At 39.9% G+C, this 60948-nt stretch overlaps 3 protein-coding genes and 1 pseudogene across 3 annotated transcripts; 2 read left to right on the top strand and 2 right to left on the bottom strand.

The window, feature by feature from the left end:
* Positions 1-8951: 8951 nt before the first annotated feature.
* LOC103663900 (ATP synthase subunit f, mitochondrial-like) lies at positions 8952-9894 on the bottom strand. Its single transcript, XM_008691685.1, has 3 exons — positions 9873-9894; positions 9084-9230; positions 8952-8980 (listed from the first exon to the last, which is right to left on the bottom strand). Exons 1-3 carry the CDS (start codon positions 9892-9894, stop codon positions 8952-8954), a joined length of 198 nt encoding a protein of 65 aa, XP_008689907.1.
* A 1113-nt stretch (positions 9895-11007) lies between these two features.
* On the bottom strand, positions 11008-14127 carry SCGB3A2 (secretoglobin family 3A member 2). Its single transcript, XM_008691424.1, has 3 exons — positions 14073-14127; positions 11405-11607; positions 11008-11031 (listed from the first exon to the last, which is right to left on the bottom strand). Exons 1-3 carry the CDS (start codon positions 14125-14127, stop codon positions 11008-11010), a joined length of 282 nt encoding a protein of 93 aa, XP_008689646.1.
* A 1002-nt stretch (positions 14128-15129) lies between these two features.
* LOC103663901 lies at positions 15130-39415 on the top strand (annotated as a pseudogene).
* Positions 39416-45229: 5814 nt separating this feature from the next.
* Positions 45230-52486, top strand: SPINK1 (serine peptidase inhibitor Kazal type 1). Its single transcript, XM_008691425.1, has 4 exons — positions 45230-45284; positions 46830-46861; positions 48349-48455; positions 52389-52486. Exons 1-4 carry the CDS (start codon positions 45230-45232, stop codon positions 52432-52434), a joined length of 240 nt encoding a protein of 79 aa, XP_008689647.1. The 3' UTR covers positions 52435-52486.
* The last annotated feature ends 8462 nt before the right edge of the window (positions 52487-60948 follow it).

A 60948-nucleotide genomic window follows, 5' to 3' on the forward strand; every position in this document is an offset into this window, starting at 1 on the left:
TCTAGATCTTAATGCCAGAATTTTTTTTAACTGCATCTAAAAAAAACTTTGAGTAGATTTATGAACCAACTGTAGATGCTCTAATGGGCAGGGAGAAATGGCTCAATTTGGGGATATAAAAAAATTGGGCTAAAGAGAAGGAAACCTCTAAGGCAAAGATTAAATTTTGAATGGTTTGATCAGGAGTATCTCTTTAAACCCTAGTGACTATACATTTAATAAGTAGCTTTAAAAGTTGCATATGTATGAGAATTGCTGCATCAAATCAAAAGCAAGTCACCACTTTGGAATTAAATGACTCACAGTAATGCCTATTTTTCCAGTATAGATAACGTGGCCAAAGTTCTAGGTATTTCCTAAATTAAGATAGACAGATAAACAGATAGATATCTAGATATCCCATCTTTCTCCTATAACGTATGCCCCTTTCTTACATATTCCTTTAGTGCTTATTTAATCTGTACCTACCATGTGTCAGATTCTGCCAGTACTCTCAAGATAAATAATGATGTCCAGTCATTGAGCAGTTGATAGTCTGGGCTATCACTTAGAACAGCGTATCCCAGGACTGTGGAGGGAAATGATAGAGTTATGTAAAAAAGTGCCTTGGACATGCCTTGGAGAAAGGAGGTAAGGGACATGCCTGGAGGAAGGGGTGGGCACTAAAAGGACTTTACAAAGAAGGTGAAGTTTCCCACACATTCTCAGAAGATTAACAGAGAGGGGCAAGGTCTCAAAAGCAACTCATCCAATAGTTGGACACTTCATCAGTCTGAGACTCTCCCAACCTCTGCTCAATCACATTGGTACAATACCCTTATGTTAATAGACTTAAAATCTTATTTCCTATTGTCCAGCATCACTTGAAATAAATCACAGGGATTCAAGTCCCCTAGTGTCTTAAGTCACTAGATGTCTTAACGTATAAATTTCTTTTCTTGTATGAAAAAATCTGATGAACCTCACCAGGCTATTGTCAAAGAAGTAAAAGTTGGGAAAGCACTTCACGAATTCTTAATTTTCTAATTACGTGTTTTGAATTAAGAAAAAATATACTATGGACCCACTAGAGCACATGTTTAGACTTGCTGAGTTAGAACTTCCAAGACCTGGGAATAAATACATTTTGGGGTGGGGTGGGGGGAATAAATACATTTAACAGGAAATCCTCATGCTGCTGATGAGCAAAACTGCATTGGGCATGACATTACTTAATATCCACTCCATGATGTCTTATGGGAAAAGTTTCTTGTTGAATCTAGAGAAGAAAAAATTTGTCTTTCCTAAAAACTGCTTCTTCTTTTCTCATAAGATTTATGTAACATGCGGGGCGCCTGGGTGGCTCAGTCGTTAAGCAACTGCCTTAGGATCAGGGCGTGATCCCGGGGTCCTGGGATTGAGCCCCACATCAGGCTCCTCCGCTGGGAGCCTGCTTCTTCCTCTCCCGCTCCCCCTGTTTGTGTTCCCTCTCTCGCTGGCTGTCTCCCTCTGTGTCAAATAAATAAATAAAATCTTTAACAACAACAAAAAAAGATTTATGTAACACGATCTATTCTTTTTTTTTTTTTCCTGTCTATCCAGAAACTCAAAGTAAAACTGCTGACTCATTTTATCCCTGAGTTTAACCTATGCACATCCTCCCCTCATCTTGTCAATGATTCTTGCCACATATATCTTGCATTTCATTTTTGTGGTTGCTTATTTCATCAAATATGTATTATAGTTCACTTCATTACAAATTATCTCGCATTTTAAAGTGCAAAGGCATAAATATGTTAGAGAAAAGATTAAAAATGCTCTGTATTTTTCTTAAATCTTAAACCTTCTCTAGTTGGTAATTGTTTCCCTCTATCTGGCTTGTGTTTCTAAGGACACACCCACATGGCTCCAGAATAACCTAAGGGCAGCCAATCCTGCTTTTCCAGTTCTGCTTCCTGAGTCCTCCGGAACAGAGGCCCCAAAAGCAGCTCCAAGCAAGTTCTCAGGATTCAGGACCTGGCTCAACCAAACACAACTTATTTTGAACATCCTGACTTTGCATTCTTGCCTTTAGAAGTTAGAATAAATGTGTCTGCTTAGGGGTCCCATATTCTACATAACTGAGAAGATTTTTATTGGCAGTGGTAGTAATTTTCCTGGGCATATTTAAAGTTTTTAATGATGCCAAAAAATATACAAAAGTTATTATTAGGCAGAAAAACCAAAGAATGGTTCAAAATAAGGAAACTAAAGCCCAGATAAAGTAACAAGTCGAAAGTCACAGATTTAGGAAATGACAGGAAGGGAATCTGACCTGACTCCAAAGAACAAACTCTTAACCCATAAAAATGTATGAAGTTTGAGAGTTAAAAGCTTCATACATTCTTTTTGGAAAGTCTTTCAAATACATCTGACCTCCCTCTCCTGGGCTGGGTAAACTAAAAACCAACCATTTTTCCAATTAATAAGCTTATTACTGTTCCAGAGAGTCTTCATTATTCTTACAGAATAGCAGAGGGTTGGAGATGGGAGAGTCCTGGAAAAGTCTCTTGCAAGCTCTTATATTTGCTCTGCCACCCCATTACATAGAGATGGGGGCCCGGTAGCTACTGCTATGGTTCTTGCCAACTTGGTCACAGAGGATCGGACCCCTGTATAACCTGACCCAACTGAGCCAGAAAGATATTCCTAGAATTATGTATGTGGTCAGGAAGACCAGACTGAAATCATGGAGCATGACGACAATTATGGCAGTGCTCTGGAATAAAGGATCTCTGTACTACTGCTACTGGGTTCTCAACAGGTGTCCTGCGTCTGGCCTTTCCTAAGCACTCTGACTCTGAAAGCAACACCAGTGTTTCAATAAATCTTCTGTTTGTCTTGCTTCCTATTTTAATAGCCAGCCTATGTCTGCATGCAACACAAAGAACCTTTAATAATACAGATAACTAAACAAAGAGTGAACACCTACAAAATACCAAAAATACATGTTACTCTCTACGATAAATTCAGACAACCCACCTTCTGCATTTTTCAGAGACTGTGCCAATTTCTTTTTTTACTGAGATATAATTGACATACAATATAGTGAAGGTTTAAGGTATAAACATGATGATTTGATATACATGTATAGTGCAAAATGATTATAATAAGGTTAGTTAACACATCTATCACTCATGTATTTATGATTTTTTTGGAGTAAAATTTTTTTAAGATACACTCTCTTAGCAACTTATAAGTCCATGATACAGTATTGTTAACTATAGCCACCATGCTGCACCTTATATCCCCAGAATGTATTGATCTTATAACTGCTAGTCTGTATCTTTTGATAACTCTTCACCTATTTCCCCCACCACCTTCCATCCCTGGCAACCATCAAACTACTCTCCGTTTCTCTGAGATACATTTTTTTTAGATTCCACATATACATGAGATCATAAGTATTTGTCTTTCTCTGCCTGACTTACCTCACTTAGCATAACGCTCTCAAGATTCATCCATATAGTTGTAAATGGCAGGATTTTCTTTTTTTAGGCTGAATAATACTCTACTTTGTGTGTGTGTGTGTGTGTGTGTGTGTGTGTACTACATTTCTCTATCAATTCATCGATAGACACTTAAATTGTTTCCATGTCTAGGCTGTTATAAATAATGTTGCAGTGAACATGGGGGTATATGTAACTTCAAAATAGTGATTTCACATCCTTGGGATATAATACCCAAAAGTGAGATTGCTAGATCATATGGTATTTCTAGTTTTAATTTTTTGAGGAACTGGCATACTGTTTTCCAGAGTGGCTACACCAGTTTCCATTCCCACCAACAGTGCACAAGAATTCCCTTTTCTCCATGTCCTTGTCAGGACTTGTTTTCTTTTATCTTTTGATAATAGCCTTTCTAACAGGTGCGAGGTGATATTGTGATTTTGATTTGCATTTCCTTGATGAATAGTGATGTTGAGTACTTTTTCACATACCTATTTGACATTTGTGTATCTGCTTTGGAAAAATATCTATTCAGGTCCTTTGCCCATTTTTAAATCAAATTACTTGTTTCATTTTGTTTTGTTTTTGATATTAAGCTATATGAGTTCCTTATACATTTTGGATATTAACCCCTTATCCGATATAGGACTTGCAAATATTTTCTCCCATTCTACAGGTTGCCCTTTTATACTTCTGATCATTTGGAGACTCTGTTAATTTCAAATATCACATCCTCTTAACCAAAGTTATCCCAGATTTCTATTATATTTAACATCTGACATGCAGACTGCTTCTCCCCAACAAATATGACCCAAAAATCCCTTTTCAGATTCTGGGTACTTAGTTTGTACCTGGGAAATATATTTCCTGTACAATAATCAGTATACTACTTTTTTTGAGAGACATGTTCTATCAGAGTCTTTATATTCACCTGTTTGTTGTACAATTTGAAATCACCCTTCCATATTGGGGAAAAACAAAACGAAACAAAAACAGATGCCAAATCTGTCCTGGATTTGATGCATTACTAAGAAATAACTAAGACCTCTAGGAATATACAGAGATTTTGAAGATTTTCCATTTGCTTTACAATATGTTTCCTCTACCTTTTGTTACCTTGTCTTTCTACCCTCTAATAAGACCCCTCTCTGCGGCCAGCAGGCACCCCTGTTTTTGAGGATCAAGAATCTCTTGCATCTGCAGATTTTTTTTCTTTTATGTTCTCTTCATATTGTTATCTCACTGTAGTGGTCAGACATTATTTCCTTCATATGACAGTGAGGAAACTGAGGTTTGGGGAGGCTAACCAACATCATGCCTAAGATAGGATTGCTAGTAAAGGATGAGTGGAACTCTAACACAATGCTCCGTGTGGCACCCTGATGGCACAGTTCACAGTATCACTACTCTGTCCTCAATCCCAGGGTTCCTACCATGACATCAGTGCTTTAGGGAATTTACATCTTGCACTTCACAGAAGTGCTGAGCAGAGAAAGTCCTTCTATTAACATATAACTGAATCATATCAATTCCTTCTGCTACTTTCCATCTCATTCTGAGCAAAAGCCATATTTTTAAATTTCCTTAAAATGGTGACTAAGATCTTACCTAAGCTGCCTGCTTCTCATCTCCTCTTCTACTATTCATCCCACCACTTCACCCATTTGGGATCCTTCTCTTCCTTAAACACTCTAGGCACATTCTTTCCACAGAGCCTTGCATTTACTCTCCTTCTGCCTGAAATACCCTTCCCAAGACAGCCATATGGCTTGTCCCCTTACTTCTAGAAGTCTTTTCTCAGAGATCACCTTCCCAGTGAGAAATTTTTGAGCACTCAACTTAAAATCAACTTAAAATCACACCCTTATCTGCTTTGGCTGCTGCATTTTTTTTTCTCCATTTCACACATCTTTTAACACAGTGTTAAAACTTTTTTATATGTTTTGTTCCTTTTTCTCTCTAGCCCCAATAGAATGTAAGCTCCTTGAGGCAAGAATTTTGCCTTTTGCTCAACTTTCCTGGCACAATAGTGAGCAATTAGAACAGTGTTTAGCGGAGCGTAGCTGACCAATAAATATTTGTTGTGTTCTGTATTAATTAAAGAAATTGAAATCAGAGAACATCTAGCTAAGAACAAGAACGTAAGGATACAAAGTTGAACGTCTCATGGTTCTGAACTTCAAGTAGCTCATAATCTTGAAACAGAAGATATAAGCACATAATTAACTAACTCCATCCAGCATGGTATCATATAAAGGAGGCACAGATATGGAAGCATGGGAACCAGGACAAAGAACCATTAATGCTCCCTTGGGAGATCTGGGAGACTTTTCAGAGGTACTAATATTTGAGCTGTATCTTGATAGGTGAGGAAGGATTTGGAGACATGGAGGAGGAGGAAGGGCAGAGGAGACAGCTTAAATCAAAGCTCAGACTGTGGCAATGCCTGTCATTCAAGGATGGCCCTACAAAAGCTACTTCACACAGCAAAGAAACAGATACCATTGGGACATTTCCCAGGCTTGGTCCTTCGTAAATGTAACCTCATTTAATTTTCACACCGAGTACAAAAATTGCATGTTACTCCATTTTAAAATAATGAATTCAAGAATCTGGAAGTTTAGGGAATCCATTCAAACCACTCAGATCATTAATGCTAGAGCCTGAACTTCAATAAAAATCTGTGTGGGCCTGAAGTCCCTGCTTTTTACTGCACTGCTTTTTAAGTCTGTGATAGCATTTCCCTTTGCCGTTTTTGTTTTTATTTTGAGAGGGAGGGAATCTGACTAATATATGTTGATAAAATGTTTTCTTCAAAATCCACTTCAAAAATGATTAAAGCAGGGGCACCTGGGTGGCTCAGTCAGCGGAGCATCTGACTCTTGGTTTTGGCTCAGGTCATGATCTCATGGGTTGTGGGATGGAGCCCCACATGGGGCTCAATGCTCAGCAGGAGTCTGCTTGAGATTCTCTCTCTCCCTCTCTTTGCCCCCTCCCCAAAATAAGAAAATAAATAAATAAACTTTTAAAAAGTATTAAAGCAATATGTGCTCACACCAAAGGGAAAGATGAGGGGGACAGTGGAAAAAATGTGTATATTTTTAAAAGCTAACTATCTCCAACTAAAACAACATTATCCCCAAACCAGCCCTCATAGCAACTAATAGTGACTCCATTCTTCCTGTCCATTCAAACTTATCCAAATATAGATACAAATGTGGAGAGAATTTGGGGTGTACACTTTGCTCTGTAGTTTGCCTTTCTTATTAATAATATCTCATGGTATTTACTCCAGGTAAGTAATACAAATTTTTAAGAATCTACTTGAGGGCTCCTAGGTGGCTCAGTCAGTTAAGCATCTGCCTTCAAGCTCAGTTTATGATCCCAGGGTCCTGGGATCAAGCCCCACATCGGGCTCCCTGCTCAGCGGGGAGCCTGCTTCTCCCTCTCCTTCTGCCCCTCCCACCAACAGTTTGGCTATTATGCATTGCTGCTATAAACATTGAGGTACAGGTGCCCCTTCGGATCACTATATTTGTATCTTTGGGGTAAATACCCAGTAGTGCAATTGCCGGGTCTGTTTTCAACTTTTTGAGGAACCTCCACACTATTTTCCAGAGTGGCTGCACCAGTTTGCATTCCCACCAACAGTGTAAGAGGGTTCCCCTTTCTCTGCATCCTCACCAACATTTGTTGTTTCCTGAGTTGTTAATTTTAGCCATTCTGACTGGTGTGAGGTCGTATCTCATTGTAGTTTTGATTTGTATTTCCTCAATGCCAAGTGATGTGGAGCATTTTTTCATGTGTCTGTTGGCCATTTGGATGTCTTCTTTGGAGAAAGTCTGTTCATATCTTCCACCCATTGGATTATTTGTTTTTTGGGTGTTGAGTTTGAGAAGTTCTTTATAGATTTTGGATACTAGCCCTTTATCTGCTGAGTCATTTGCAAATATCTTCTCCCATTCTGTCAGTTGTCTTTGGTTTTGTCAACTGTTTCCTCTGCTGTGCAAAAGCTTTTTATCTCGATGAAGTCCTAATATCTCGATGAAGTTCATTTTTGCCTTTGTTTCCCTTGCCTTTGGAGTCGTATCTAGCAAGAAGTTGCTGTGGCCGAGGTCACAGAGGTACTCACATAGTTTCTGTGTTTTTCTTTACACTGCAAAAATCTGTGGGGGCATGGATCATGTTCATTTTGTTTATCACAGAATGTTCAACTTCTAGCAAAGGTACTGCAGTCAATATTTAATTACCATTTGTAGAATTAAAAAAATATATATACAATAGAACATGATAAATGGCCAGTAACTATTACTATGATTATTAGTCATGTTAGTCACATTAGCTGTTATTATTATTTGATCAGGAAATAAATTCTCATTTGATAAAGATACACACCTAGCTAACAGCAGAACAAAGGAAAAAAGTGCTCAAAATGAAGCAGAGGTAGTTAATAGAATGAAGGAGTATCAGATAATTTTCATTTAGTTGTTTCTCCCAGGGAAAAATGTAATACAGTAGAAGATGCTGGTATTTCTTGATTATATCTTGAGTATATACATAAATAAAATCTGTCTTCCTTGGTGATGCTAACAACCTGTGAGTGCCCCTGACGTCATTAACCTGCTTCAAGCCTGAGAGCTTTTGAACTGGATGCTTTCTAAAAATAAAAATTAGGGGCGCCTGGGTAGCGCAGTCGTTAAAGCGTCTGCCTTTGGTTCAGGGCGTGATCCTGGTGTACTGGGATCGAGTCCCACATCAGGCTCCTCTGCTATGAGCCTGCTTCTTCCTCTCCCACTTCCCCTGCTGTGTTCCCTCTCTCGCTGGCTGTCTCTCTCTGTCAAATAAATAAATAAAATCTTTAAAAAAATAAAATAAAATAAATAAAAATAAAAATTAAAAAATGCAGTAAATTCATTTTACTGATTTATCGTTTTGTACCGCCTAACTCAAATATGGATACAAGAAATATGATTTATACTTTGCACCTTCTGACCCTCCAACATATAGTAAAAAGGAATGCATCGCTTTCTCAGGTTAGAACAAACATATCCTAGGAATTGTCTTGGGTCCCTGATCTCATCTTTAGGAATGGAACTTCTCTGACCTTAATCACTTCAAATTTCAACTGCTGCTTCCAGTGGAAATTTGTTACTAGCTTTCAAAATTTTAAACATCATATAATTCTTGGCATTGCACTTCCACTCCCAAGATTTTTGTGAAGTGATGCAGAAATGAATGCAAATGGATATTTGCCGTAGTACTCTTTATAAGAAAAAAAGTTACTAAAAATAAATTATTTGCATAAATGAAAGTTTAAATAAAGTATGAATCATTTGTACATGCTTGTTTTTATTTATTTATTTTCCATGTGCCAATCATCTTTTCGTGGGCATTAATTCTCAATTAGGATATGAAAGGATTCCGGGGTATGAGGCAAAGGTCATGGTCAGGAATGCAGAATGCGCCCTCAGCATCGGGGCCTCTTCAGTGGTACTTGTGTAGCCGCTCATGTTTGAGTTCCTTGTATGATAAGCACAGAAGCTGCCAGCACCATAGAAATCCCAGGGACACTTCCTTTCTTCACATTAACATACTTAATGAAACATCAGTAGTAACCCCTTTGAAACGTTCCAGCAATGCCTTTAGGAGTGAAATCCCACATCAGTTTCCAGCTTGGCAGTTCTCCTATTTTGACATCCATGAGTTTCTTCTCCTTCACTGGTACGACTGACACCACCTTGGAGTCCTGGGTGTCTATATTCACTTATTTTTAAATGTGCAGAAAATATTTTGAAAAATCAGATAAAGTTGTTAGTGGTTCCCTCTACTTTGTGAGATTTATGGAGTAAAGGAATGAAAGCTACATATATAATTATACACATAGTTACATATTATTATAGTTATATATAACTTGCACTAATTTTATATAATATCTATTTCTACATTCTCCTTATCTTCACAGTATTTTTTCTTTTTCTTTTTTTTCTTTCTATTTTTTAAAAAAAGATTTATTTATTTATTTGTGAGACAGTAAGCAAGCCAGCAAGGGGCGGGGGGGGGGGCAGGCAGAGGGAGAGGGAGAGAGAGAATCTCAAGCAGACTCCTGTTGAGTGTGGAGCCTGACACAGGGCTTGATCTCATGACCCTGAGATCATGGCCTGAGCCTAAATCAAGAGTCAGATGCTTTATGGACTGAGCCACCCAGGCACCCCTCCTTCACAATAGTTTTCAATTATACTTTTTATTTTGAGATAATCATAGAGTCAAATGCAGTTGTAAGAAATAATACAGAGAAATCCAGCATATTCTCTACTGAGTTTTCCCTAATGGCAGCATCTTGAAAAACTATACTACAATATCAAAAACAGTATGTTGACATTGATACAGACAAGAAACAAAACATACTCTGGCTTTTCGCATTTCCCATCTCCTTTCTCCTTCCTGAGCCTCCCAGGGTCAGAATGAGCCCAAAAGTCAACTGACTTGGGAACCTGAGACAGGGAACCTGAGGGGTCAGCATCACAGAGCAGAGAAACAGTGGGGAATGGATCCAAGGGCAAATGGTTCCAAGACTGGCACAAGCTCAGGTCTGAAGGGAGATCGGGGCAGACATTCTTGGTGGGAAGAAACTAGATTTTTCATTAAGGCATTAAAGTGTTAGCAGGAAAGAGAGATTTAGTTATTTTCTCAGTGTGAGTGGGGTTAGAGCACATTTCAAGAAAGGAATATTTAAAGAAAGGGAAGGAAGGAAGGAAGGAAGGAAGGAAGGAAGGAAGGAAGGAAGGAAGGAAGGAAAAAAGAAGGAAAGAAAGCTTGATGAGACAAGACATGTAAGGAAAGGCCAGGTCATGAAGGGCTTTGTAGCCGTGCTAAGGACCTTGACATCTATTTAATAGGTGATTGTATATCACCAGAATTATGTCTCAGAAAGGTAATTCTGTAATCGTCATAGACGGTAGCATGTAGAAAAGGAAAGGATAGTTCAAAACCTAGTTGCCAAAGGATGATGTAGTGAAGTCCTAACTCGGCGGCAGGGTCTGTGAAAGCTGTGGAGTGGACGTAGTATAACCACAAACTTAATAGAAACTCGCATTCTGGTGATGTAGATGCCAAGTCAGTGAAAGATTCTAGTCTTGTCAGATAATACTTGGAAAACTTTTCATTTTTATATTTAAAAAATTCTTTAGAAGTGAGGGAAGAGGAGCTTTAGGGGTATAGAAACACTGTCAAAAGAGCAGTTGAAGAAAATGGAGATGTTTAGCTTAAAGTCAAGCAGAGGGGAAGACATAATTATGTCTTCCCGAAAATGTGGGTTCTCTTGATAATAAGAGGCTCTCTGGAGTTTATAAGTCAAGGGAAAATTTATCTAGTTAGGCTCTTCTGAACAGAGCTCCCAGAAACAAACACAGGACAAAATGAAATCTATTCATTGCTTTATTCGTTCTTTTCAGGGGTCATTACATCTTAGGATGGAATGAGTTCCAGCCCAGAGGAGGAGAGCACCATTCCCCTTCCCCTCCACTGCTGTTTTGTGCTGACATCACACCAAATGCGACAGCGCCTCCTGAAAGGCAGAAGGACAAGAGTAAAAACAAAGTGGCTTGCATGTGCTTAGCATGTTTCCAAGAATAGTCACCAGCCTATTCAGCCATATTTTACTGATGTGGAAATGGAGGCCCAGGGTGGTTAAGTCCCAACTAGAATCACTAAGCTGAGAAATGCAAAGTCACAATCATAACACAGGTCTCTTTCATTCAAAAATCCCTTCTAGAAATGTAAATGTTGCACCTTCCTTGAGATTTCTGGACATGCAAACTTTGAGTACATCTGGGGAAATGCATGTCCACAGGTGAGCACAGGGTGAGTGGGAGTGGGGGGGGGGCATTCCGGTGGCTAAGCTCTGCCCATTGACAAATGAGCCCACAACCTATAGTTACCAGCAGTTTCTTCACTGCCTCAGAGGCCTCTGGTCCCAGCTCATTCACACACTTTCTTAGCCCTTCCACAAGGTGCTCAACAGAAATGCCCAGAGTTTTCAGAAGAAGCTTTAATGGATCCATAAAGGGGAGAATATTGTCCACAGGTAAAGGTAAGGCTTCATTGATAGCACCTGGCAAACTGTCGATGAGGAAGGCGGTAGCTGCAGAGCAAAAGGGAAACTGAGTGAAATAAGCACATATGACTCCTGTCTATGACTGCAGTACTTTCTACTGTGTCCATCAATGTTCCATTCCAGTCTCACTTGATTTCCCATGAAAACTTCTGCCTCAGGGCCTTTGAACCTGCTGTTCTGTCTCCTTAGAACTTTCTCCAGATAGCTACATGTCTCTCCTCAAAGGTTACCTCCTCAGAAAGATATCTAAAATAGCATCATCCATAATCCTCTAACTTCCTTTATTTTTTCTTATCATTACCCAAAATGGTAAATCTCACTTATTTATTTCTTGCCTTCAACCTCTCACTAGTATGCAGGCTCCATGAGAACAAGGAGTTTATGTTTTATCCACTACTGTACCTCATTCCTGGAACAGACCCTAGCATATAGTAAGCACTCAGTAGATACTGGTGGTTGACTGAATAGGAACGTACTTTGCATGTGGCAAATCTCCACAGTCCATGGCTTTCAGGCCAAAGAGTAGATTCCATAATGAATCTTCACTTGGGGACATGCAACCCAATCAACCACAGCCCAGGAAATTGCTCCCAACCAATTCAACACAACACTACAAACATAACTGAACTCCAACTCTGTCATGGTTAGTGCAGATACATAGATAAATAAGACAAGGACATTCCATTCAGAGAATTTACACAGTCTGGTGGACAATAAAGATCTGTACATACTACAGTGTGGCATGTGCTGTGCTAACATTACGGATAAAGCTCTGGGGAAACATAAGAGAAGAGATGACTAATTCTAATGTGGTAGAGTGTTGGAGCAATCTTCCCGGAGAGATGTTGCTGGTGCCGTGTCTTGAGGCAGAATCCAGGGTCACAAGGTAAAGTATGGGAGGTGCATTTTAAAAAGGAACAAAGTTAACAAGGGCACTGAAATGTGAGGATGAAAATGCACACACTGCCTGGAGATCCTTCCAGAGCAGCTGGAATGCAGAATTTCAGTGAGGTATGCTGAGGTGGGGAAAGGAGGTAAGGCAGCAAAACCCAGGTGAGGTGAGATTTTTCAGAGCTTGGAATGTCATATTAATGCATTTTAGACTTTTTTCCCTAAGGGCAATGGGGAGGTATCAAGGCTCTTTTATGGAACAATTGCATTTTGTATCTTTGGCTTTAGAAATATAACTTTCACACAGAAGATGAATAGAAGGGAAAGTGTAGAGAATGAGAAAAATACATACAATATACATTTTTACAAAACACATGTGCAAATATGTAAACACACACATACATGCGCACACACATAAGAACACATATCTTCCTAGTAAGACCCTGCCATAGTTCATTTTCCTTTGGAATCCTTTCCATTCCCCATTCAAATCGTACAAGTGGAGCCCATGCATCTATCTTCCCTTCATCTTCTACCACCTATTTTCCCTCCAAAATTCTCCCCCATAGGAGGGATATTTATTACCTTCCACCCAGCTTTCTGTTGCCACCTCTGTAGATAGTTGACACTAGTTACTAAGACAACAAAATAGTCAAAACTGGTGAAGTTACAAATCGGTCCAAAATTTCAGTAAAAAGCACAAACCAAAGTTGCCAATGTGGGTGTGGGCAGCACCTAGTGTCTCACGATTAATCTCCCTACTTATTTTAAAGGTTTTGGTGACTGTCTTCTCTGTATATACTTATATACTTCCAGGGGAAGACCTTCAAGGCTTTCTGTGTGTTGAATGAACAGCGGCTATCACTGTGCATTTTGCAGACGCATCCAAATATATTTTCCTGTAGTTAAAATGACTCCCTTCAAAAAGAATGGATCAGTTCCCATTCTCCTCCAAGAATCCAACTTCTATACCCCATCTAGAAATTGAACTGTTCGCCCCTCAGTTCTCCCACGGAGTTCTGGCTGTATATGTCTCTGTGCATTAGCCTAGCATCATAGTGACTTCTGTCTGAAGAAGTCTTATCTCCCCTATCAGACTACAAGAACCGTGTAAACAATCTCTGTGTCTGCTTCATATCTAAATCTTCCAGTGCTTATCCAAGTGCCCAACAGGTTGTAGCAACTATCCATTGACTGTGTGAACAATAAATGTAGCCATGTCTCAGGAGAAACAACCTGGCAACTGATTACAGATAATAGAAAGAATGACTCCATATGGTCTCAAAAGAAAGTAGTTACAAGGTGAGATTTTGACTCAAGATTAATAAAGAAAAGAAAAGCTACGGTGACAATGTTCAAGAATGTTGACCTTTAGTGTGAGTTGGCTAACGTCTTATGTAGGATTCACTAAGGATAGTATTTCTATCGGGTTAGAGCTTGGTAGGCTGGGGTGGGGATGGGGGTTGCTGCATCTGAAATCCCTTCTGACCTTTCCATTCTGTGGCTCTAAAATTCCCTCCACCATATTCCTCTGGGAGCCTGGGCTTACTGATTACACTCCTATTAACAGAAAAGTAGAGATATGTGTTCAGGCTACTTACCAGAGTAACTGCAAATGCTGATGGTCACCAGCAGAAACACAGTTACCAGCTTCATGACAGGTTTTCTGTGATATTTACTTGGAGTTTAAAATTGAACTGCAAAATGCAGTGAATCCACTGGGCTAGTGGCTCCACTTACCGCACTAGGTGCGACAGCTGCTTTCTGCACAGGCACATATTTATATATCAGTAATGACCTAATTTCAGTCACTACCACTTGACTCACCCCAGAGAAGAGCATGAAGGTCATGTTTCCTCACTAAACAAACTGGAGATTTTTCCACTTTCCGTCGTGTTCCCACAAGAAACAAAGCCCTAACATGAAGCATTCTCAAGGACCTCTCATAAAAGCCCTTCCTTGGACAGAGATGCCAGTGGGAACAGAGAGCTCTGAGAGTCCTTGTCTTGAAAGAATCTTGAAAAGAAGGGGAAGTTTTACATTGGGATTAAAAGGAGCAAATGTTCCGTTTTCCTCCAGCTTTCTATTCATTTAAAGTTTGCAGAATCATATTACCTGATAAGCAACCTACTCCTGGAAGCAATCAGGAGGTCCATCAGCTGTAGTATATACAGACTCAGCTTCATTGCATTTAGTGCCATATTTCCCTAGCATTTACCTCCACCCGCCCCATCCCCACTCACACATCTGCCACGGTAAAATCTCTTGGTTTTTCTAGTATCTCCCAGTTAGTCTGAGAATCCCTAGGGTGTGCCTTCTCTGTTCTCATACAGAATAATAGGCTATAGTATCTAAAACTCAAAATGCCTTTGTAAAAACCTAGGATTCAATATTTACTCTTGGTGTAATCTTGGATTAAACTTTTTAAATCTATAGTATTGGTTTCCTCATTTAAATGTTGGTGTGTGACCCTAAGGAAAAAAAAATTTCTTTTCCAAGACCCTGTCTACGTAAATAATTTAGGTCACCAAAACATGCATTTCAGAACCATTCCAGCAATCCAATCCCACACAATCACACAAAAGAAATACCATGCCACCCATAGGAGCAATCTGCTTGCAAGGCTGCCCCCCACCCCCCCGGAGCCAGGACTCAACCATGGAGTTCCAGGACATCCCTACTTGTAAGCACGAGTCCTGGAATTCCTTGAGACATCTGGTGCCTCCCATGCAAGAAAGAGGGAAAGAAAGAACCCTGAAGGAGAACAATAGGAATCAGGGTCCAGGTAGGTGCCAGCCCCAGGTTAAATAGCACTGCTGGCCTCAGCCATCGCCACCATGAAGGAGGGACACAGAACATTTTGAGGAAGCTATGCCAAGGCATGAGCCCCTTACGGAGCACAGTCAGGAGTTGGGGCTCTGCTTGAAGGTGTGGTATGTCAGGAAAATTTAGTAAAATTATGCAGAGATTGTAACTGTACCAAACCAAGATTAATACTTATTATGTGTCACCTGTTATTTATTCTTGTAAGGTACTGCATTGTAACTGCCATTCCTTTATTTTTATGCTACTTTATAAACTGCATGAAGGAGAAAATGAATTACCACCATGCTAATTCTCTCTTTCCACTTCTACTGGCTATCTCTGCCAGAGACTGCTTCCATTTCTCCTGGGTATTAACACCTAGCCAGGCATATTGATCTCCCAAAATGCTCAAAGGGCCAAGGTTGTGTGGTAAAGTGGTGGTAAGTTGATGCCAGCCTTTATTTTTGTTGAGGAGCACTTGGCTGGTTCAGTGGGTTGAGCATGTGACTCTTGATCTCGAAGTTGTGAGTTCAAGCCCCATGTTGGACATGGAGCCTACTTAAAATGAAAAACTAAAAAAATAAATAAAAATTTTTTTGTGTTGTGACCTCTTTATAGGATACTAACCAACACTGCCCTTATCTGCACTTGTCATTTCCCAGTTTCCTTTCAGATCCTTTTCCTGAACATCCCCTCCTCTGCTCTGTCCTAGACGAAGCTGAGTTTTCCAATCTGTGGTTTCCCAGCTTCTTTACCCACTGTGTCTGATTAGGTTCAGCTGATGGAGGGCACTGGTAGAAGATTCAAAGGGAGAGAATGGGAGAAGCCAAGCTATTTCTCCCTTTATCTGCTTTGGGACATATCTTGACCAGTGTCTCCATCTTCTCTATGGCTCCAGCTCTTTCCAAAAAGGCCCTGTGTCTGTGGTCCCACCCAAGCCAGGCCAACCCACCATTGTTCCAGCTTCTGCAGCATGGCCTCAGCTCCTGGCCCCAGCTCCTCACTCTCTGACTCCTGGCCAAAGAGCAGTAGCAGTTTCCAGCATTTTCTAATATCTGGATTGACTCAGCTCCCTGCTTCCTGCTTTAATTGCATTTCTAGCACCTTGTAAAATATTCTCCAAGTTAAATTCTTCCTATTTTCTCACCTGGTATGGTCTTGATTTTCTGGCTGGTATCTGTATAATTTGTATAATAAAATATTACAGAGTTTTTGTTAGAAACAGATCTTTCAGTTTTTAAACAGAGGTTATCTCTCTCACAAGTGATAAATTGTAGGTCCACGAGGGGCAGGGCCAAGACTTCTCCAAGAGAACTATAGCACAAAGTATACACACGAAGATGCTTCTCTCTTCCAGCCTCTGAGGTGTCTGGTACTGTCTTGAACTTGTCTGCTGGCCTGACCAGCACGACTTCTTCTCCAGGAAGAGCTGTGTGCTAGATTCTGATGGGCCTATCAAATAACCTGCCAAATGTGCAGTTTTGGCTGAAACCTACCAGCAGACATGGCTTAGACTGAAGGCTGGAACCTGCTTCATGCAACACACACACACATTCAGCAACACAAATACCCACAATCTTACACATGCATGAACAGTCATATGTGCCTATACACACCATCAAGTACTACTGTTTTCACTCACTCGTTCAAAATGCTTATTGATCATCCTGTGTGTGTCAGGAACTAGAACTGGAGCAGTAAACCAGACAAGGAAATTTCTTGCCTTCTTGGACATGACAGTGTAATGGGATAAAGAAGAGAATGAACAGGTAAGCAAAGAAAGAAGCAGTAAGTGGTAAGAAACAAAGAGGGTGCTGTGATAGGGGACAAGTGGATTGGGGGTATAGTCAGACTTGAAAAGAAACTTGGACTTGGCTACTTCCGTGCTTTATGAGTTCAGAGCCACTGCATTCACTGGATCTTTTTATTCCATATTTTTGATGCTTTGAGATCTTGGGGCCTTGCTAACCTTAGAGGTACTGCCCTTCCCAGGACTAGCTAATTCCTAGAGATAGTAAATAATTCACTTGGGAGTGCCCCTTTCATATGCAAACCAACCAACCTAGAGCCCATACTGCCAATCACCTCCTTTGTGGAACTCATACTCTGAGCCACTACACCCCTACCCTAATCACCCAGGGCCAGGTACCAGACAACTAGAGACAGCTCTTACAGCCTAGAACCAACAGAAATTATTCAAACCAGCCAATCCTGCTTACCCTGCTTACCCTGTCTCATCCGTCCCTTCTAAAAGAAGCAGTAAGGGCTCATGCCCACTTCACCCACAACACACACACCCCACCTTATCACCCTTCTGACAGATCTCATTCTTCCCTTGAGCCCCTACCCCCTGTGATGTGGCCACAGGGATCTGTGTTACAAACTGTCTTTTCAATGGTAGTCATCTCCTGATCTGTTGCCCTGAATAATAAAACCTGTATTTTATTTTATTTTATTTTTTCATAATTGTTATTTTGTTACATTAGTCACCATACAGTACATCCCCAGTTTTTGATGCAATGTTCCATGATTCATTATTTGCGTATAACACCCAGTGTAAAACCTGTATTTTAAAACAGGAAATCAAGTCTTTTCTTATGCCTTTGTGATGCTACTGATACTGTCTTTCTTGCAGTGTAATTATTCAATTAATGTTTTCTCTGCCAGTACTAATTTGTAAACATCCTGAGGGGGTTTATCTTGTTCACACTTGTATCCTAACACAGAGGCTTACACACTTGATATTATTAGGAACCGCTAATCACTGCCAGACACTACACTTTGCATACAGTATCTACTTCATCCTCACAAAATCCCTGACCATAAGAGGTTTTAGCCCACTTTACAAATGAGAAGTCTGAAGACAGAAGCAATGAATTAATTGCCAAGATTACTTAGAAAATAAATAATGCAACCAGAATTTAAGTCCTTCTTCTGATTTCTATTTCTTTACTTTTAAACAATATGCACTTCCAGTAAGCGTTGGTAAAATGAATTAATTCACTAAGAAAAATGAAATGAAAAAGAAATAAGTGCCAGTGTTTCTAAGTTCATTTGGGTTGTGCTTTTTGAATGCATTGTGTGTGTGTATGTGGAGATTAAATTTATAATCAGGAATGGAAATTCCATTAGCCTTTCAACAATGATTTACTGAGCATGTTTAGTATTTTTGGCTCTGTGGTAGATGCTAGGAATACAGCAGGAACAAAACAGGAATGAATCTTGCCTCATTTTAATATATTAAAGAAAATTGTTAGAAGCAAGTCGGTAAATCTTTTTTTTTTCTCTGTAAGAGGAATGACAGTTATAATGAAGCCAACTGAATGTAGATGCAAGACACTGATCAGGAAAAAGAAAAGAATCAGCCTGAGATTTCATTTAACACACTTCCTTTTAGCTGCAGAGGAGACTGTCATTGGGAAGTTAACGCTGGAAGTGTCAGACTAGAGCTTTTTATTTTCTCTCTTCTACTTGCTACGATAGGAGGGTCAAACATTGCCTAAACTCTTATATGGGGGAAATGGTCTTAAAATTTGCCTTTAAAAACACAACCACTTAGGGGTGCCTGGGTGGCTCAGTCGGTTTAGCCTCTGCCTTCGGCTCAGGTCATGATCTTGGAGTCCTGGGACTGAGCCCTGGGGGGGGGGGGGGTTCCTGCACGGTGGGGAGTCTGCTTCTCCTTCTGCCCCTCTCCGCTGCTCGTGTTCTCTCTCAAATAAATAAATAAAATCTTTAAAAAGCACAGACATACACAACCACATAAAATATAATCAAATGTCATAGCCCAGTATGTCAACCTCGTAAAGATTGTAAAAAAGCAAAAAAATCTGTTCCTGGCTCCTTTCCATACTGATTGAATCCTATTCAGTGAAAATCAGTCCTTTGTCATTTGAGGCTAACTTTTAGCCCCTTTCTAGGCACTGCAAGGAACCCCAAATGAACGTGAGCTCAGGATGATGAACCACAGGAAGTAACCGGTAAACCAAGACCAGCTTGAAGCAAATCGTGGGGAGCATCAGAAGGGAAGCTAAGTGGGGCACCTGGGTGGCACAGCGGTTAAGCGTCTGCCTTCGGCTCAGGGCGTGATCCCGGCATTATGGGATCGAGCCCCACATCAGGCTCCTCCGCTATGAGCCTGCTTCTTCCTTTCCCACTCCCCCTGCTTGTGTTCCCTCTCTCGCTGGCTGTCTCTATCTCTGTCGAATAAATAAAAAATAAATAAATAAATAAAAATAAAAATAATTAAAAAAAGAAGGGGAGCTAAGTGATTTGTCCAGGGGTTGATTTTTCAATGGAGACTGCATGAATTTAAGTGGTTCTTAAATTCAAAGATATGAATAAACAGAGAAGAAAAGAAATAAAACTACAATTTACAATGTTTCATTTTAGAAAGCAACAAAGACGATTATGTGGGCCAAAAAGAATGAAGTGTGAACAGTGTCTCTTTTACCTTTCCACACCTAGCACTGCTCATTCACAGTGCCTCACCAAGGCAGATTTCAAACAAAAGTTTTAGTTCACTATTAAACAGTGAGTTGTGCCATGTGTTCAATGAGAAGGTATGGCTAGAAAAGACTAAATGCTAATTGCCTGAATGAGACCAGCACTTAATCCAGCAAGACTTTTTTTTCTTTTGAAGTATAATTGACATGTGACATATATTAACTTCACGTGTACAACATAATAACTCAGTATTTGTGTATATTGCAAAATGATCGGCACAATTAAGTGTAGTTAACATCCATCACCATACATATAGAATTTTTTTCTTGTGATGAAAACTTATAAGATTTATTCTCTTAGCAAATTTAAATATGCAATAGAGTATTATGAATTACATTGGCCATGCCGTACATGACATGTGCATGACTTACTTTATAGCTGGAAATTTGTACCTTTTGACTCTCTTCACCCATTTTGCCCACCCTCACTCCTTACCTCTGGCAACCACCAATCTGTCAATCTGTTCTCTATTATGTACGAGCTTGGTTTTTTTTTTTTTTTTTTTAAAGACTGCACATATAATTGAGATCATACAGAATTTTGTCTTTCTCTGTCTGGGTTACTTCATTTAGCAATGCCCTTGAGGTCTGTCCATGTTGCTGCAAATGGCAGGATTTCCTTCTTTTTATGGCTGAATAATATTCCATTATATATACACACCATATTTTCTTTATCAATTCATCTTCTGATGGGCACTTAGGTTGTTTTCAAATTTTGATTATTGTAAATAATGCCACTATGAACATGGGGGTATGTATATCTTTTTGAGTTAGTGTTTTCGTTTTCTTTGGATAAATACCCAGAAGTGGAATTGCTGGGTCATATGGTTGTTCTATTTTATTTCTTAAGGAAGCTTCATACTGTTTTACATAGTGGCTGCACCAATTTACATTCCTACCAACAGTGCCCCAGGGTGCCCTTCTCTCCACAATCTCACCAACACTTGTTATTTCTCATCTTTTTGATAGTAGCCATTCTAACAGGTGTGAAGTTCTATGTCTTTGTGGTTTGGATCTGCATTTCTCTGATGATTAATGATGTTGAGCATCTATTCATGTACTTGTTGGCCATCTGTATTTTATGTCTTCTTTGGAAAAATGTCTAATCAAAATGACTTCACCATTTTTTAAATGGATCGTTTGGGGTTTTTTTGGTATTATGTTGAATGAGTTCTTTACATATTTTTGATATTAACCATGTATCAGATAAATGATTTGTAAATATCTTCTCCCATTCAGTAGGTTGCCTCTTCTTTTTGTTGTTGGTTTCCTTTGCTGTACAGAAGCTTTTCATTTGATGCAGTCCTGCTTCTTTATTTTTTCGTTGCATATCTGGTAAGACTTGCTCAACAGTGAGAAATATGGATTCTTATGCAGAGGAAAATCTGGTCATAAGAATTCATAAGCAGATTAGTGGAAGGGGAGGCAGAAAGATCTCTTAGTGACCAGGAGGACTCTGGGCTCAGATGACCACATACTGCCAATCTATGGTCCACTCCCACATTCATAGTTAATGTCACTGTCTTTTTAGGGGACCAGGAGAGCATCTGCTACACTTTACTTCCAGCAAAAATGTGAAGCCCTCACAGAAGATAGCTCTTCAACGTCCAGCATGCATTCTCCACACCATGATCTTGTCCTAAGTCTTGCTTTCCAAAAAAAAAAAAAAAAAAAAAAAAAAGTCTTTCCTTTCAAATGCTCTTTATAGAGGAATGACTTCACCATGGTACCCTGGAAACCTTGCCACTCAGGCAAAGGATCAAACTGTAGCTTATGTGAGTCTTGGGGACACCTGTGATTCTCTTGGAACCTGAACCTGAGAGGTGGGGGGCCTGTTGGAGCTACTGTGAGGTTATCTCCCACTCACCCTTCCATCTCCCCTGGAAGGCTGTCTTAAGACATTCCTCATCTCCTCCCAGGTTCTATGAGGTCTAAGACCTCCCACTCTACCCCTCTCAGAAAAGAGCTACAGAATACAAAACCAAAACCTCTTTGCTGTAGTCTAGAATGGACACTCAAGTAAGAGGATACCCCACAATTCATGCTGTAGTCATCCAACCCCTTCTTGGCTGGTGTCATCCTTTTTGCTGTATGGGACAAAGAGGACAGGGAGCCGGCACTTTGGGTTTATTCTTCTCTTTGCTGTCTATGTAAGTGATAAACTGCCTGATTTAAAAGGGGTTCCTGTCTCTTCAGCAATTGAATCAATCAGGCTTAGACTTGGGGCACCTGGGTGGCTCAGTGGGTTAAGTGTCTGACTCTTGATCTCAGCTCAGGTTTTGATCTCAGGCTTGTGAGTTCAAGCCCCGCATCAGGCTCTACTTAAAGAAAACAAAACAAAACACAAAAAACAGGCTTAGCCTTGCCTTGTCTTAAATGTGTGTGCTTGATACCTTTCCAGTGAAAGACAAATAGCATGTACACCATGTGGGTGCAACCTGGAAAGGAACATGAAAACTTCACAGTACACTTTGCCAAGTTTAGGTCCTCACTCAGCATCTCAACTATAAATCATTTCCCCCATTCCAAATGTTTACACTGTGACTCTAGTCTACTGACCAGCAGTACAGTTTGCAGTGGCATTTTTACTAAGGTGTGTGGGCCCCTGGCAAGCCTGGTACAAATGTGCACTATAGATGATGTTTTCTCAACAATGTCTCCACCTTCTCCAAATCCTTCTAGTGTTGCAACTGCTCTTTTGTTCCTTGAATGCCCTTATTCTTCCTTTAGTGATTAAGAGCACAGGTCCTGGGGCTAGCTGGTTTTGGATTCCCATCCTAGCTCCTCCGTTAAGGAAGTTATGTTCTCTCTCTAGGTATCAGTTTTATCAACTTAGAAAATAAAGCCAACAAAATGAGTTCCTTATGGGATTGTTAAAATGAGTAATAAGTTAATGCATGCAAAATGCTTACAAAAATTAGTACCTCAGAATGGGCACTCAATATATGTTAGATATTACTATTAACATCACTACCACCACCACCGTCATCATCACCTCTCCATCTCTTTTAGTTTTCCAGCCTCTTAACCATAACTTCAAACACAGCATCCACCATGACCAACAACTTCATGAACAGTACTCATGTATTTAATTTTGAGTAATATTTAGGAAGTGCTGTTTACAATCTTCTCTTTAAGGAATTCCATATTTCTTTAGCTTGCTACAAAGAACAGGAGGAGAATAGATAATCACTGTATTCTGTAAACAAATAAGGGAGGTTTTTTTGGTATACGGTTTTGAATTTGAGACAACTTCAGACTTACAGAAAAGATCTGAGTACAGTACAATTTTTTTTCAGAACCATTTGAGAGTAAACTGATGACCCGATGCTCTCTCGCTTGCAAATATTAGTGCATACAAACAAAGACATTCTCCAACATGACCATAATCAGGAATTTAACGTTTATACATTGTTACCATCTAAGAGTTAGATCCAATTCAAATTTCATCAGTTGTCTGAATAATGTCCCTTACAGTGAAGGATCCGGTTCAGAATCATGCATTACGCTCAGCTGTCAGGTCTTTTAGTCATCTTCAGTCCAGAAGACTTCTCAGTCTCTCCTTGACTTTCACGACCTTGACATTTTTGAAGATTACAGGCCAGCTTTTTTGTAGAATGTTGCTCAGTTGGGTTTGTCTGATATTTCCTCCTGGCTACGTTCAGGTTATGGAAGAAGCCAGACTGTGTTCCCAGTGGATCCCATCTAAGTTGGGCTTGTCCCCTTACTTATTTATGTTGTTTATCTCGATCACTTGATTAAAGCGAAGTCTGCCAGACTTCTCCAGGATACTTTTTTCCTGTTGTAATTAACAAGTATTTTGTGGGAAGTTACTCTGAAACTATGTAAATATCACATTCCTAATCAAATTTTCAATTTATCATTTAAATATCAAAATGGACTCATGGTTTCCTACTTTGTTAAATGGATTATGATCCATTACTCTAAAGTTTTACTTGAGCCCCAAATTTTGAGCCCCTTCAAGCTGGCTTCTTTGCCTTTGTTGATGTCCCCAACATTCTTCTCACACTGCCCTGTTCTCTGGCACTACCAGATGTTTCAAGCTTGTGATCAAAATTCTCTGCCCCCAGCTCTGAATAAACACCTTTTCCGAGAAGTGACCCTTAGTACTTAGTATAAGAGTAATCTTGGTGGACCATTCATGTAGTAGGTTGCTCATTTCAACTGGGGTATCCAAGGTCTGATCTTATCCTGTATTCATGCCTCAGTTTACTAGCTCCATCCACTTGTATTGATGATGAAATAGAAAGAACAGTTGACGGGGGTCAGAGAAGTTTTAATCAAGCCCAATCTCTTTCATTTAATTCCTATAGCAAATCATTTCACCTTTCTGACTCTCAGCTTATTCATCTATAAAGAAGGATCACTAATGCCTACCATACAGGGTTGTGTGGATTAATTTAGATGGTATATGTTCAGTCCCTTGGTTTACAGTTGGCACTACAATAATGAAAATCATCGTTCTCCTTCCATCAAATCTAGAAAAAAAATTCAGGCCTCAATCCTTGATTGCCAGAAGAAGGAACTGAGAAATAAGACATAAGGTCAATGGTCTTTCTTTTTAAGTCAACATGAGCAAAAAGTGTTCAGGTCTCAGAAACCATTTAAACTCCACATGTTATGAAAACACAGATGTAAAAATCTACTAGAATTATCTATGAATGTGCTATCAAAATCAAAGAAGAAAAAAGCTCATTTTATTACTGGTTATTATTCACAGGCAACCTATTTAGAACTGAATTCAACACTCTGAAGCCATTTGCAAAATTCTATCAGTTATTTCAGGCAGCAAAACAAATTACTCCAAAACTCCAAAACAAATTACTCCATAACAAATTACTCCAAATAATAAACCCCAGTTTATTATTTTTCATGATTCTTGAAATGACTGCATTATTCTTCTGCTTCATGGGTATTTACTGGGGCACTGGAATGGTGGACATACAAAATACTGGCATTTATGGTTTGCTTTGGCTAGGAGCTCAGCAGAGACTGTCCACAAGAAGTCTTCGTTGTCTATAAGTTCAAGAAAGTGCGTTCCATGAAACATGAGAGACTATGGACTATGAGAAACAAACTGAGGACTTCAGAGGGGAGGGGGGTGGGGGAATGGGATAGACCGGTGATGGGTAGTAAGGAGGGCACGTATTGCATGGTGCACTGGGTGTTATACACAACTAATGAATCATCGAGCCTTACATCGGAAACCGGGGATGTACTGTATGGTGACTAACATAATAAAAAATCATTAAAAAAAAAAAAAAAGAAAGTGCATTCCAAGAAATGAAAATTGCAGCTGTAGATGTTTTAATGTCTTAGCCTCAACAGATATACAACATCTTTTATGCTATATTCTGTGATTGCAATAAAGCCATAGGACCAGTCCAGATCTGAGGGGGAGAGGAAAAAGACTCTTTGGTGGAAGTTATTGCAAAAACTACATGGCCATATTTAATCCACAACAAACCCATATTAAGAAGGGTGTCCAAGGCTTTCAAAGGATCATATGAGAGACAGTTAACGAATATGGTAACATCAGCCTTGAGATAAGATGAATCAAGGAGACCTTAAGATGCTATTCAAATACTTGGAGGGCTATCTTAACAAAAGAAGAATAGACTAGGATATAGTACAAAATTTGAGAGTTTTTTTTGAAACGTGATAAGAAATTACAGGAATGTACCGTTTAGTATTTCAGTACCGAAATCAACAAACACTGGTTCGCTGAGGCTGTATTTACTGTAGAAACGTTCTTATAATAGAAGAGAAGATGGATTACATCATCTTTAATACCTTTTCCAATTCTATGATCATAGATTCTAACAGCTTCCTTAACCTGAAGCTTAATTCAAGAAGAAACCATTTTAGAATTGGTGAAGCTTCTCATCTGCCATTTCTTGGACTCTATCACAAGCAGAATTCCTCAGCACAGTAAATGTTGATGCACAAATTATTTTTTTCTCTGGGTTCCATCTTTTTTTAAAAAACATTTTGGCTATAAGATAAATGAGACTATAATAATTTAAGTCAAAAGCAAATCTCCCTCATGTTCAACACCAATTTAAATACTTAAAATATTTCTCTTTTGAAATATTTAAAATAGCTTGCACTGTCTCACCAATACTTTAAAGAATGACACTTTGACAGATCCTGAGAGCTGGGGCTTTCAGGTTGACCAGCTGAATTAGATTATGTGAGATACATTACTCTGCTCTAGAAGTCCCATAACTGTACATTTTATTTCTTTTTTCTTCTCTCTCTCTCTCTCTTTTTAAAGATTTTACTTATCTATTTGCCAGAGGGAGAGCACGAATGCACAAGCAGGGGAAGTGGCAGGCAGAAGGGAGAAGCAGGGTCCCTGCTGAGCAAGAAGCCCAACATGGAACTAGATCCCAGGACCCTAGGATCATGACCTGAGCCGAAGACAGACGCTTAACCGAATAAGCCACCCAGGTGTCCCTGTAAATTTTATTTCTGCCAGGGCAGAATAAAAGGAAAAACTACAGGAAACCATGGGGTTTGTGAAATTTGAAACGAATCATTTTAAAAATGGTCACCAGTGCCCTCTTCTGGCCAGTTCAGAGATGGCGCTACAGTTTGTCCCAAAAACAAAACAAAGCAAAGCAACAGACAATAGGTTAGTGAATATCTTTGTGCTAGGCACCCTGCTAGAGGAAGATAAGGAATTACAAAGTTAAAAAAGGGAAGGGAGGGCTTATCGTTTCCGGTTTTGATCTACTTCTCAGATGATAAGCCAGCTAAAAGAAACATTATCTTAAATGTAGGAGAAGGTGTGGAAACTATTACAATGGATTTGGGTGTGTGTGTGTGTATCTGGGGGAGGGGTTGTACATGGAGTGATGGCAGAGAATCAAACTGACCAATAAACCTGGAAGCCTTGCAAGTCTCTAATTCTCAGAGATTTTTACAGCATCCCTAAATATTTAGCAGTGTAGAGGGAGACTTTCAAGATTTGTAATGTCAGAAGCGTGATAAACAAGGGGACTTTCTGCAGAACACAGGCTGCATTAATATTCAATCCTCTGCATTTCTTAGCATGGATGCCAAATCCAGGACTTCCAAGACATTATCATTAACAATAGCAGATAGCATTTAGAAGGGACAGAGCTGATTCGGGTTCCAGTGTTAGGAGCCGGCAAGTTGCCATTCTGTCCCAAAAAGTAAAAAGCTGAACAGACTGAAAAATCAACAATTCTTCTTGGATCTGTCAAACTGCTGCTGCAAAATTGGACAGACAGCCAGGCAATTTCAGGCAATCACGCACTACCAGAGCAGAGGCTCATCAGTGGAAATTGCTATGGCACCCCGTTACTGGGGTAGGAAACCCTGAACTGTAATTGATGAATTGCTGGAAGCTTTGTGTGGACAAGTCTGAGAGTTAAAAACTCCAGAAGACTCCACAATATTGTAAGATTTATCTCCAGGGGCTTGACAGGATTCCTACAGTATATACAGAAAAATCCTTTGGGCTTCCAGCAGAGGAAAGGGGAAAAGGCACCATTTCAAAATGTGCCAGAGCATTCTGTTCTTTTTAACAAGGCATGCTGTTAGGGGAAACTTTTTAACTACAGCCTACCAACTGGGGTATTATCAGAGCCTAACTGATGTGGGGAAGAGAAATACCCAGCTACTACAGGCCATTTAGCCATCCTGTCCCATCTAAGTGGGGAGAACAAAAACTGAGAAACATTTGTGAAGTTCATGGTCTAGAGGTGTTGGCTCACTAGGACTGAGACCTAATCATAAGGCATAGAACACTTTCCCTCCCTCTCCTCACCACCACATTACTAAAGGCCACCTTATAACAGTCCCTTTTACCTAGTACATCATATCCAGGTATTAAAAAAAAAAAAACAAAAAAACAAGGCATCCAAAGGCAAAAAACACAATGGGAAGAGATGGAGAAAGCATCAGAACCAGACATGGAAGTGATGTTGGAATTATCAGACCAGGAATTTAAAACAAGTATGACTAAAACGCTCAGAGCTCTAATAGATAAAGTAGACAGCATGCAAGAAGGGCAATATAAGCAGAGAGATGGAACTCCTAAGAAAGAACCAAAAAGAAATACTAGAGATAAAAAAAAACCCACTATAACAAAAATGAAGAATGCTTTTGATAGGCTTAGAAGTAGACTGCGCATGGCTTAGGATGGACACTCTAAACTAACTGATATAGTAATATAATCCCTGAAAACTGAAAAGAAAGAGAACAAAGACTGAAAAATGACATAGAATATCCAAGGACTTTGGGACAACTACAAAAGGTATAACATGCACTTAATGGGAATACCAGAAGGAGAAGAAAGAGAAAGGAACAGAAGAAATATTTGAAACAATGACTGAGAACATCCCCAAATTAATTTCAGACACCAAACCATGAATACAGAAAGCTCAGAGGACACCGTGTAGGATGAATGCCAAAAAACCCCTTCACCTATGCATAACATTTTAAAGAAAGAAAGAAAATCAAAGATAAAGAAAAACATCTTGAAAGAAGCCAGAGGAAAAATACCAGCTCACCTATAGAGAAACAAAGATAAAAATTACATCTGACTTCTCAGAAACCATGCAAGCAAGAAGAGAGTGGAACACAATAATTAAAGTGTTGGGAGAAAAATCCCACCAACTAAAATCCTTAGTGTATATATGTATATGCATATGTGAAATATCCTTAATGAGTGAAAGAAAAATAAATACTTTTTTAGATAAAAATTGAGAAAATTTGTTGCCAGTAGACCTGCCTTGTAAAAAGTGTTTTCAAATAGTACTTCAGAGAGAAGGAAAATAATATAGGTCGGAAACTTGGATCTACATAAAGTAAGGAAGAGTATCGAGGAAGGAATAGGTGAGGGTAAAATAAAAACTTGCATTATTTTTATTCTTATCTAACAGTTCAAAATAATAATAGCAACCATGTATTTGATCATGCATATTTATGTATATGTATATATTATACATGTATTTATGTATGCTTATATATGAGTGGAATGAATGACAGTAATGACACAAGGAACAGGAGGGAAGAGTTGGGATTATTTTGTTATTATAAAGTATTCACACTACCCATGAGGTGGTATAGTGTTATTTGAAAATGGACCAAATCTTAAATGTATATTGCAAACTCTAAGACAACCACTAAAAAAAGTTTAAAAAGTATAACTGATATGCTAAGAAATGAGAGAAAACAGAATCATACAAAACGTTCAGTTAAAATCCCCAAAAGCAGGAAAGAGTAGAAGACAAAAATAAGAACAAAGAACACAGCCAAAAAACCAGAAAACAGCACTGAACACGGTAGATATTAATCCAACTATATCAATAATTACTTTGAATGTCAGTGGTCTAAATGCACCAATTAAAAGACAAAAGATTGTCAGGGTGCCTGAGTGTCTCGATTGGTTAAGCGTATGATTCTTGATTTTGGCTCAGCTCATGATTTCAGGGTCATGGAATCGAGCCCCGCAACAAGCCCCAAGTTGGGCTCCATGCTCAGCGTGGAGTCCACTTGCTCTCCCCCATTCCCCTCCCCCTGCTCGTGCTTGCTCTGTCTCTCAAAAATACACACACATATGCATATACATATATACACAAAAAAATAAGAGATCGTCATAGTGGATAAAAAAAAAACCACAACCCAGCTGTATATTTTCTACAAAACAAACAAACAACAACAACAATAACAACAACAAAAACCAAACACCCTCCTTAAATACAAAGACACAGATTAAAACTAAATGGATGGAGAAAAACATACCATGTTAACAGTAATCAAAGCAGCTATATTAATTTCAGAAAGAACTGACTTCAAAGGAAAGTCATAAGAAATAAAGAAGAGTATTACATAATGATAAAGGGGTCAATTCTTCAAGACCACTGCCTTAAAAGTAATGAAACTTATTTCATTCCTCACTTCTATTTGCTAGCATAACTTATATCTGGGAGTTGATTAAAATTCACATAGAATTTTCACAAACCTACCTCACTGCATTCAAACTATTAATCTGTAAGGATTTCAAATACCCATTTTTCAAATGAGGACACTATGGTTAGTTGCCATTGTAAAGATCATAATATTATTCATTCAGTGTAGTTTATTCAGAGCCTACTACCAGGTGGACAGAGCACGAAGGAAATGCATAGAAAAGATTTTAAACCCATGTCTGGGGAGTTGGGATGAGTAGAAGATGGCTTCCCAGAAGAAATGAAATCTACACTAAATGAAGGTAAGTTGGTTCCTAGTGGTGAGGGACAAATTACAAATGAGCAATTATGCATTTTATTGTAACTACAAAAGGGGTCAATGAAAATGGTTAAGAGAGTTATGTGATCATTCTGCTTCCGAGTGAAGAACAGATTAGAAGATTAAAAAGCTGGCAGGAGAGAAATGGCTGATTCTAGGGCTGACGCAGGCAAAATACAAGATGGCTCACCAAATATCTTACAGTGCCTGAAACTAAGGAACTGAGCAGAAAACAAAAGAATTAGAGCATGCTGCAAGGCTACAGGAGCGGAAAGCACTCCCCTTGGCAGAAACTGGAACAATTTCACTAAAAAAATACACAATGTAGTACTGAATTATAACCAAAACCAACAATAAATATCCATGAAACTTTGTCCTTCTATATTGATATAAATAAATTATTGGATACATGAATAAATAAAACAAGAGAAGAGACAATTCTTCCTTAGAGAATAATTCAAAATAATTTATATAGATTCTCCACGCTCGAGGAGATGGAGCTTAACTTCCCTTCTCCCCTATGTGGGCCACATTTACTGACTTTGTGCTAAATAATAGACTGTGAAAAGGGATAAAAGATAACTCTGCAGTTGAGGAAACTAGCAAGTACTACTTGGACCAAGTAACAGAGTTTAACACCATCATGGCAAGTCATATGAATAGCACACACCCATGGTATATGGCGAGAAGGGTGTCTTATTTTTGTGATGCTCTCTCTCCCCATCCAAAATCCTCAGCTCCAGTCTACCCATGAGAAAAATATTGAACAAATCCAAACTGAGGAGATATTCTAAAAATGGCTAGTGCTCCACAAAACTTGTCCAGGAATAAGCAGGGTATATTAATAAGGAATAAATGAGAAAGTGTCACAGACCAGAGGAGACTAAGGAAGCATGACTAGTAAATTCAATATAGTATCCTGGATTAGATTCTGGGACAGGAAAAGGACATTGATGGAAAAAACAGTGAAATCGGAATCAAGTCTGAGGTTTAGTTAATAGTAATGTGTCAGTGTTGCTTCCTTAGTCATGATAAATGTACCAAGATAATGTAAAATGTTAAGAGTAGGGAAAACTGGATAAGGGGTATACATGGACTCTCTGTATTATCTTTTCAACATTTCTATAAATCTAAAACTATCCAAAACTCAAAAGTTTGCCTAGGATAGTAAGAGGTAGTGAGAGCAGTTAGGAAACTGTTTCAAAGAGTAAATAATGGTCTGAATTAGGGAAATAGACAGACACTATATCAGAAAGAGAACAGAGTCCGTATGTTGAAAGTATGCTCAACATGACTTGGTGACTGTCAGGGGACAAAGGTAAGTGGTGAGGTACAGAGAGGAGACAGAGAATACACTATTGGTGAGTGGTCAAACCAACTCATAAATCCAGGTCCTCTGCTTCTTTGACCATTTGATGCACACTGTAGCACACAACAGAGCCCATCTGAAAGAACACAGGGAAATGATCTGGGCATGGGACAGAGTGGTGGAAGAGGAATAGAAACAGGATGTAGATTAAAAGATGAACTAGGAAAACTGGTGGTTGGTTAGATCTAGGGCCACAGAAAAGTAGCCACAAAAGATGCCTCTAGGCCTAAGATCCAAAATAATGATGATGCTCTCAAGAAAACGGGAGAAGTCTGGAAAAGAAGGATTGACATAAGAGATAATCAGATTTGTTTTATCAAGTATGTCTGAAAAGATTTCAAGGCCTCAGTGGAAACACCCCATGGTAGAATGAAAGCAGGTAGAGTCTGGTGACGTATACTATGTATCTAGAGATGTGAGAAAGACTAACAAAGGATCATTAAAACCAGCAAGAATGAATTCACTAATAAAATGTGAGAAGTTAGTTTAAGAGCAGTAGGGCCAGGGGCACCTGGGTGGCTCGATTGTAAATTAGGCGTCTACCTTCAGTGAGGGTCATGATCCCAGAGTCCTGGGATAGAACTCAGCATCGGGCTCCCTGCTCAGCAGAGAGTATGTTTCTCCCTCTTCCCCCTGCTCTTGCTCTCTCTCACTCTCTCTTTCTCAAATAAATAAAATCTCTTTAAAATTTTTTTTAAAAAGAACAGTAGGGCCAGAAATCAAAACCTGTTCCATTTATTTTAACTTTCTTGACATCCTCTTCCTCTTGCTCTGTTTGTTCCATACTCATCCTGTACTTCCTTATTTGAAATGTGGTCAGTTGCATATTGATCTTCTGTGCCCAAATACAAGCTTCTACCTTTGGCTATAAAAATTTTTCTTTGTTCTCATATGTCATAAAAATATTTTCTTTTCTTTCAGTAAACATTTATATTTGCCAACTGGAAGGCTTCCTTCTCCCCTGCTTAAACTCTTAGTTAATAATTCCTGGAAAGGAACCAGTGCCAGTCTGGGAGAAGGCAAAGCTGCTGGAAAGTGAGACTCAGGACTCTGTCAATAGGGAAGCAAGAATGGGAGGTGTTCACAACCGTGCTGGGTCTAACGGAGGTGGTCTGCAACACTGAAGGCTTACTGCTTAAAAAAAAAAAAAAAAAACTTAAGATAAAAGCAGTTTGGAAGTTTTCTATAAATTAAATACACAATATGGAAAGATTTTTACCAATAAGAGGGAAAAGAAATGGCAGGAAGTTGATCCTAAGTTTAACACGAGCTGGCTGAAGTAGGGCAGCAGTAGTAATAATAACCATGTATTAAGCCTTTAGTGTCATCCTCTTTATGCCCTGTGACAAGCCCATGAAGTAGATATAAGACCACAATCTCTAATTCATCATTCCAAACCCTACAGACTTCTGAGAACTGGAGGTTTTTGTCTGGTTTATTTTGTAACTCATTTGATAGCAAAGCCTATCAAGAGATGACTTAAGGCTATTTATTTTCTTTATATTTTTGTTTTGCTGCAGAATTACTACTGTGTTTGACCAGACAGTGCTACCCTAGACACCATGGAGTTTTCTGTAATAAACAGTATGAGCATCAAATGACTTTTCTAAAATTGAGAAAATATCTGAATTCCAAAACTCATCAGCACCAGGGATGTTAGAGAAAAGACTAAAAACTGAGGGTCATAAATGTGAAATTTTGCTGAGAGTCACACAGGTAGATCTGAAATTAGGTTGTTCTTCAAAGACTGGGCCTTCAATTATTATGTAATGTGCTGGAAATGTTATTAACTTAACAGGTGGCACCAGAATTTATCTTGGGGAAACTTCCATCTTTATTGGGAAAAGACCCTGAAAAAAATGATCTAGGTGTGGTATCGAGGACCTACATGTCACTTGGCTCCGTTTTACATAAGAAAAGAAACTGGTTGTTTTATTCTTAAGTGGAAGGGGTAGAAAAGAAGAAAAAGGAAAAGGAGCAACCAAATATTTGCGGGCTTGGCTTCAGCTTGGGGGTGAACTGACCGAGAAAGACTACATAAAAGCGGCTCTAAAGGCAAACGTTGCTAAAGATTCTAAGGTGTGGTTTTTTCAGTATTTTGTTGTCTGGTATGTGATGTTATCTCTTCCGCCATTTCTTGGTAAATTTATTAAAGTATACTGTGCTCTCAAATGGTTAGGGTGAATGGATTTTTCCTATTTTATCGGGTACCTTTTTTTGTTGTTGTTTCTTTATTTAAATTCTAGTTAGTTAACATATAGTGTAATACTGGTTCAGAAGTAAAATTTAGTATCAGGTACCTTTATATTGAACAGTTGTGCTTGACTCCGGAGATGAAAAACAAAAGGTCATGACCTCTAGTAGTTTAGTAGAAGAGAGAGAGAAAAAAAGTGAAAAAATTAGAATTCCCAGTTTAACATTCTATAATAGAAGCATGCATAAGTGCAGGGTTTGCAAAGATAAAGGAGCAACTCCATCTGCCTAGCAGAGTCTCGTTATTCTTCCTATGGATCCTCAAGTGCAGCCAAGCCAGAGAAGACCATCTCCACACAATACTGAAACGTGCTTCTTTAGTAACTGTTATTTGGAAATCCACTACTAGGATCCCTAATGTTAGAAGAAATTTCCCTCTTGAGCTCTACAGTTGCTTTTGCTATTTCTTAGCAGGACAAAAATACATTTTCTCAAGGTGTTTTCTTCCTTTATTACCCCAACAGGGATACTCATCACCTGTCTTTTATGTGTTGAACTCTAGAAAGCCCTAAGGAGGGTCTAAGACATTATTTTCTTGCCACTCTGGTGAATGACTAAAGGAACTCAGAATTTTGAGCCTGAAAAAAAAAAGTATTTAGGATGGGCCTGACAGTTGTCTTCATAAACCTTTATTTGAAATACATCACTTCGCACCTTAAAACTCCTTTTAATCCCATGTCCACCTCCAGCAAAGACTCTTATTTCTCACTCTCTTCAGAGCAAAACTTCTTGAAACAGATGTTGTTCTTTGTCTCCAACTCCTCACATTTTGTTCACCTTCCAACCCACATATCCCTTCTGCCAACACCTAACATATAATAAGTCTATACATGTATTTGTTGAATGAAAAACTACATCAGTTATAAAATTTCGATGTGCTCTGAAAGCAGTGAGATTGAGGTACTTCCCCATCTGGCTTACCCCAATGAAGTGACAGGCTGAGTGCCAACAAAAGAACAGACACAAGAAAAGAAACTTAGCAGCATCCTATGAGGCGGGGAAAGAAGTACTTACATTTTGTGTGATGAAGTGAAAGTGCAGCTTTGAGTCAGAAGATAATTAATGAGATTTTAGACCTAAATACTAGAGTTTTGTGCACTGAGTGAGCAGGAGTGGAAAGGTGTGGGGGAGCTAGCAGACCTCAGGCCACTGCAGTGGTCAGACGGTCCTGGAGTAGCCTTCCAGGTAGTTCTTTTTCGAAAGCACAAAGACAAAATGGAAACATGCTGAGGAGGGAAAACTTGAAGCACTATCAAATGAGAAGTAGTTGATGGACTGGATTATTTGGCAGAAAGAAAATTTAAAGTGGACTAGAGATGTTATTAACAAACATTTGAAGGAGGATCATGGAGATAATAAAGTAGAATTATTCTGAAGTCAAGGATTAAGATAAATTAATCGAAATTCCAAGAGAGGTTTCAGCACCAGTATAAGCAACTGCTGACCCTGATCTATCACCTGAAGGATTTAAGCACTGACTAGATAGATGCCCACTAATAGGTGAGATTTAAACACAAGAGTTAAAGTTGGAACAGATGAATGTTCTTCCTAGTCCTGTGAGGAACATAGTTATTCCAGAGAACAATTGGAAATCTTGGAAAGGCATGTTGCCACCTGACATTTACTTTGCCTTAAAGCTGTGTTGATAATAAAATAGTATTTACATTCCCTAAGGTTAACTATGAGGTGCTTGTGATGATGATGTTACCGGAATCATGAGGAACTTTGAATCTCAGTACCTCATTGACACTTAAATTGCAAGGGCTCATCTCCACTATTGTCAACATTCTTTGACTACCAAAAAAGCAAGCCCAAGAAAGAGAAGAATATTTCAACTCCAGTTAGAGTCTTAGCAGCATTAAAGACCTATTTCAATGAGACCAAAGTGGTCCAATAGACAGGTCAGGGTGGATTTTCCAAAGCCATAGGATGGGCCTCTACAAAGTGAAGAAACATCATCCAATAGGAAAGACAAGAATCATACAGGGGAAGCCTGCATATACTGTGCAAAACAGTAAACAAAGTTAGTGCATCTATGAGGGCCAAATAGGTGTTATATAGAAAACCACATTACATATAAAGTTCAGTATGCAGTCTTTTCAAAAAACAGTGCTGGAATAATTGGATATTCACAGGTAAAGAATGAAACTGGGCCCACTGGATCTTAGACCACTCACAAAAATGAACTCAAAAGAGATTAAAGACTTAAATGTGAGCTTGAAGTCATGAAACTCCTAGAACAAAACATAGGAACATAGTTCCTTGACATGGTTCTTTGTAATGAGTTTTTGGACATGACACCTAAGGCACAAGCAACAAAATAAAAAAATAAATAAATGGGACTACATCAAACAAAGCTTCTCCACAGTGAAAAGATAATTCTTCTTTTAACAAATATTTACAATATTACAAGTCTTTACAAACCATGTATCTAATAAAGGGTTAATATCCAAAATGGACAAAGAATTCATGCAAGTCAGTAGCAAAAAACCCAGATAACCCAGTTAAAAAAATGAGCAAAGACATTTCTTTGTGAATAGACATTTCTGCAAATGTCTGTGAAGAGATGCTCAACATCACTAATCACTGGGAAATGCAAATGAAAACCACAATGCAATATCACCTCATGCCTAGTATAAGGGCCATCAACAAAAAACCAAGAGATACTAAATGCTGGCAGGGATGTGGAGAAAAGGGAACCCTTGGGCACTGTTGGTGGGATGGTAAATTGGTGCAGCCACCATGGAAAATAGTATGGAGGATCTTCAAAAAATTAAAAATAGATCTACCATATGATCCAGCAATTCCACTTCTGGGTATTTATCCAAAGACAATGAAAACACTAACTTGGAAAGATATCTGCACCCTCATGTTCACAGCAGCATTATCTATAATGGCCAAGACACAGAAACAACCTAAGTGTCCACCAAAGGATGAACGGATAAAGAAGTGGTATATACATATATATATATACACACACACACTCAGCCATAGAAAATGAGGAAATCCTACCATTTGCAACAATATGAATGGACCGTGAAGGCATTACGCTAAGTGAAATCCATCAGACACAGGACAAATATCATATGATGTCACTCACATGTGCAACCAACCAACCAACCAACCAACCAACAAACTGAAAAACAAGAACACGAACTCATAGAAAAAAAGATCAGACTTGTGGTTTCCACAGGCAGGAAAGGTAGGTAGGGGGAATCGGAGAAAGATGGTCAAAAGGTACAAACTTCCAGTTATAGAAGAAAGGTGTTAGAATCGATCCTGAGAGTTCTCATTGCAAGGAGAACATTTTTTCTCCTTTATTCTTTTCTTCTTTCTTTTCTTTTTCTTGTATCTATATGAGAAAATAGTTGCTAACAGAATCTATTGTGGTAATTATTTCAATTACAATTATTATTGTAAATATATTTACAGTTACGTAAATCAAGCCATCATGCTGTGTGCCTTAAACTTATACAGTGACATATGTCAATTATTTCTCAATAAAACTGGGGAAAAAACATGGTGCCTGGGTTGTTCAATCAGTTAAGTGTCTGCTTTCAGCTGGCTCAGGTCATGATCCCAGGGTCTTGGGGTTGAGCCCCACTTCGGGCTCCCTCTCCCTCTACCCCTACCCTCCCCACCCCTTGCTCATGAGCTCAATCTCTCTCGTTCTTTCTCAAATAAATAAATAAAATCTTTTCAAAAATGGGAAAAGATATCCCATAAGGCATATGAACAAGGATAGAAAAAAAGAATAGGATACAGAAACTTACCACAATTATGTGACCAACTAGTTTCTGACAAGAATAGCATTGCAGAGTGATAAGGAAAAATGGTAATTTCAGTAAACGAAAATGGGTTGACTATCCACAAATCCATGTTAAAAAAACTGAATTTTGCAACCTACTTACATCAGCCACAAAAATTAATTACAATGGATTGCAGAGCTTCTAGGATTACATAAAATATCCTCACAATCTTGGGGTGGGAAAAATTTTCTTAAATATGATACAAGAAAGACTAACATTAAAGGAAAAGATTGCTAAACTGGACTCAAGAACATTTTTTCCATCAAAAGATATTATTAAGAGGATTAAAATGTAAGCTACTCAGTAGAAGTTAACTATAACACATATATCTAAGGAAACTGAAGCTGGCAGAGTAAAGAGACCTTGCAAAAACTTCAGACAGATTTTCAGTAGCAGGTGCCTGGGTGGCTCAGTCGGTTGGGCATTTGCCTTTGGCTCGGGTAGGGATCTCAGGATCCTGGGACGGAGCATCGCAGCGGGCTCCCTGCTCAGTGGGGAGTCTGCTTCTCTCTCTCTCCTCCTGCCCCTCCACCCCCTCAAATGAATGAATAAAGTCTTTTTAAAAAAAAAGAAAGAAAGTGGGGCTCCTGGGTGGCACAGCGGTTAAGCGCCTGCCTTCGGCTCAGGGCGTGATCCCGGCGTTATGGGATCGAGCCCCACATCAGGCTCCTCCACTATAAGCCTGCTTCTTCCTCTCCCACTCCCCCTGCTTGTGTTCCCTCTCTCGCTGGCTGTCTCTATCTCTGTCAAATAAATAAGTAAAATCTTAAAAAAAAAAAAAAAAAAGAAAGAAAGCTTTTCTGCCCATGGACTCCGCAGAGTAAGCATCATTAAAATCTCCCCTCCCACTGACGTCATGTCTAAGTCAGTCCCCCGAAAAGCCTGAACAGCTGCGGAAGCTCTTCATCAGAGGTTTGAGCTTTGAAACAACCGATAAGAGTCTGAGGAGCCATTCTGAGCAATGGGGAGTGCTTACAGACTGGGTGGTAATGAGCGATCCAAACACCAGGCGCTCCAGAGGCTTGGGTTTGTGGAGGAGGTGGATGCAGCCATGAATGCAAGGCCACACAAGGTGGACAGAAGAGTTGTGGAAACAAAGAGGGCTGTCTCAAGAGAAGATTCTCAAAGACCTGGTGCCCACTTAACTGTGAAAAAGATTTTTCTTGGTGCCATTAAAGAAGATGCTGAAGAACAGCATCTAAGAGATTATTTTGAACAGTATGGGAAAACTGAAGTGATTGAGATCATGACGGACCAAGGCAGTGGCAAAAAGAGAGGTTTTGCTTTTATAACATTTGATGACCATGACTCTGTACACAAGACTGTCATTCAAAAATACCATACTGTGAATGGCCACAACTGTGAAGTACGGAAAGCCCTATCTAAGCAAGAGATGGCTAGTGCTTCATTCAGCCAAAGAGGTCAAAGCAGTTCTGGAAACTTTGGTTGTGGTTATGGAGGTAGTTTTGGTGGGAATGACAACTTTGGTCATGAAGGAAACTTCAGTCAGTGAGGTGGCTTTGGGGGCAGTCAAGGTGGTGGATATGATGGCAGTGGGGATGGCTATAACAGACGTGTAATGACGGAAGCAACTCTGGAGGTGACAGAAGCTATAACGATTTTGGCAATTGCAACAATCAATCCTCAAATTTTGGACCCATGAAAGGAGGAAATTTTGGAGGCAGAAGCTCTAGCCCCTATGGTGGTGGAGGCCAATACTTCGCCAAACCACAAAACCAAGGTGGCAATGGTGGTTCCAGCAGCAGCAGCAGTATCCACGGCAGTAGCAGAACGTTTGAATCACTGCCAGGAAACAAAACTTAGCAGAAGAGGAGAGCCAGAGAAGTGACAGGGAAGCTACAGGTTACAACAGATTGGTGAACTCAGCTAAGCACAGTGGTGGCAGGGCCTAGCTGCTACAAAGAGGACATGTTTTAGACAATACTCATGTGTCTGGGCAAAAAACTTGAGGACTGTCTTTGTGACTAACTGTATAACAGGTTATTTTAGTTTTTGTTCTGTGGAAAGTGTAAAGCATTCCAACAAAGGGTTTTAATGTAGTTTTTTTTTTTTTGCACCCATGCTGTTGATTGCTAAACAGTTTGATCATGACCTGAATAAATGTATCTTTAAAACAAAAATAAAAACAAGAGACCACTAGAGAGCTGACAGACCTGGTTAAGCATCCAACTCTTGATTTTGGCTCAGGTCATATCTCAGCATCCTGAAACGGAGCCAGGAGTTGGGCTCTGCGCTGGGCTTGGAACATGCTTAAGTTTTGCTCTCTCCCTCTTTCTCTCTCCCTCTCCCTACCCTATGCACGTGCTTCTCTCTCTAAAAAAGAAAAAAAAAGAAAGTCATGAAGTTCCGCAAATAATGAAAAATAAGACGGGAGTGTTACGATATAGCTAAGTCAGAGATCTTCACATGTCAGGCTAAATATGTTAGGCTCCATGTCACTAGTTTCTGTCATTTTTCTTACCAGTCAAACCTTGGGCACAGGATGTGAAAATCAACAGGTGCTCAAGCAACATCCCCATTCCAGCAAGTATTATCAGCACCCATTAGAACAGTTCTCTTAAGTTTTGTCACCACTCTTTATTCAGGTGAGTAATGAGTCCTTGAAACAGAAGGGAGTAGGTCATAGTATGTTTGCTGAGCTCCTGAAGACATGCACACAGAAATATGTACACAAAGAAGAAAAGAAGACAGACGGACAGATTTACACAAGGTTAGGCCATGTAGACTCACTAAATATGACTAACAGCCTAGCAGGGCAGCAGAGTTGTTCCAGCCAAGGCCTATCCCATCTCATCCCTCAGGGCAAACAATATTTATTCTGTCAAGACAGCGATCATATAAAGCCTTAATATATTATCCACTTATTTCCAATCCGTGGAAGAATCATATTATTACCAGCTAGTAACGATTATTCCAGTGGAAATGGAGGATAATATTTTTGCACAGTATTTATTTGCTTTTCTGCATTTATTTTTCACACCAAATGAATATATCATGACACACATTTTTGTAGCTGAGGATTTACCCAGAGTAACATCACAGTTGAAATGGCAGACTTGTAACTGCCACCAAGTGTGCCTCTTCATGTCCACTGCAACTTACTACCTCCAAAGAGCCACTTCCCATCACAATTTTAGGACTAGTCTCTAACAGGAATTTTCTCCTACTTTTATAGCAATTAAGAAAACAAGATTGTATGAGGGCACAGGATATTACTGTACTTAAGTGGTTTTCAAAATGCAAGTCAGAATTGGTGAATTATGAGATAGAATATAATAGAGGGCACCGAGAGTCATCCCATATAATAAGGCTACGTTTTGTTTCTTAACAATTTTATTGGTCTACACATATGTAAGCTATAACAAAAAATTTATTTTTTGCTTTGGGTACACAGTCAAAATATTTAAAAATCAAGGTTTGGTGCAAAGAGCCCAGGGTTTGGCATGAGACAGGTCTAAATCTGAATGTTATTACTGCTGGTATCATTACCTAAAGAGTTCCTGCAATGAGATCCCAGCAAATTCCCTTCTCCTCAGACTGCTAATGAAACCAATGAAAAATACCTTCTCTCAAATATTAACTCCCCTCACAGTGGCTATTAGAACCTTATTACTGTCAACCAAACTGCTACTTAAATTATGAAAAGAACACTATGAAAAGAAAAAGATTTCACTCATTCAAACTGTATCTATCAATGCTTAGCCTAAACTCCATAAACATAGAAATCAAAATCTATTTCCCTAGCAGTTAAGCCAGGGCTTTTAAATATGAGGAACTCAGCAGGTATCTGAATTATAACGATGGCTAAATAAATAAAACACTGAGTGAACCAGTAAGTGACTATCTGTTGCAGGCGAGAGAAACAGAAATGAACAAGGCATAGATCTGGGTCTTCAAGAAAAGAAGCATACGCATGTACTACTTTATTCATGTTTTCAGCAAATATTTATTCAGAACTTTCTATTTACCAGGCACTCGGCAAGGTACTGCAGTTACAAAGCAACCATATTTGCTCCCTAAAGGGAAAAGGATATTACATAATACTCATATAAACAGCCATAGAATAAAATTAAAGTGTGATGCAGGGTATCATGAAATAATGTAACAACAAGCCCTAGTGTACATGCCGAACAGAGTGAGGAAAGACTTGGAAAAGCAGCTCCATGAGAAAATTATATTTAGCCTGAGTTTAGGAGGTTAAAACCTAAAAACTATTTTTTCCTGTGGAGAGTAGCTTTGAGGAAGAAATAACAGTAGATACTGTCTTGAAGGAAATTTCAGAAAGCCAAAGGGGACTTCAAAAGTTAATCTACATCTCTCAAGGCCAGATTTACCCTCAGGGAGGGACACAGACAATGATGCCATCATCTTTGATATGTCGGTATAAAATGATGGAAGCATTCAACATTGAGGTTATTTCAGATACAGATTCAAGAAGAGAACTTGGTAATAAATTAAGTTTGGAAGGTGGTACAAGGTAAGGGCAAAAGGAGGCAGTAAGGGGAACACTTAGGTTTTGGCTGAATCAACCTGTTGGAAGGCAGAGAAGCAAAGGGGAGACTGAAAAGTGTTTGTGGTGAGTGATCAAAGTATTATATGGGAGATGTCACATTTGAAGTGACCATAGGATGTCCAAACAGTCAAGAAGGCTCTTAATACCTGGTCTGAAGATCCAAGCGCAGACCTAGGAAAGAGATACGTATCTGAGGATTTTATAAAGATATAATTTAAGTGATGTGAATGAATGAGTTCACCTAAGGAAAATGAAAAGTGAGACATGAAGAGGGCGCAGGACCAATACGTGAGAAACTCCAAGTCTTCACTCATTAGAGGAAGAGGAGGCAATAAGGAGGACGAAGATGATATGGGAATGCAGAAGGTATGAGGAAATGCAGAGGACTATGAAGTTATGAAACCCAAGAAAATAAATTATATCGAGCGGCAAGTAGGTTAAACATCTGACTTTTTTTTTTTTTTTAAAGATTTTATGTATTCATTTGACAGATAGACAGCCAGTGAGAGAGGGAACACAGGCAGGGGGAGTGGGAGAGGAAGAAGCAGGCTCCCAGCGGAGGAGCCTGGTGTGGGGCTCGATCCCAGGACTCCGGGATCACACCCTGAGCCGAAGGCAGAGGCTTAACAACTGAGCCACCCAGGCACCCCAAGCATCTAACTCTTGATTTTAGCTCAGGTCATGATCTCGGGGGCCGGGGATCAAGCTCCGAGTCGGGCTTTGTGCTCAGTGGGGAGTCTGCTTGTCTCTCTCCCTCTGCCACCCCCCACCTCTTTCTCTCTCTCTCAAATAAATAACTAAATCTAAAAAAAAGAAAAAAGAAAAGGAATGATATGGAGTGTGATCAAGTGTAAAGAATTAGAGGTGAAAAATTGTCCATGGAATTAATTGATTTGAATTAGTGACCAAAACAGTAAGTTCAGTGGCAGTTGAGAGGCAGGAGGAAGCTAGGATGGTGAAGGTTGAAGCATAAATGGAAGATGGGGGAACCAATCATACACAGTTTCAATAGTGTGTTATGTGTTGCATTCAACCACATTCAAAACACCATGGCAGGCCAGAATAAGCAGATGTTTTCCAATAAGAAACAACATTTGAAGTGAATCTTAAAGACAGAGGAAGAATTCACTGATGCATAAGGATAAAGAAGAACATTCTGGTGAGATGGAACAGCATTATAAATTCTGGAAAAAATAACAACAATGAAATTATAGTGATGGCTAGTATTTCTAAGTGTTTACCATGTGCCAGAAACTGTTGCAAACACTTTACGTGTATTAAGTTTGCCTGAACTACAGAGTCAACCTCTTCCTTCCACTTCCACCATCAGCTCTTGGATGGACTAGTACAGGAGCCAAGTAGTTAGTTTTCCTGCTGCTGCCCTTGCCTTCAAGTTTATTCTCTTAAGCAGATAAAATAACCTTTTAGGATGAATGCCATATCATGTCATTCCTGTGCCACAGCTCTCTAATGGCTTCCCCTTTGGTTCCAAACCAAAGTCCTTACTACAGACTACCCAGCCCTTCACCATCCAGGCCTCACTGCTTCCTTTACCTCACTGCCTAGGTTGTCCTCCCATCAGTATGCTCCAGCCAGATTATCAATCGCCCTGGATGTTTGTCAAACAGGTCAAGCAAGTTTTTGCCTAAGAGCCTTCACCCTCACTGTTCTCTCTGGAGTGCGTGTTCTTGGATATTGTCATGGTTCAATTCTTCACTTCCTTCACATCTCTGTTCAAACGTCACTTAACCAGCCAGGCCTTCTCTAACCATAACAACTATCTCCTGATCCTCCAGCACCCTTATCCTTTTTATCCTTTTTCTCCATAATATTTATCACAATCTGATATACTTTATAATTATCAGATGACTTTCTTATTGCCTGTCTCCCCCAACTAAAATGCAATGGAGGCTCCACGAGGGCAGGGACTGTCATTTTTACTCACTGATGTATCCCCAGACACGAGCACAGTTCAAGACCAGGGAGGAGCTGAGATTTTACCCTACTTGGAAGCTAACGAGTTAGCCTGCCACAGTTAAAGGGATACTGGCAGAAGACACAGGCTGCTGAGTCAGAGACAAGGGACTTAATTATTCAATAGCAACAGCCAGAGTGCCAGTGTCATCCGGTTTCCCAAGCCCCAGTTTCTACAGAGTGACATGACGAGCAAGGACCGAGTGGTACCTACAGAGAAAGTGCACTGTGCTCCATGAGAAGGATGCCATGCTTTTTAAAAATCCCTGATCTTTTTTAAAGGGCACCACGCCCGCCTAATCTTTGCACTGGTGAGAGATATTATCTTTATTATAATGAACAGGAAACAAACCTCCCCTGTGCTCCAGAGAGAAACATTACTCCACCTTCCAAGTCCATTTGTTGTACAAACTCTTGAAAAGAGCAACTGAGGCACAGGCAGTCAGTGCTTCTCCTCACAAGACAGGCAGAAACCCAAGAGAGAATCGAAAACTGTCTCCCAATAACACGCGGTAGAATACTAACGCTTGAATGAAAGATAAACACTTTGAGTTAAGTGCTATTATTATTTCAGATCTCAGATGAATAAAGTGAAGCACAGCAAGAGTAAACCACCTGTCCAAGAATACAGAGCTAGTAAGTGTCTGGCAAGCATAACCCAGCCCCGGAACACTCATATACACCTTAGGGACCTGAGCCCTCTCTAACTCCAACCTGTCTGTCAGCTAGGTTGGAGTTAGTGACTTTGTGAATGAATGACAGAACAAAAGAAAAGAGAAAGAATAAAAAAGGGAAAAGCTGAAGGAAAAGAAGAAAGAATAGAGAGCTATTTTTGGATATCCATACCTGTTTATATATCCAGAGCTACAGAGTACAGAAACCTTCGACTTCACCTTACGGATGAGACCATTGGGGCTCCCCAAAGTCACACAGGAAGTTAGGGGGAGAACCAACTAACCAACCACCGGAACTTTTCTGACAGAGTCTTGGCCTTCCACACTGCAGGCCTGTGCTATTTCTTTCACCTTTTTTACGCAAGTGACATTCCTGAAACTTGAGTCCAGGCTATGCTACAGAGTCAATCAATAAACAAAGATCTGTGACAGGGCAGGAGGTGGAGGCTGGGCGGCCAACCTAACTATATAACCCTTCCAGTCCCAGGGTTCTGAAGAGAAGTGGTAAGTTCAACGCAGTTTTCAACTGAGCTCTGGATACAGAACTTTCAGCCATGAAGGTAACAAGCGTCTTTCTTCTCAGTGCCTTGGCCCTGTTGAGCTTATCTGGTAGGTGCCTTTGCATATTTTTCTGATGTGAGTAAAACCTTTTTGACGTGTTGCATTACTGAGCTCATTAAATTCTAGACTTAGAGTCCAGTCTTGGCCAGATCTTTTGGTCCTAATGAAATGAAATAAGGTCAGGGACCTATTTCAAAGGGCTTCTTCAAGCACAGAGGTGCCTTGCTGCTTCTCATAAAATTTAGCTAGGAAGAGCTACCTCCTTACCTAGATCACCTCAGAAATTCTCGATATCAAAATCGACTCTCACCAACATTTCTTCCTTTGGATACTGTCAAGTTAGTTCCTCTTCCCTTCAATGAGCTCATCCAAAATCACCACCCCCTACATAATGTCAGCAAGACCTGTTATTTTCTAGGGAATAAGGATGGCAATTTTAAGTATATATCTGCAAATTCAAGAAATGTGAATTGGACTAATAATTAGCATAATGTAACAGAGGGAATGACTCTTTGGGGACTGATGGTGAGATGTCAAGAGAGATGTCTGTTTTGTTTTGTTTTGTTTTAAAGATTTTATTTATTTATTTGACAGAGAGAGACAGCCAGTGAGAGAGGGGACACAAGCAGGAGGAGTGGGAGAGAAGGAAGCAGGCTCCCAGGGGAGCAGGGAGACCAATGTAGGGCTGGATCCCAGGACCCTGGGATCACCCCCTGAGCCGAAGGCAGACACTTAATGACTGAGAAACCCAGGCGCCCCAAGAGATGTCTGTTTTTAACATTACTTACTAAAGAAGACTTACCTGTAATTGCAAGTTAGTTTTGTGTCACAAGACCTGGTTAGTGCTAGTGGTAACTGTTTCACAGATTTTTATATAAAATCTCCATATCTTCATCTATACACTGAGTTAAAGATACTGACACTTCTTACATCACTAATCCTAAGATCAAAGGTCTAGTAACCAGTTGTGATAAGGCAGTGAACTTTCAGAAGATATTTGCTCTGTGCCTGACACATTTCAAGCAGTAAGTAAATCACTTCTATTTTCAAAGAAATGGGTCAACTTTTCACAAAATGCCCAATTACGATACTTTGGTCATAATCAAACTTCTGCTTCATTTTTTTGAGGCTTCAGGAGGCAGGGAGTGATTGGACACTAGTGAGAGACGTCCTTGAGAAAAGGCAGAAATAAGAAGGGGTGGGGTGGGGCACCCGGGTGTCTCAGTTGATTGAACATCTGACTCTTGATTTTGGCTCAGGTCATGATCTTGCCCTGTGTCAGGCTCTGTGCTCATAAGGGAGTCTACTTGAGGATACTCTCCCTGTCCCTTTCCTCCTCTTGTTCATGCTCTCTCTCAAATAAATAAATCAATCTTAGAAGAAGAAGAAGAAGAAGAAGAAGAAGAAGAAGAAGAAGAAGAAGGAAGAAGGGAAAGAGGAGGGGGAGGAGGAGGAGGAGGAGGTGGTGGTGGTAGTGGAAGAGGACAGCAAGAAAGTCACAGCCTTCAATGGAAGGGGAAGATTTTGAATAAGAGCAGATCTGGCTTCTCCCATTTAGTACCTGACCTCACATGTCTCATTTATGTTTTCTAGGTAACACTAGAGCTGGCTTGGTGGGAAGAGAGGTAAAGACAATTTTGTACTTATTTATCTCTCAGGCTAGAACTGTTTGCTCCACTCAATGCACAGTCAAGCTGTGACATTTCAGTCAGGATGGGTGTGCGATACTAGTGAGGCTTAACCTGCTAAGGGTGGAGAGTTACAGTAGTGCCCCCAGAGGGGCTTATACTGAAGGACAAATGTACCGACACACAGGCAGTTTCCACGTTACCATATAATGCTTGCTGTGAAGGCATTTTGAATGTTCTGAGGCCATCTAGTAGGGCAAGGATTTGGGGTGGCATTCTTCTTAACTTCACTCCAAGCAGCCCTTCCTCCTTAGAGCCAGTTTGACCATGTTGGCACAAAGTTCTCCCAATCCCCAAGGTGGAGCTCTAATTTATAATGAACAAAAGAAAATAATAAACTAGTTTCTTCCTCTAGAAAAATATTCTATATCTAACTTTTCTTTTTTTTGTTCTGTTTTATAACGTAAATTGCAGTAAATCTGAAGACCAGAGGAGGAAGTGTCCCTCTTTTCATTTATATCTAGTGACGAGATAAATGGCAAACCAAAAGGGCAATGAGTAAATAAATTATTACACTAATGATAAGGGTTTAAAGAAATTCTGGTACCATCTGGAACCAAGCCTGGTTAGATCACAGAATGTGCCCCTAAGTGAGATATATTTTGAGCCATGAAGGGTAAGTGAATGCTAGCAAAATATAACCGGTGGGTAGAAGTAGTAGAGTGAAGTGGTTAAGAGCCAAAGCTCAGGACCTAGGCCAACTGGGTTTGAATCCTGGATCCAGAATTACCAGCTGCATGGCCTTGGGTGATTTAATCTCTTTGTGCTTCACTGTCTTCACTGGAAGAAGAGTATAATAAACAATTCATAGGATAGTTGTAAGGTTTAAATAGAGTAATACATGAAAACACTTAGGAAAGTGTCTGGCCTATGACAGCCATCCCGTAACTATGAGTACTTACTGATATCCAGGAAACAGACTGTGCAAGGACTCCCAGGGCAGAAAGCACCTGGTGTCATCACATAACTAAGAGAAGGACAGTGTAGTCACACTGAACCACAGTGCGAAAGGAAGACATGCCCATGGTGTGGCTGACCTGGGAGGAACCAGCACCTGCCATCATTGTAAACTTGAATATGATCTCACTCACCTTATTTAAACCTCACAACACCACCATGAGATAGGTATGGAAGTGATAATATCCTTCCCATTGTGCAGATGAAGTGATTGAGGCTCAGAGACACCAGGAGATTTGCCAGTGTCTCACAACTTGCAAACAGCAGAGGTATTACGTGCAATCAGGCATTCTGATTCTAACCTTGGATTCTTCCCCCAGACACTCAGTATCATTCTGCCCATCATAACCATGCTTCCATCTTTAAGCTGACCAACTCCAAAGAAGTGAAAACCATTTTAGAGATTTTGCTATACACTCAAAGAATGCTAAATGATGGAAAGTGATTCTGTTTAATTCCATTTTTAGGCTAAATGTAACAGTGAAACAACTGCATGTACCAAGATCTATAATCCTGTCTGCGGGACTGATGGAGAAACTTATTCTAATGAATGTGTGTTATGTGTTCAAAATAAGTGAGTACAAACTTGAATGTCTTTTAAAACATATTTTTAAGCTAGTTGTCTTCAAATTTTCATATATCTTATCTCTCTAAGTCCCAATCAATATACCAATAACATTAATCTTACCATAAGAAAAGCAAAACATCTCGTCTTTCCAAAAATAATTCTCAATCTTTCTTTCTCATTATATGTCTGGTATGATGATCTACAGAGATGTGCATGTGTTTACGTGTGTGTGTTGTGATAGAAAACCATAGTTACTGTGTCAGGCATTGGGGAAGGCATTGAATATTCACAAATCTATGAGGCAGAGAATACTAAGCCCATTATACACATGAATAAATTGAGACTGAGCTTAAATAACTTGCTCAAGATCAACCAGCAGTAAGTGACAGATGTGGGTCCAAATCCTTACTCTTTCAACTATGCTTTAAAGTCAGGTACCAGACTAAGTATTTGTGAGACACAGAAGGAAGTCCAATATATCTCAAGTCTCAATTGGGTTACACTCAATGCTAATACAGTGTAGTCAGTGGAAATAAGTGCAAAGTGCTCTAAGAACACACATTAAAAATAACTAGTTATGCCTGCTAGGATTCGGAAAAGTTTGGAGGCTTTGTCTAGGCCATAAAGAAGAAGAGAGCTGCACTCCAATAAGAAGAAGAATCTAAACAAAAGGGAGAAAGGTATTAAAAACATGGTGCAAGATAAATGTGTTAAGGAAAGGATAGTGTAATGCAGGAGGAAAGTGTTTGAATGGTTCTCAGAATTAATTTTTTCAAAAATCACTTGTATAATAAAAACCCATGCTTTTATAGCAAATCAGTAGATAGTCTAGATTTTTAAAAAGCAAATACACCCAAAATACCTTTAAGTTTAAAAAAATCACAGTGGTGTCTGGCTGGCTCAGTTGCTAGAATATGTGACTCTTAATCTTAGGGTTGTGAGTTTGAGCCCCACATCAGGTGTAGAGACTACTTAAAAATAAAATCTTGAAAAAATCATTCTTGGTGATGGTAATGATTGTGTTTACTAAAGCCCTCAAAAATGCAAATATGAATTATATGGATCAGGTGACCAAAAACATACTTCTGTAACATTTTTATTTATGGAGATGAGAGCCAGCCTCAATGAATATCATTTTCTGAAGTGATCATAGGTAGGTGCTGGGAATCAAACTCAGGCCATCAGAGAAGCAGATCTGCCACGAATTTCCTATATTACTCAGCTCCTGAATACCTAACATATGCCCAGCATTGTGCTTGTTTCCTCTGCTTTCCTTGTGCTTATGAGTAAAAGAAAATAGGTCAAAAGTGCAAATAAGGTAGCTTCTGGTAACTTGGGACAAGTGCCATTAAATGAGGTGTGAGGAAAGTACTACAGGAGTGAAGGAGAGACACAGATTCCTTAGTACTGAAAGGTTCAAGAAAGGATTCATGAAAAGGATGTCAATTAAATAGGGCTCTGAATTTTGGCAGCACCGCAAAGGCATTCCAGGTTAAATAAAGGTGTAGAATGATCAAAACAAATAAAAGAGATTCCACAAGTAGCCCAGAAAACTAAGTTATTCTTAGAACTGATTTAGCATCAAAGACTTTGATTTAGACTCAAATGACTGCATGCATTTCCATTATTCCATAGTATAAATTCCCAATAATATAACCTCTCTTCTTGGTCTGCTTTAAATCATTTTAGAAAATCCTCAGTGTTAGCAAGGATTGTCGAAATTGGGCCCCAGGGAGAGAGATCTAATATCCTCAAGTTTTAGCACCGAATATTAGGTGTTTCACTTTGTGGTGAATTTATTTGTAGAAAGATTTGTAAAAAGAACTCGAAAACACTTGTTAATTTTCTCATGACCTAGGCTGTTGACATAAAGGTCAAACATCATATTTCCATCCAAGAGGAGGAGAAAGCAATATAACAACCTTGAGATTTAGAAATTTTCCAAGTGCCAAGACCAAAAGGCCCAATATTTAGAGTGAAATATTGGGAAAATATGAGCATAAAGCTGAGACACCCCATTCCTCAGCCTTTAAAACCTACCTGCCCTGCTTACTCATTCTATTTTTTCAAAAATATTTAAATATGGGAAGAATGTTTGAACGCCAGAAAATGTAACTTCTCTTCCTGTATTTCTCAGATAAGTAAACAGATCTAGGGGCGCCTGGGTGGCTCAGTGGGTTGGGTGTCCGACTCTTGGTTTTGGCTCAGATCATGATCTCATGGGTCGTGGGACTGAGCCTAAGTCTGGCTCCACACACAGCGGAGGGTCTGTTTGAAGATCCTCTCCCTCTGCCCCTTCTCCCACTCTCTCTCAAATAAACTAATTGATTTAAAAAAGAAAAAGAAAACAGCTCTAGAGAGAAAATGTGGCTTTTCCTTGTGTAAAATACAATGTACCATACCACCTTTCTCTCTACTGCCCATTAAAAGCCCCCCAAAAATACATTGTCGAGTTAACTAGAACCAGGCTCTGACCCTAGTAGTTGGGTTTTGAGATGGGTGGACAAAGGCTTGCATCTCTTTGATCATTATGTGCTTGTCAGATATAGTCAGTAAGGACTTTTTTCTGTGTCTTCTTAGGGAATCTGTACTGGCAAATTGTGTTCTACAGACCAGAGCTCTCTAGTAGAACTTTCTGCAATGATGGAAATTTCTACATCTGTGTTGTCTAGTATGGAAGCCACTAGCCTTGCCACCAGTGCTTAAAATGTGGCTAGTACAACTGAGAAACTGAATTTTTAATGTTGCGTAACTTTAACTGACTTGAATTTAAATAGCTAAATAGGGATGGTGTCTTCTATATTGGACAACACAGCTGTAGAAGGTAAGTCAACTTGCGTACTGTGTTTAGATGTTTGTGCTATGTATGCTAAACAACTCAGATGTAAATATTATGCATGGATAATATTTATGGAACAAGAAAACATTAAAAACTCTTAAAATGAAGAATCATCCAGGTCCAGATAAATACATGCGTAGATATATGGAAGTCAGATGTTCTCAAGTAACAGAAAAATAGAAGATTTTTTTATAAACCAGTATTTTCAAGGAAAAGATGGTTTAAAAAAAGAGAGAGAGAGAGAGCTCTGAAAACAACCTTATGAGGCACAATTACAGTATGTAAGAATATTTAGTTGACAGAAAAGAAAACTGGTTTGGGAAAGGTGGTGTGCTGGGGAGCAGAGAGGTTTTTATCTGGAGGGGAGGATGCTCAGAGCTGGCAGGTATCAGATAGGTTATAGATATGATTTCCTTCTGTGAGATCTCACAGGTATTAAACCCCAGAGTTCTAAGGCAAAAGATCAGTCGATTAGGGGCGCCTGGGTGGCACAGCGGTTAAGCGTCTGCCTTCAGCTCAGGGTGTGATTCCGGCGTTATGGGATCGAGCCCCACGTCAGGCTCCTCCGCTATGAGCCTGCTTCTTCCTCTCCCACTCCCCCTGCTTGTGTTCCCTCTCTCACTGGCTGTCTCTATCTCTGTCAAATAAATAAATAAATAAAATCTTAAAAAAAAAAAAAAGAAAAGAAAGTTTAAAAAAAAAAAAAATCAGTCAATTAGAACATCCTATAGTAGCCCAGGCACCAGCTAAGATGGAAACGTTGTGGCTAGAACAATGATATTAGGAGAAAAAGAAGCAACGATGAATTAGAGATTGATTTTAGAGGTTTACTGTAATGCCACAGTAGATCTGTAAACTCTCTAAGGACAGACATTTTTCCTTTTTGTTGTATCCCTATTGTATGTAAGAAATAATGACTGTCAGTATTTGATGAATTAATGAATAAGTGAATAAATGAATGAATGAAAGGCAGAGAAATGGGAATAAATCTGAAACCTTTCTATTTTAAATAAAGCTGATTTTTTTCATTGTTTTTCTCCCACAGTCACTTGTTTGTCAGCAAAATTTAAGCTGATTTTTTTTTTCAATCTCTTCTACAGGAAGCGCCAGACCCCTGTCCTCATTCAAAAATCTGGACCTTGCTGAGAACCAAGGTTCTAAAATCCCCTGTGGTCACCACAATGCCTAGCAGGCCTGACTGTTGAATAAAATGCATCTAAATACTTCCTGTTGTTCCTGTATGCTTTTTCCTCAAAGGCATGTTTGATTACACTGGGGTCAGGGGACTCGGACAAACTCCAAATAGACCTGATTTTATAAAATACAGCAATTCTGAAATCTTGGACAAGGTTTCCATGATGATGTTTTTTCCTTTCCCATTTCTTTCCTCACCTACTGATGACTGTCTCAGGAAATGTGATTACAGATATTAACTGACAGGACTGGTTGACCATGAGGACAATAATCCCACAGAGAATTGAACTAGCATCAGAAGGAATACTTGGAAAACTCTCAGTCCAGAAACATGTTATCTGTTAGCTTTCGCTGACTGAAATAATTTCTTTAGGTTTCCTTGGGATTTAATAGAGCATCTATTGTACGAGGACTCTGTGTAGTTGATTTGGCTGTATATGTGAGCCACAATAACTCTGTAAGGTCATCCTTGTCTTATGAGTCAATTTACAAAAGTTAAGTAACCTGACTAATAGCACTGGCAAATAAGGTAGCCAAGTTAAGTTTTTAATCCAGGGTGGACTCAAAAATCTAATGCTTCGTCTAAACCACAATCACCTCAGATGGATTATTCCTTGCCTGTTTCTTCTGTAGGAACTTTAGGTAACTTCCTCATATTAAAAGATCTATGTGCTTAGGGACAGCAAATAAGGTAGAAATAAGAATTACCTCAAAACAAAAAAGTATCTATAATCACTAATAAAGAGATGGAAGAGCAGCTTCAATTCTTGAGCCCTTACGAAGAACTAGCCAAGAATGGAGAAGTGGATGGAGGCCTAAAAAAAAAACCTGCGAAGTATCTGGTGCATCAAAATCTGTCCAACACAGTTGCCTGATACCCTTTAAGGTTTAGGATAATTCCTTGTCGTGTTCAGAATACGCGCTTCCTGAAGCGCTCATCTGACCACTAGAGGATGCTGTGGTCTCCTGAGTGACTCAGCCAAACCAGAGCCTAACAGCTCGCCAGATACCATGTTAACAGACGTTACCGATGCAAGATGGCTTCCTGCATCTCGTCTGTGATGCTAAAGGACACTTGAAGGACACCCTTAATATTAAACAACTTTGCCACATTAAACGGAATTTAAATCATTGAATGCTAGAAATTGTCGTGTCTAATTGGACCATTTCACAAGTCTGGAGAGAAGAGGTTTGAAGGTCACAGGTAGAAGCAACACATAAACCCAGATTGTTTGCCTTCAATGGTTCTGCTCCTTCTCGCTCTGACCTGTTAAAAGGTAAACAGAGGCAACACACATTTCTGCCTGGTCATATTTTTGGAGCGGCCAACCTGACAGCTGCCAGGCCAAGTTCTCAAGACACAAAACAAGACAAACAAGAAGGGAAAGGATCGATAAATAATAGTACCTAAAAGCAAATTCATGAGTCACAATTCGAAGGTCTAATGTTGGTTTTTTGTTTTTCGGGTTTTTTGTTTGTTTGTTTTGTTTTGTCTGTCAATCTGGATTTTGAAAGGAAGGGACAAAGGGAAATTTTACCTTCCTCTATGGACCAGGCGCCGCAGATGGAAGAGCTTCCTTTGGTAAGAATTCTTACCCTTTGTCGGCTTTGGCCAGTTTTCCCGGGATCCCTCGTGCAGACTCCGGAGGGAGCGCGATGCCCCAGCGTTCTGGTCCTGGTCACCAGATACTAGATGAGGAAAAATAATTTCCCCTCCAGCCTCAATGGCGAGTGCTTGGCTGAGACGCCCTTTTCTGTAGGGCACCTCATAAACGGATAAGCTTACCTAGGATGGAAGTTTACTGGGGCCACTGTAACTCAAGATTATCTTCGGTGACGTTCACCTGCTCCTTCAGCTTTCAAGCAAAGTTCTCACCGCAGGCCTCGCACGGGACCCACTCCGGCCTGGAACCAGCGGGTTTTGAAAGCGGACACAGTCCAACCCTGAACTCAATCCGGGTTCCAAGCCGGACCCAGTCCCACGCCGAACGGAGTCCCCTTTCCAAGTTGAACCCAGTCCTTCCCTGGACCCAGTTCAGTTTCTAAGTCGGACCCGGTCTGACGTGGGACCCAGTCCGGTTTCTAAGCCGGAACCAGTGTGAGCCCGAACTTCGTCCGGTTTCGAAGTCGGACCCGGTCTGACGTGGGACCCAGTCCGGATTCTAAGCCGGAACCAGTGTGAGCCCGAACTTCGTCCGGTTTCGAAGTCGGACCCGGTCTGACGTGGGACCCAGTCCGGTTTCTAAGCCGGAACCAGTGTGAGCCCGAACTTCGTCCGGTTTCGAAGTCGGACCCGGTCTGACGTGGGACCCAGTCCGGTTTCTAAGCCGGAACCAGTGTGAGCCCGAACTTCGTCCGGTTTCGAAGTCGGACCCGGTCTGACGTGGGACCCAGTCCGGTTTCTAAGCCGGAACCAGTGTGAGCCCGAACTTCGTCCGGTTTCGAAGTCGGACCCGGTCTGACGTGGGACCCAGTCCGGTTTCTAAGCCGGAACCAGTGTGAGCCCGAACTTCGTCCGGTTTCGAAGTCGGACCCGGTCTGACGTGGGACCCAGTCCGGTTTCTAAGCCGGAACCAGTGTGAGCCCGAACTTCGTCCGGTTTCGAAGTCGGACCCGGTCTGACGTGGGACCCAGTCCGGTTTCTAAGCCGGAACCAGTGTGAGCCCGAACTTCGTCCGGTTTCGAAGTCGGACCCGGTCTGACGTGGGACCCAGTCCGGTTTCTAAGCCGGAACCAGTGTGAGCCCGAACTTCGTCCGGTTTCGAAGTCGGACCCGGTCTGACGTGGGACCTTGTCCGGTTTTCAGTCAGACCCAGTCCGGCTGCGGCCAGCTTCTGGATGCAGTTGGGACAAATGGATGCTCCAGTAAAGCTGAGAGCTCCTAAGGTAAAAGCTGCAGAGCGGGGATCCCACAGGGATGTACCACGACCTCTGGAGGCGGCGAGAGGCGGCGAGCGGCGGCGAGCTCGAGGGGCTCAACAGGTACCTGCGCCTGGTTGTTCGTCGCTCCTGAGTTCCTTGGGTCCCTCTTCTGTCTCCAGAACCGTGAAAAGATAAACTTGAGGGGTATTACAGTTTCAAGAGTTGCTGTGGACAAAAACGAATTCCAGTCGCGCAACCTCCAATCTAGCAGATAGGAGCTCCCAGGAGCTGTACAATGTGAGAGACGTTTACAGCCCGAAGGGAGCGGGAACAAAGACGTTACTTTACTAGACAAAAAAGCAGGTTGGTTACTGCAGGGTCACTTTCCTTTAGGGGATGGCAGAGGTCTATCAGGCAGATGACCTAACTGTGCTGACCAGGGGATTCCTGATGGGCTGACTTAAGATTCCATTTCTGGGAGCGCGGACCGTGTACTTAAGCCTTGGTTTGGCGGTGTGGGGCTTAGCCTAACAGACTCCATTCTGGGCCTGTTGCCTTGCTTTTAACAGGAAGCATGTGGATTACTGTGTTTATGTCTGGTGGTTACTTTTTAAAAGACATATTTGCAAGAGGAAATGTGTTTAGAAGAAAGAGACTACCAGAATTAATAAGAATTTGAAACTTTGTCTTATGATAATGGCTGAAAGAAGTAGGAAAATTTGGTCTGAGGAAAGGAAAACCCTCAGGTATCTGGTAGGTCTTTTCAAACCATTTGAGAGAGTGTTAACACCATGAAAGCTGAGACTGCCTTTTTTCATTGCTTGGAGGAATGAAATTGGAGGACAGTAACATCTAGGAGGTGTTGATTAATATCCTTTTTGTTACATAAATGATTGGGGGAAAGGTATGAACATGTTCTGATTGGCTGCAAAGCAGAATTTAGACTAATTGGCTGGGGATTAAAGAAGGCTGATTTGGGATCAGTAAGAAAGCATACACTAGGATGGTTAAGATCAGAGGCTCTGGTTTTTAGTGTTTGGGCTGGAACCCAGCTTTCCCACCATCTAACCTCATGACCTAGAAGAAGACAGAATTTCCTCATCTCTAATATGGGCTGAATAATAACAGTTTCCCAACAATTAGCACCATGTCTGCCATACAGTAAGTGCTGAAGAATTATCAGCTGTTTATTATTGTTACTATTATTATTATTCATCTTGTAATCCTTTGAACTCACTAAAAAGCTCTCCTGGTACTTTAACATTTCTCTGATAGGAGGAATTTTGCTTCTTCAAGTATTGCATTATTGAATTATCAGCGGTTTAATGGAAGAGATTCCTCAGCTCGGTACAAGATAGCACTAAAATCTCTCTGCTTTTAACTATAAAAAGTTTTTAGAATTACAAACCACACCGCTCCAAATAGGAAGGTAACTGACAACAAGTATTATGGATGGAGTTTTATGGGTGGGTTTTGTAGTCCCTACTGTTAGGTCTCCATCCTGGGGTAAACCTAAGAACTGTAGCTCTCATTAAATGCAGAAACACAATTATAGGAAGACTCCAAGAAGGCATGGTTACAGGGCCCATAGATTTTTGTAGTTTCCTTCACTGGTTTCAGAGTATTTGAAATGTGAAGCTGTCAGAGGGGAATAGTATATAAAAAAGATTTTTGTCTCATTGGAGAACTACACTTGTTTGAAACGAAACATTTAAAAAAAACCTGTACAACCTCCTGAGAAATAGGGACATGACTGATATTATAACTTTATTTCCATTTCTTTGACCCAGTTTGTCCCCTATAAATCCTACTTTAATCCAACGAAGTAAAAATACAATTGATTTGCATGATACAGAATGTAATTACATAAAAAGATACAAAGCTCTTACCTTTCAAAGCCTCAGCACTACCAACAATTTCCTTTGCTTTTTTCTCATTGTTTAAGTGGTAGCTAACTTTGAGCTCAAAATATGGAATATATATTAGTTAATAAAATGATGTTCAGGAAGAAGGAATAACATAAATCTGCTTTTCAACAAATCAGTATTCACTGAAAAGTTCCAAACAACAAATAAGGCTGGTTGGGGATCAAAGCAAAAGACAGTTACTTGGGTGGTGTGCTGTTTGTGCTCTTGCCTTTTTTAGGTGGCAATAGGTAACCCATTCTCCTCATAGCATGTACAGTCATGAATAAGGAGTCTAAAATAAAATTAATACAATTTTTTTTTTTGGGCTTTTCATTATTCCCTCCTGAAGGAAGCAAAAGAAATAAGAGAAATTTGGGGATTAGGAGTCACCAGGGAAAAACGTGTAATTAGAAACAGGGAAGTAAACACAAACAGAAAACACAGAAAAAGTAAAAACATGTACCTGTGAAAGTTAGAGGAGGAAAAAGTAGCAAGAGCCATGCATACTATGAAAAAAAATTAGACGTAAGCACCTGAATAGAAAGAGAATGAGAAGCAGAAAGAGAAAATTTAGTATGTTTTATAGTGAACGTGGATCTGGAAGGCCAGAACCTTAATATATTTTGAACTGTTCGTGTTGAATTTCAGCTTTTTAAAGCTTCTTTGTTTGCTGAAATGAATTATATGCGTTTTTCTTTAAAACTTACAACTCTTTTTGAAATAAAAATTTTTGGGAGTTCTGGAGACCTTTAAAACCTTCAAAAAATGTCTTAATAGAAATTAAACCTTAAAGATGTTGCCTCAGGTGAAAGTTAAAAATAATAAAGATCATAGGAGTTAACTTGTATTGAGTAATTCTACATGCCAGTGCCTACATTAAATGCTTCCCATGAATTCATTCTCCCATTGAATCCACTATGAACTCTGAGATCCTCATTTTAGGAATGAGAAAATGGAGATTCTCATGGACTCAGGGTTAGAATTAGTCAAAGCGTACAGCTCCTTGGCTTCTTCGTCATGTTTAACTGTCTATCCATCTCTCACCACTTGCTGCTCACCGTCTTGCCTTCTGTAACAGTTAGCACCTATGACTTCTCTCAAAATTATTACTCCAGGTTTTCTGAATCTGCCATGTTCTCTGGCCTCTGCGTTACTTTTCTGACTGAATTGTCCTCATTGTTTTACCTCTCCATGATTCATATACACACATACACACAAAAGCACACATCATTCCCACACACTCCATTTGTCTAAATTTTTCTTGGCTTATCAGAATGCAGGTATCAATTCCTCTGACGACTCTTTCTTAATCACCCTATAACTCCTGTTAAGGGGCCCCTGCTTTTTGCTCCTTTTATGTGCTTGTCAGTTTCCAAAATGTCTTTCTAAGAACTCTTCTGCTTCAGAAGCCCTGGGCTCCCCAATGTTTTCTAATTTTTGCTCCTTTCTTGGCTTTCTAGGCCTCCCGAATACTCTTAGGTATTGGGAGGGGGTCACTAAATATGTTTCATAGCCAAACACTGTTTCCCTTTCCCATGCTCACCATGTCTATGCTCGCTGGAGAATCTATGGTATCTAGCTGAGCTACAAAGTGAGGACCAAAGAAATTTTCCATGGAACTTGGACAGTGGAATACATTCCTAAAGCATACTGTCTCTCAAATCCAACCTCCTCAGGAATTGCTGTCACTAAGCCCAGCATTACTTCTGACGTGGTTTAATGTACCTGACTAAATGCTCTGCCTTTCCAAAGTTACTCAGCCCATCTCCCCTCCCAACATACCTTGCAGTCTGTCCACGTTACAATACCAACCCTTCCTGAACCAGCAAATGCCTCCGAACCACAAAATAGTTACGCTTTGATGAAAAAACGGTAGTAGCTACACATTGTCTACTAAAGAAAGTTCTGATTTAGCTTAGTGTTTACAAGCCCTCAGGAATATAAAACCACATGTGTTCCTGCCTTCATTCTAGGCATTTTTCCCCCATGAAATTGCCTTTCTGTACTTTTTTTTAACCTGTCATTTTTAGCTATTTAATAAACATCCCACACACAAGTGCTATCAGTTAAGGTAGTGATTCTCAAACTTTAGATCCTTAAGGGGCTTCCTGCAGAGCTTCTTTATAATTTCAATGTCCAAGTCTCGCTTTCCAGATATGTGGCATCAGCTGATTTGGGGTGGAGCCCCCTCACTTGGAATCTCACTCAGTTGTTAAGTCTCCCGTAAATTTATCCTGCCTTCTCAAACTGTTCTCTTCTTTTTTTTTTTTTTTAAGATTTTATTTTTAAGTAACTTCTACATGCAACATGAGGTTCAAACTCACAACCCTGAGATCCAGTCACATGCTCCACCGACTGAGCCAGCCAGGTGCTCCTCAAACTGTTCTCTTCTAAATTCCTGTAGTAATTTTTTAGTTCCTCTCTTATTGTAACGGTATACAGTCAGCCTTGAAATGTAAGAAAGTGCGTTTATGTTTGCTCATTTCTTTTTTTTTTTTTTTGAGAAACAGTGTGCACGCACAAGAGCAGGGGGAGGGGAAGAGGGAGAGAGATTCTTTATTTTTATTTTTTTTTTAAAAGATTTTATTTATTTAACAGAGAGAGACACAGCGAGAGAGAGAGAACACAAGCAGGGCGAGTGGGAGAGGGAGAAGCAGGCTTCCAAATGAGCAGGGAGCCCAATGCGGGGCTCGATGCGGGGCTCTATCCTAGGACTCTGGGATCATGACCTCAGCCAAAGGCAGAGGCTTAATGACTGAGCCACCCAGGCACCCCAGGGAGAGAGATTCTTAAGCAGGCTCCATACCCAGCATGTAGCCCAACTTGGGGCTCAATCTCATGACCCTGAGATCATGACCTCAGCCAAAATCAAGAGTCAGAAGCTTAACCAACTAAGCCCCCCAGGTGTCCCCATATTTGTTCGTTTCTTTGTTTTAGCTTCCCAAGGGGAGTAATTGAGTTCGTAAGTGTCTCTGTATCCTGCATTATACAACCACAGAACATTCTCAGTACACTGGCTCAATATATAATTAAATAAATAAATATTAATTTTATGAAGAATCTGAGGACCTTGAACATTTTTAGGAGTTGACTTTTCTTCTTTCATATTTTGTGACAATTCCTGTTTGAAAATTGTTGCTTGGGGAAGAAACTTTTCCTCAACCAATTAGACTTAGTGACTGGGACCCAAAAATTAAACTGATACGTAACCAATTAACAGGAGAAAAAAAAAATTCATACATGTGCATATGGAAGTTGACAAAAGAAGTAGGTAGCTCACTAAATGGTTAACTTTATAGACTTGTATGCCCAACTCAATAGAGGAAAGAGCAGAAAAAGCTAGTATGGAAAGAACAAATAGGTTTCTTTAGGAAAGACATGGGCTTTTAGGAGTAAAGAGAATTGAAAATTTGCCATGTTTGTCGTGCAGGTGTGAGTGGTCTTTCCATCTTCTTCAGGACCATATTTATATTTATAGTAATATACTCTTAATTATTCCTCCTCCTAGTAGACCTTCCCCAAAGAGGGAGTTTACGACAGCCTTATTTCCCAGAAGTTGCTGCTTTTAGTCAGATAAGAGAAACAATGAGAAGCCTTCCTTCTGTTTTTGTTTTTTTAGATTTATTTTTTTAGAGAACGAGCAGGGGTGGGGAGGGGCAGAAGGAGAGGAAAAGAGAGAGTCTCAAGCAGACTCTCT

This window comes from Ursus maritimus, unplaced genomic scaffold (genome assembly GCF_017311325.1).
Source record: "Ursus maritimus isolate PB19 unplaced genomic scaffold, ASM1731132v1 scaffold_5, whole genome shotgun sequence".
Lineage (NCBI taxonomy): Eukaryota > Metazoa > Chordata > Mammalia > Carnivora > Ursidae > Ursus > Ursus maritimus.

Bases quoted from the DNA above. Each gene is read 5' to 3' on its own strand.
- LOC103663900 (XM_008691685.1), bottom strand. From the start codon at position 9,894: ATGGGAAATGCGAAAAGCCAGA. The intron at 9,231-9,872 runs GTATGTTTTGTT...TTTAAAAATAAG, and splicing joins GGGAAATGCGAAAAGCCAGA to TGAATATAGACACCCAGGAC. The intron at 8,981-9,083 runs GTTACTACTGAT...ACAAGGAACTCA, and splicing joins TGCTGGAACGTTTCAAAGGG to AACATGAGCGGCTACACAAG.
- SCGB3A2 (XM_008691424.1), bottom strand. From the start codon at position 14,127: ATGAAGCTGGTAACTGTGTTTCTGCTGGTGACCATCAGCATTTGCAGT. The intron at 11,608-14,072 runs GTAAGTAGCCTG...TTTGCTCTGCAG, and splicing joins CAGCATTTGCAGTTACTCTG to CTACCGCCTTCCTCATCGAC. The intron at 11,032-11,404 runs GTAACTATAGGT...TCTGCCTTTCAG, and splicing joins AGGCAGTGAAGAAACTGCTG to GAGGCGCTGTCGCATTTGGT.
- SPINK1 (XM_008691425.1), top strand. From the start codon at position 45,230: ATGAAGGTAACAAGCGTCTTTCTTCTCAGTGCCTTGGCCCTGTTGAGC. The intron at 45,285-46,829 runs GTAGGTGCCTTT...TATGTTTTCTAG, and splicing joins GGCCCTGTTGAGCTTATCTG to GTAACACTAGAGCTGGCTTG. The intron at 46,862-48,348 runs GTAAAGACAATT...TTCCATTTTTAG, and splicing joins CTGGCTTGGTGGGAAGAGAG to GCTAAATGTAACAGTGAAAC.